The 72,089-nt window shown below is 43.9% G+C and overlaps 1 long non-coding RNA gene across 1 annotated transcript; it reads left to right on the top strand.

Annotated features, from left to right (window-relative positions):
• Positions 1-17,540: 17,540 nt before the first annotated feature.
• Positions 17,541-31,109, top strand: LOC131494933 (uncharacterized). The gene is made up of 2 exons (XR_009253659.1): positions 17,541-18,631; positions 29,973-31,109. It is a non-coding gene; the product is annotated as an uncharacterized LOC131494933 (long non-coding RNA).
• Positions 31,110-72,089: the final 40,980 nt, after the last annotated feature.

Here is a 72,089-nt window from a genome sequence, read left to right as displayed (position 1 = left end):
TGGAGTTTTTAATTTTGATAGCCTAATTTAATAATGTTTATTCTTTTATGGTTTGTGGTTTTTATGTCTTCTCTAAGAAATATGTACCCACCTCAAGGTTGTGCAGATATGTCTATGTTTTATTCAAGGAGGCTTATCATTTTAGCTTTTTCAGTTAGGTCTGTGACCCATCTTTGGTTGATTTTTTTGTGGATGGTGTGAGATATATCAAGCTTCTTCATTTTTCTATATGGATATCAGATATCCAGTTGTCCCCGTACAATTAACTGAATAGACTTTCCCTTCCCCTTTAAATTGCTTTGGTGCCCTTTTAAGAAATCATTTGAGTGCATATGTATGAATTTAGCATTACTTAGATGTGTTTCTGCAAAAAAAGAGCTCCTCCCTACCGAGGTCAGGGTGGGGAGTATGAAGGAACCAAGGACACAGAGAAACCTATTCTCCCACCTATGCAAAGCCTTTTTCGGTAGCAGGAGCTGCCCTGCCCTCAAGCAGAGGATACCAGCAGGGAAAGACCACTCCCCGCCTGGGGAGTGGGGGGTGAGGGGGGTGTTGGGAGGAGTGTTCAACCTGGGGAGGTGATTGGCTGCAAACTAGAGAACATTCTACCTAAGGCCTCATTCTCACACTAGTTTTTCCAGCTCTAATGATGCAAGGAGAAAACCTGAAAGAAAATAAGTCTTGTTGGCATTTGAGGTGTATGGAGTTCTAGTTTATTGTTTTCCTCCCCCACTGAAAAAATTGTCCAAGGTGCCTCGAGGAGCCCTGCCACATGGGGCCTTTTGATCCAAAACATAATCGTTTACTCCCATTTCTAGAAAATTGCTTGGAAACCTCATCAGTGCTAGGGCACTGAACAGATAGACTTAGAGTTTTATTGTTGCCCTAAATTAGAATTAAGGAGTAAGTAGCCTGACCAATTTTCACTTTGCTATTTCCCCTTCATAAATCCCCTTCATAAATCCTAAAGTGATTTTCATCATAGGAAAGCTGACATTTTAAGAATAGTATTTTTTAAAAATCCATGGCAGATATGTCTCTTTGAAGTTTTATGAAAAAGTCTCTCTTTTGGGGTGCCTGGGTGGCTCAGTCAGTTGAGAGTCCGACTTCGGCTCAGGTCATGATCTCGCGGCTCGTGAGTTCGAGCTCTGCGTTGGGCTCTGTGCTGGCAGCTCAGAGCCTGGAGCCTGCTTCTGCCTCTGTGTCTCCTTCTGTCTCTGCCCCTAACCCGCTCGCATTCTGTCTCTGTCTCTCTCAAAACTAAACATTAAAAAAAAAAAAGTCTTTCTTCAATTATCATTGTCAAAGGCCTTGCAAATATACGAAATGTTGGGGTCTGGGAACAACTGGTCAAGAAAAAAATCTTGAGATGTCTTCAGTGCAAAAACAGTGGTCTTATTAAAACTCGGGGATGGAACCAATGAGCAGAAAGAGCTACACGGGGGTTGTGAGGAGTGACTGATTATATACTTTCAGGTTGGAGGGGGCGGTTAGGGATGTCGTGAGTCTCTAAGGAATTTGGAAGTAAGGTTTCCAGGACCTTGAGGGGTCACTTACTATTGTCTAGTAAAACCTTAGCCATGAGACCCTTCAGATGTATGTCAGTGGGCCATATGCTTGGAGGATGATTGCTAACATCTATCATGGGGGTGTAGAGACAAAGAAGTTTCCAGTGGGATTTTTATATGTTAAAGAAGACTTCAGGATCCTGGAAGTCCAGCTAATGTCAAGCTAAGGTTGCCTGTTGCCTCTAGCAAAGTAAGTATTAACATGAGGGCCACTGAATTCCTAGAGAAAGGTCACTCTGCCTGTCTCAAGGACTTGTCAATGGGCTGTAAGGTGCAAGGATTTTTTTTTTTTTTTTTTTTGCCTTTGTTCTCCACATTGCTGAATGCTTAGAAATGTTTAGGGGAAAAAAAACTCAAAAACAAACAAAACAGACAGATATTCCCTTTAAATTGTACTGAATTTTGAGAACTTTGCTGAAAATCTTATTCTAAAATAGAATATTCCTAGTGGCATGAATTAAATTAAGGTCTGTGGAGCAGTTGAATAATCATCATTTGTTGGCCAGTCAGAACTTCAAGCCAAAGCAGGAGAGGATTTCAGTGCGAAAGCATGGGTTCCTGGTGTTAACCTCCACAAGGATTCTCTCCTTGACCAAACTGGTCAGATTCCTCTGAGCTCTTTTTAAGCTAGGTCCCGATCTCGAGCATATCTTCAAAAGCTCAATTTTGGCAACAAGCCTGTTTAGCCAGATCCCCCTTTGATATCTGAGTAAATTCCTCACTTCGCCATGACAATTCCTTAGAGACTTCTGCGGTCCCTAGATCCTCTCCCAACCTGAAAGTATATAATCAGTCACTCCTCACAACCCCAGTGGAGCTCTTTCTTCTCACTGGTTCCATCCCCGTGCTTCAATAAAACCACCGTTTTATCTGACTAAATTCCTCACTACCCCATGACCGCCCAAGTGATGTCTGGTCACCCCAGCCTGCCTGCGGCAAGAATTCTGCAAGTCAGTTTAGCCAGAATCCCCCCCTTACCTCCAATGTTTCTATTGGTAACTTTCCACCCCCCGACACCCCCCCCCTCCTCCCCCCCTCCACACACACTCTACTCCTTGGCTATAAATTCCACTTTCCCTTGCAGAGAGTTGAGACTGATCTCTCTCCTCTGCTGCAAAACCTCCTAAAACTACCAAACTTTATAGTCCCCAGTAAAGCCTGCCTTGCCAGGTGAACAAGGGTCATGAATATTTTAACATCTTTCTAAAGAGATATCGTAGTACTAGGTGGAAGTGGCTGCCTCTTTGGTGGGCTCAGTAAAGAGGAAGGTTCTGTGAGGAAGTAGGGGTGTGTGCGTGTGTGTGTGTGTGTGTGTGTGTTGTTGTTGTTTGTTCAAACAATGCAGAAAATCTTACGGTGGGCAAACAGTCCTCAAAGAGACTTGTAAATGGCCAAGAGGTTCTATGAGGTTCTATGTCGAGGTTCTATGAGGGTTCTCTAGGAAAGAGACCCGGGTGGCCTTTCTGAACATACAACACCCAACACACAACCCACGGTGGACAGTTAGCCCTCACATACTTCGTGTGAGGTTGGTTCTTGTTTCTGACAACACCTGTGTCATCCTGCTCAGCCTACAGCTCCCGGGGCCGGTGACGCTCTTTGACCTTCTAGGCCCCTGTGCACACCATCTGTGTCCCATGCAGCTCTTTGTGTATCATTCAACTCCATCGCCCTGCTGAGCACTTGGATGGATGTGGCACGAGGAGCATCGGCAGACCTGCACCGCACACGCTTTCTCTGTTTCTCGCGTCCTTTTTCTTCCCTCCATAATTGAACTTCCAAGGACACGATGAATGACAACAGCCAAAATTTGCTGAGCATTTACTCTGTGCCACGTACTGTGCTAAGAAATCTACAGGTAGGGGCCCCTGGGTGGCTCAGTCAGTTAAACATCTGACTCTTGGTTTCTGCTCGGGTCATGATCTCACAGTCCGTGAGTTTGAGCCCCACATCGGTCTTGATGCTGACAGCGCAGAGCCTGCTTGGGATTCCTCTCTTCCTCTCTTTGCCCCACCCCTGCTAGTTCTCTCTCTCTCCCTCAAAAATAAATAAATAAACAAACAATTTACAAAATCTACAGGCAGTATCTCCTTGAATTATCACAACTACCATATGAGAGAGGTTTTATTACTATTATCTTCTAGGTAAAGAAAGAGAGGCTCAGTTGGGGGGTCAGTCACTTGCTCATGACCACAGAGCTAATTAATCCCGATTCTGGACAAGAGGCTGTTAAGCTTCCGTGTCTGTTCCTGTCCACGATGCCCTCTGGATGCCATGGCAAATGTCCTTTGCGTTATTTTGGGTTTATTCATTTTGTTTTGTTGCCAGATCAAACTACCTGGTACATATATTTTGTTTTGTTTTTGTTTTTTGAGAGAGAGAGAGAGAGAGAGAGAGCGAGCACAGGGGAGGGGCAAAGGGAGAGGGAGAGAGAGAATCCCTGGGCTCATGACCCGAGCCAAAATCAAGAGTCAGACACTCAACTGACTGAGCCACCCAGGTGCCCCTGTGTTAAAGCAAAATGAGCCCCTACCAGAAAAGCATATAGTGCCCTCACAAACAGCTCCAATTTTTAAGGCCGCAGTAATGACATGGTTGTTTCTGATTTCGAACAGGAATGTTTGACAGAGAAAAGGCATTACTTCCACTGAATTGTGCTATTGAATGGAAACCACTTCCATTTTAGCTTCACTCGGAACAGACAAAAATCAATTTCTGCCCACCCAAAAAATAAAATGACATGCTTCACCAAGAGGAAAAAAAAAAGTCTCAGGTTTCATGTTAATATTGTGAATAGTGGAGAATGCCGAAGGGGGAAGAAAGACCAGAGTACAGAAAAGTAGCGACCAAGCAGGTCCAATGCTGAGCCTCTTGTAATTGCTGCTTTGGGCTTTCTTTTTGGCTTTCTTTCCTTTGTGAAGAAGAAGAAAAAAATTCATATCTGATTTATAGATTTTTTTTTTCCAGCTCCCTGGACATTCACTCTTAAAAACCTAGAGATCTAGTTAAAAATATCTTGTAAATGGGGTGCCTGGGTGGCTCAATCAGTTAAGCATCTGACTTCGGCTCAGGTCACGATCTCACGGTTGGTGAGTTCGAGCCCCACATCGGGCTCTGGGCTGACAGCCCGGAGCCTGGAGCCTGTTTCTGTATCTGTCTCCCTTGCTTTTTCTTCCCCTCCCCCACTCATGCTCTCTCTCTCTCTCTCTCTCTCTCTCTCTCTCTGTCTCTCAAAAAATAAGTAAATGTTAAAAAAAAAAAAAAAAAGGCTTGCATAGCACCTAGAAAGCACTAGTTATTTTTCCACATCCGCACCGGCACGATTTTTTTATTTTTTATTTCTTTAAAAAAAATTTTTTTAACGTTTATTTATTTTTGAGAGAGAGAGAGAGAGAGACAGAGCATGAATGGGGGAGGGTCTGAGAGAGAGGGAGACACAGAATCCAAAACAGGCTCCAGGCTCTGAGCGGTCAGCCCAGAGCCCGACACGGGGATGGAACTCATGAACCGCGAGATCATGACCTGAGCCGAGGTCGGAGGCTCAACCGACTGAGCCACCCAGGTGCCCCCGCACCGGCCCGATTTTTATTCAGATGCCACCAGGGCACCGGTTTCAGGACCCTGCAGGTGGCAGAAATTCCTGAGATATCCTTGAAATGACTGAACCCCAGGACAAGTGTGGTGCTGCAGGGGCAGATGCACAGCAAACGCAAGGTAGGGGACCGATGGGTGCCCCCCTCTCCTTTTCCAAGCCGGCCCCGGGGCCTGAGCCCTGGGCAGGGCTGCAACTTGGTCCCACCTCGAGGTTCCCCCGCGGTGGCTCACACAGGCTCTCCCTTTGCTTTTAGTCTTACTATTAGTGGAGGATTGTATTTTCATGTCTACCTTGCCAGCTGCCAGAGACAAAACACAGCAGCACTTCTGATTCTCCTCACACCCTCTGACCCTGGAGAAATCCCTTGCTTTGCAGCCACCACCGGGGAGGACCATTTCTTTCACGCGACTTGTCAACATTTTCAGAAGGCCTCGGAAGGCTGCCACTTGGCACAGCCTCGTGCTTCTTTCCTGAAAACAGTGAGATTTCAAATTTTAATTGCAGCTTCTTGATTAGGCATCAGAAGTCCATATTTGAGCATTTGAAATGACATTTCTAACATGCAAATCTGTCCATTTCAAGTGTTCTTTGGGGGAAGTTCAACTACCGAATTTGTTATTGCCTATTTGAAAATTCACTTGGACCATGTGTAGAAAAAGTAGGGGTTAGTACTAATTGTTCTTGGTCTTTTGGGGTTGTTTTGTTTTGTTTTAATTTTTTTTTTTAACGTTTATTCATTATTGAGAGACAGAGAGACCCAGAGCGTGAGCAGGGGAGAGGCCGAGAGATGGAGAGACATAGAATCTGAAGCAGGCTTTTAGGCTCTGAACTGTCAGCACAGAGCCCGACCCGGGGCTGGAACTCACAAACAGCGAGATCATGACCTGAGCGGAAGTCAGACGCTTAACCAACTGAGCCACCCAGGCGCCCCTGTTTTGTTTTATTTTGTAAAGAGAGAGAGCACGAGAGTGAGCGAGCAGGGAGTAGGGGCTGAGGGAGAGAGAGAGAGAGAGAGAGAATCTTTTTTTTTTTTTTTTAATTTACTTTTGAGAGAGACAGAACGCAAGCAGGGGAGGGGCAGAGAGAGGGAGACACAAAATCCGAAGCAGGCTCCAGGCGCCGAGCTGTCAGCACAGAGCCCAACCTGGGACTTGAGCCCACAGACTGCAAGATCATGACCTCAGTAGAAGTCAGACTCTCAAGCGACTGAGGCACCCAGGTGCCCCCAGACAGAGAATCCTAAGCAGACTCCATGCTCAGCACCAGCCGGTCAAGGAGCTCTCTATCCCAGACCCTGGGATCATGACCTGAGCAGAAAATCAAGAGTCAGACGTTCAGTCAACTGAGCCGCTCAGGCACCCCTAACTATTCTTAGTTTTAATGCTCACTGTTTTCAGGTATCTGTAGATAATCTTAGCCCCATGCGGTCAGTAGAAGAAGAAACAGAAAAGGGAAGCCAGTGGGGATGGGGGGTGGAGGAGGGTTCAACAGGATATCCTTCTCCCCTGGCCCACCCACCAGGCAGAAGGGAGCAGCAGAGTTTGGGGAGGACTTCTCAAATGGCTGCCCCCCCTCTTAAGGCCCTTGAACTCATGCCCTTCAACCTGTGATAAACTAGGACCCTAGAAATCTCAGCTCTGAAAGTCAGCAAAGAAAGGGCCTTGCATTCAGGTGGATCACCTTTCGGACGGGAAAAACCCGAGATTTGGAAGCTGCTCTTTTCAAGAAATATTTGTAAACCATTTACGTGGTCCCTGAGCTCACAGTGGGGGGCCATCAACGGGCACGTCCAGCTCCAGTACCTGTCACTGGACCACAAGTGCCTTTCCTGTGCTCCCACGGAAGGCCCGCCAGCACCCTGGGGCTCCCCCTCTCTCCCTGCTCCCACTTGCCCCCATGTGCCATCTTTTCACAGGAAGGCACGGTCCTCTTAAAGGCCCCAATCTGTCTAAGATTGCAGAGTACCAGCAACAGTAACAACTTCATAGCAAGCCTGAAGTCCACTCCAGTAAAAGCTCTGCCTCTTTCTAGTTGCAGGATCGAGAGTCTCTCGGCTCCACTGCACCCCAGTTTTCTCATCAGCAAAATGGGGAAAACGTCCACTTCATAGAATTGTTGTAAAGATCAACAAGGTGATGTAGTAAAGAATATAGCCCAAGGTCCAGCACCGGCAAATGTTCGATAAGTATTAGTTTCACCATTCTGGCCCCTTTCCATTTTCTGGCTTATTGCGATATCCCCTGAATAGCCCCCTGCCTTTAGAACCTAGCTTTCGAATTCCCCTGGGCTGCTACATGTAATACTTCAGGCCGGCTCTTCTCTTCACCTCTGCGTCGACTTCCCCTTAGCTCCACATATGAACAAGAGTTGTGTTCCTCTGGTAGGGAGCCGTTGGTGAGGATTTTTTTTTGGAATGGCAAGGGACAGAAATCTGATTTGCTCATAGTCTGGAAACGTCTAGGCTCCCACAACCAAGAAGTTACATTCTGGCTTATCTGGAGCTCCTGTCTCATCACCGGCTCCCTTTCTCAATGCTGCTTTCCCTTGTGGGTTAGCAGCCTTCTCTGCTGCTGCAGTTGCCTTTTTAAGCTTGGCCAGGAAAGATGGCTTTCAGCAGCTGCAGATTCTCCTCCTCCCAGCGTATTGGCCTCCATAAAAAGAGGACCTATCACGCTCAGTGCCTCCATATCAACTCCAGGGACGAACCCCAACTGGCCAGCCAAGTCATGTCTTTGTAGCTCTGAGGAGTGAGGGAGAGAGGCACAACACCGTGGTTGGAACTTGTGGCTGAACCACAAGGGAAGAAAGGATGGTTAGGAGATTTCAAAGAGCAGAGGTCACCTAGGCAACCACAGCACATGCCCACTCCAGCCAGGGATCCTTGGGTCGCAGCAACACTAAAGTGTTAGCGGAAGTCCTGCTGAACCAGAGGTTCGTGACGGGAGACGCATCAGCCTCCCAGTGCCCACCCTCCCTGGATGAGAGGTGTGTGTGTTTGGGGCAGGAGTGGGAGAAATCAAAATCAAACCATTTCCCGTATATGCACAGAAACTGTGGGCATAAAATGGGACAAAGGCAGGTCTCCCCTAGCATCTGGCCTCAGGAGACCAAGCTTAGAGAGATGTGGGAAAGAACAGCAAAGCCACCAAGGGCCACTGCAACGCCTGGTCAAGCCACGACACTTTGTGCCAATTTCCTTCAGCAAGCTTAGTGCTTCCTCTTGCTGGATCAGAAATGAAGCACCTTGGGCTTCAGGAAGAGTGAAGCTGGGACACAGGGAGCTGAGCCAGGTTTTTCAAGGGCGTCCATGGCCCCCTTCCATTCTTGCCGAATGTGAAGTTCATCCATTCACAGGAGTCTCACGAGGTCGGTGCTGTGGTGGGGACATTTACCAAGGAAGCAACTTTGGGCAGAACACGAGAACAAGACAGACAGCTGCTTCGTCTTTATTAGGTGCCTTTTATCTGGGATCACAGGGATGGTTTTCAAGGTCTCCCGACATGTCTGTAAGAAAGGTGTCATTATTCGCCTTCTTTAAATGAGAAAACGGAAACAAAAGTTAAAAGTGACTTTCCCAAGGTTGCTCAGATGTGGAATTTTTAGCAGCATGACAGTCACAGGTTCTGAAAGTCTCACATTCTCACCTCCTCCCCTCACCCACAGTCAAGATGCTCCTTTAATAGCCAGAGGACAAAATCCACATGGTTGAAGCTGGTAAGGCTTAGTCAGTGTCATAGAATGCTGAATTCCTACAGAGGAGGAGAGATTTTAAACATAAAATATATTTTTCACTCCATCTCAAGGTCGGACTAAATTGTAGAGGTCATTGATTCCACTTCCCATTCTAGCCCTGGGCTACGATATTCTCTTTGAACATATCACGTCACAGGGACCCGTCTCCAGAAAGAGCTGGTTCCAACACCAGACAACTACAGTTGTTGGAACATCCCAATTTCCATCAAATTAAAACGCGTTTCCTTGTAACGCTATTCACTACAACTCCTTTTGCCCTTCAGAATTCATTCATGTTTTCTTCCTTTCTGCATTACTTCCTCTTTTCCCTCCTTCCCACTGTTACACCTACCCTGCGCTATGTATTGGCTTGGGCACCTGCGATACAGCATTGGACAAGAAAGAAAGGCCCTTGTCTCGTGGAGGCTGTATTTCAGTGGATAAAGACAGAAAAATAAAGGAGAAAACAGATGAACAAAAATTCAACTCACATTAAGCGTTATAGAAGAAATGAAACAAGATAGTGAGGTAGTGGGTACCAACAAGGACAGGATGCTTTCCATTAAGGGGATGTAAAAGGCTCCCCTGAGCATCTGAAAAGGTGACATTTGAGCAGCAAGTTGAATGTTCCTAGAATCCCACAGCAGATCTCCAGGCCTCCTTCCACAGCTTCTTCCCTTACTTGAAACCAGATATCGTCACACACACACACACACACACACACACACACACGCACACGCACACGCACACGCACACGCACACACACTTGTATGCACAGGCACACTTACACAAGTGTCTCTATATTCTTCAGTTATTTCAAACATACATACCTATCTATCAGTGTTCTCTTAAAATATAGTGTTCAAAACTGGGTAAAGCACTCTCGATTTGGTCTGACCAAAAGATGGGTCCATGAGCTAGCTCCCTTGTTCCGGACACCACAGATCTATTAACTGGTCTCCTGGGGTTCTATTTTTTTTTTAATAATTTATTGTCAAGGTATCAACGTAGCTATCATACAGGAGTAGATTCCTGTGAGTCATCACTTAGATACAATTACAGACAACACCCAGTGTCCGTCCCAGCAAGTGCCCTCCTCAATGCCCATCACCCATTTCCCTCTCGCCCTCCCCACTCTCAACCCTCAGTTTGTTCTCTGTATTCAAGAGTCTCTTAGATTTGCCTCTCTACCTCGCTGTTTGTAACTTATTTTTCCTTCTCTTCCCCCACGGTCTTCCGTTAAGTTTCTCAGATTCCACATAGGAGTGAAAACATATCATATCTATCTTTCTCTGACTGACTTACTTCACTTAGCATAATACCCTCCAGTTCTACCCACGTGGTTGCAAATGGCAGGGTTTCATTCTTACTGGAGTAGTATTCTGTTATATACATACACCACAGCTTCTTTATCCTTTCATCAGTTGATTTGTGCTCTTTCCATAATTTGGCTACTGTTGATAGCGCTGCTATGAACACTGACTGGGGTGCATGTGGTTCTGAACGGTGGGGGCCAAAGTTGCAATAGCTTTTTTTTTTTTTTTTTAATTTTTTTTTTAACATTTATTTATTTTTGAGACAGAGAGAGACAGAGCATGAACGGGGGAGGGGCAGAGAGAGAGGGAGACACAGAATCCGAAGCAGGCTCCAGGCTCTGAGCTGTCAGCACAGAGCCCGACGCGGGGCTCGAACTCACGGACCGCGAGATCATGACCTGAGCCCAAGTCGGCCGCTTAACCGACTGAGCCACCCAGGCGCCCCAACGGGATATTCTTAGTAAATCAGTGTCGAATCCTGTCATTCACTGCTCCTGACTTTGAGCACTCAAAAACTCCCTTTTTGAAACTATGATCTAAAGATGTGTTCTAAATCTTGCCTATAGGTGATCACTTCTGATTTCTCTTTTTCAAACATTTCAACTTCACTATTTGGCCCCATGGTTTCTGACCAGGCTACTGCAATTGAATATATTATATATGTATATGTATACATACACACACATACATACACATGTACAATATGTACATATGCTTAATATGTATGTGTATATATACATAAAGTTTTTATATGAAGTTTGTCCTAGAATATAAAACATTTGGGTCAAAGACTTAAGAACTTATATACAATAATAAGCTCACTTTTACAATCATTAATCTAATGTTGTGTCCCTTCCATTTTCTTTTTTGAGAGTGAGGGCAGGGGAGGCACATAGAGAGAGAGGGAGACACAGAATCCAAAGCAAGCTCCAGGCTCTGAGCTGTCAGCACGGAGCCCGACACGAGGCTCGAACTCACAGACTGTGCGATTATGACCTGAGCTGAAGTCGGACGCTTGACTGACTGAGCCACCCAGGCACCCCGCTTCCATTTTCAATAATATTCTCTTCCCCAAAAAAAAAAAAATTAGGTAGAAAACAGGAATTGAGCACTTATCCATTTTTTGCTTTTCATGCGTTGTGGGGTTTTTGTTCATATCTTTTACTTGAGATTATAGAGAAATTTCCAGACGTTAAAGCAGAAAGTGATAGAAGGGGAGTCCATATAAGAAATAAATATTACACCGATCCCTAGGATATTTTGAAAATTGAATCTCTAAATTTATATGTGCCTAATCTAACTTCTATGCTCAGAAATGTTCATGACATTCTCATGCTCAGATGACATTCTCTATTACACCTGAGGTTTTTATAATTATTAAGTTTTGCCTTCGTTGATCTGAACGATTTCCACATTAGCAATACTTTTGTTGTTTCTTCTGACTTCCTAGAAATACACCAAAACAAATGAAGAAATCTGTTGGCTGCTCTATTTTCCCTGAACGAGGCTTCAGGCTGAGGTCTGGATATTTCAAGATATTCTCATTGATGATTCTGGATATTCTCATTCATGATTAGATCTTCCCCTCGGCCAGTTTAGAGGTTTCCGTTGGGAACACATGATTCACTTCCCCTCTCAGGCTGGAAGGTCCAAAACGGACATACAATACCCCTTCTGTTTCTTTCTTTCAATGTTCCCCAGGGAACTCCCCATCTTGTAAAGGGGACATTCTCAAAAGAAGGAGGTCCTATTTCAGTCACCCTTTTTCAAGGGTTTCTGCTGTCCTGATGATCAATCTGGTCACCAGGAAAGTAACTCAAATATTGGGTTGAGGTTATACCTAATTAGATATGTCCTCAAAATAATATGTGAAGGGTGCTTTTAATTTAATACTTTATAAAGTCTCCACAATCATGCTGATGATAAGAACTGAGTCCAAACCACGCCAGGAAATACACAGAGTGTGCAATTGACAATGCAAACATTTACTTACACGTGTATGTATGCAGACAGACATAGCAAACCAGAAATAAAGTCACACAAAATTGCGGGTGAAGCGTGGCCAGCAGCGGTCCTGAGAGCACCCGGGATTCAAAGCAGCTGCTTCTCAGCTTTCCTGCTTCTTCGTTTGATTCTGCACCGGCGTTGATCTTTTATCTGCTGGAGTGGTGATCTTTCGAGGACAGTCTTTCTGACTTACTCCACCATGCCGTGTGATTTCCTCCGGCCATTCACACATCGGAGACACTGTTGGGAGTGCGCTCCCTCTCTAACAGGAGGGCGTTCACAGAATTCCTTCAATGGTGTGGTGGACAGAGTTCAGACACGTCTTGCATGTCTAGGGAGAGTCTCCTGCGTTCTTCAGAGCTGTTTCTCTGAGGTTGTTACCTCCCTCCCACCATTAATTGCGTTCTCCTTCCCCCTCTTCTATAGCAGCTGGAATGGAATTTAATCCTCATTAAATAGGGGTTAATTTTGGAATATCAGGTTCATAGATTTCCACAGGGAGATTTACTTCTTTACTTACTATACATAGAATGATACTAATCCCTTTTTTTTTTTCATGTTTATTTTTGAGAGACACAGAGAGAGAGAGAGAGAGAGAGAGTGCAGGGGAGGGGCAGAGAGAGAGGGAGACACAGAATCCGAGGCAGGCTCCAGGCTGGGAGCTGTCAGCACAGAGCTGGACACGGGGCTTGAACTCATGAACCTTGAGATCATAACCAGAGCCAAAGTTGGATGCTCAACCGACTGAGCCACCCAGGCGCCCTTACTATTCCCCCTTTAAAATATATATATATATTTCACAAACAAAATCTAGCTAATAGAAACCTAGAGTATCATGCATATTTTTTCCAATATAACGTCATATTGCAAGAAAACGAGGATTTGAGAACTGCTGTGGATGGTGATGGTGGCCTTCACGCGTAAAGAACCAAGCAGCGCATTGCTGAAACTCATCATGAGAAGCAAAAGAAGCAAGCATTTTGGAATTGTGTAATATGAGCGATAGGTCTGGGAAACCTGTCAAGGGAGAAGTGCCTCACGCTTAAATCAGAAGCCCTTCCACTACCCAGGACAGGAATTTAAGCTGGTTAGTGAACCTTTCTGTGCCTCGGTTTCCCCATGTGTAAGTAGGAATTTATAACACCTACTTAGCACATTTATTATGGAAAGGCATTCTAGCTAACTACATTGGGGGCCACGTAAGGAAAAGGTAACGTCACCTGCCGATATCCACTGACCACAGTTGCTCCCAGCTGTGGGCACTCGGGTGCCTTGTCAGAAGGGACAGGTCAGTGATTGAGAAGCCTGGAGACAGCAGAAGTGTCAAGAGAGTGGAAAAATAGGGAACATAGCCTGGCTCCCTCAGGACTGGCCAGCACCCCAGTCAGTGAGCTGAGGGCTGCTCTTCATCTGGTCCAAACACACCTGAAACTACAGGTGTAAACATAGTTTGGGGATGTAAATGATACAGTAGATCTTTGTATTTACCAGATGTCAAGAGTCACTATTTCAGAAAGCCAACTGCATGCCAACCCTAACATTTTCACATCAGTGGATGGATTTTTTTTTTTAATATCTCTTATTCAAAATTGAGATTATGGCTTCTGGTCTTTCCTGGTGAGTGTGATGGGTTTTTCCCTCGTTTCTTTCTGTTTGAGGATTTCAAACGAGTTCAAATCTAAAGATCATGACCACACACAAAGTGAAGCTGAGAATTGATGTTACTGGAATAGCTGAAGAGAAAAAAAATTTAATGCATCGAGTTCAGCTAATTCAAACAAAAAAATGCTACTAATTTGGGCCCTTAGGTAAACTATTTGAGTAAACTCTCCAGCTTAATTTGCTCAGGGAGATAATCCCATCGTCCTCATTTTAATGAAAGTATGTCCATTCAAAAATGTCTGTGAAAAGTGCGGACTCCCTTCTATGGAAGTATTGCTAGATGAGATCGGGCAGAAAGGAACAATCTCTCTGGGCATTAAAGAAGGTATGACTTTCCCCCTTTCCAATGCTAATGGAGGTTTTATTCTCAAAAGTTAAAGTTGAGAGGTCAGGTGTGAGAGCCCTGCTTCCCTCTGCTTCAACAGCTCCCCTGAAGGCCAGACCCTACACAAAGGACAGACCAGAAAGAGGAAAGGAAACATACTTCTGAGCAGGAATGGCTTCATATACCTGTCTCCAAAGACTTTAAGATGGCAAGAGACAGGCAAGACTGTTCCGTCCCCTGATTTCCTGGTGATGATTCCCAATCAGCCAGTGAGACTCAAGTGAGGGCCACTTGCCTGTGGCAGGCTGGGTCCCAGCTGTCATGCAAGTTACCAAGAGGACTTCACAAGGGGTTAGGATCCAGAGGTGAGACTGGACACTTGAGAAAGCACACCACAAGAGAGAGTCTTGAGGAAAACAGCCAGACCCAACTCTGAGGAAAGGGTAAAGGGAAGATGGCCGCCTACAATTAGGAGTCTTTCAGAAGCTCGGCTGTGAGCAGAGACAGGCTTTCTACAACCACCACATGGAGGACTGGGCTCTCTCCGGGGCCAGCAGGACTAGACAACCACACCTCCCATCCTGTGGTGGGAAGCAAGCACCGAACATATCAAACGTATCCAAAATTATCCAGTGGGGTGTATCCATTCCTGATATTCTGCACAAAGGTAACTAACTAAAATAAGTGAACAAATGAAGTATTCTTTGTAACTTGGGGTTCACAAGAGTTTTGTGAGAGTAGCTAGTGCTCTCTTCATCTAATACCTATTTCTATATACAGGTGACCCTTGAAGGACATGGATTTGAACTATGTGGGTCCACTTCTATGCAGATTTTTTTCAATAACTACACTTCTTCCTTAGTATTTCTCCTCTTTATGTATTTTCTTATGCCAATACCATGCTGTCTTGATGATGACAGCTTTGTAGTAGAGGCTAAAGTCTGGGATTGTGATGCCTCCTGCTTTGGTCTTCTTCTTCAAAATTACTTTGGCTATTCGGGGCCTTTTGTGGTTCCATATGAATTTTAGGATTGCTTGTTCTAGTTTCAAGAAGAATGCTGGTGCAATTTTGATTGGGATTGCATTGAATGTGTAGATAGCTTTGGGTAGTATTGACATTTTGACAATATTTATTCTTCCAATCCATGAGCAGGGAATGTCTTTCCATTTCTTTATATCTTCTTCAATTACCTGCATAAGCTTTCTATAGTTTTCAGCATACAGATCTTTTACATCTTTGGTTAGATTTATTCCTAGGCATTTTATGCTTCTTGGTGCAATTGTGAATGGGATCAGTTTCTTTATTTGTCTTTCTGTTGCTTCATTGTTAGTGTATAAGAATGCAACTGATTTCTGTACATTGATTTTGTATCCTGCAACTTTGCTGAATTCATGTATCAGTTCTAGCAGACTTTTGGTGGAGTCTATCGGATTTTCCATGTATAATATCATGTCATCTGCAAAAAGCGAAAGCTTGACTTCATCTTTGCCAATTTTGATGCCTTTGATTTCCTTTTGTTGTCTGATTGCTGATGCTAGAACTTCCAGCACTATATTAAACAACAGCGGTGAGAGTGGGCATCCCTGTCGTGTTCCTGATCTCAGGGAAAAAGCTCTCAGTTTTTCCCTCTTTATGTATTTTCTTAATAACGTTCTTTTCTTCTAGTTTATTGTAAGAATATGGCACATAATACACATACAAAATATGTGTTAATTGACTTTTATGTTATGAGTAAGGCTCTGGTCAGTAGTAGTTTTTGGAGAGTTGAAAGTTATATGCAGATTTTTGACTCTACAGGGAGCTGGGGGGGTGGGGGGAGAACAGGGGGAAACACCCCTAACCCCCATGTTGCTCAAGGGTCAACTGTATTATCTGAGAGAGGAGAGAGAGAGAGAGTTGGTGGCCTATAGGTTTATGTGTGATAAATGTGTGTGTGTGTGTGTGTGTGTGTGTGTGTGTGTAAAAACACTGGCTAGTTGACCAATATTCAACATATAGATAGTTACAGAAATATATATATGTGTGTACATATATATATATATATATGCTATTTTCATAATGTGTGATTTCACTTAAGTGATTTATATACAACTGAGGTTAGAAGGTAAGGCTCTCCTTGTCTCAATGTTGACCTCTGCTCCTTTCGATGAGGGTATTTGACTGAAGGAAAGAAGGAAAAGGAGAAGAAAAGAGGGTGCTGACAATATGGAGGACCCACTATGTTGCATGTATTTCACATACATTATTGGACTTTACATGCATTTGTATACATGATGAGACACCTGTCATTATTACCTCATTTTACCTTTGAGAAAAGGGGAGCTGAGATGAACTCAAATAGGTGAAAGAATGAAATAAGTAGGGTCACCCGGGTGGCTCAGTAGGTTAAGCGTCCTATTCTGGCTCAGGTCACCATCATACAGTACGAGTTCGAGCCCTGCATCGGGCTCTGCAGTGACCACGCAGAGCCTGCTTGGGTTCTCTCTCTCCCTCTCTGCCTGTCTCTCCCCTCTCCTCTCTCTCAAAATAAATAAATGCACTTAAAAAAAAAGAACGAAATAAGTAAAGGCAGAGCTGGCTTTTAAACCCAGTTTCTTCTGATCACAAAGTCCAGTTCCCTCGGTGACAAGGATTGAGGTGCCTGAGTCACTGGATGTCCCCGCACTCTCATGACTCACATTCTGACACCACACGAATACTTTTCAAAATATTTTAATTCAAAGAGAAAAATCAAGGTGCATATTCCTAAATATGCTTTGGGTTCTTAGGCTGCTTACAAACATCTCCTTTGCCTGTATCAGGGAGGAATTTGATTCAACCCGCCAAATTCACCACTTCTAAAAGGACAGAGGAAATTCTTCGCTTCAAGTCCAAATCACTTCGCAGTAGGCTCTTTAGAGCCCTCGTGATTATCAGACAAGGGGGCTTTCACTTATAACAAGACCACGAGTATGGGGAAAATTGGGGATTTGAGGGTAATTATCCAGAAGAAATAATCAGTACTATCTGCAAAGAAATAAAGCACACCGGGAACAGCAAAAAGTCCAGTTTTTTGTAGGAGCAAGGAACCTTTGCCCAAGGATATCATTAGTATTCCATTGGGCTAAGGGAAGAGGGCCTCACAGGGTTTTACCCAGTTTGCCCACCTGGGCTTATGTTTCCCTTCTTGGATCCCATAAATATGTCCCTTTAAACCGATTTAATATTGACAGCCTGGGGACCCTAGCGGACACACATCTCAACATGCTTTCTGCAAGAACTCTGCTGGCGGTCAGTTCAGATTCTGGAACACTGACTCAGCATCCACTGTGTGAACACACAGAGAATGGGAGAAAGAAATGGTCCCACCCTTCCGGCCAGATGGGAAGGCATTCGGGGGCCTTTTTCAACCCTGAGGGTATGCCCAGGTCTCTCCCTCAGCTCCGCGGGGAAGCAGGCAGAGGGACGGCAGGTCAAAAGAGGTGAAGAAGGACAAAGAAAACGCTAACCATGTTCCGCTGATGCAGAATCAATACGGAAGGAGACACAGGTCTCCGATGGGAAGAGCATCCTGCCTGCTTCCCGTCACCTTCTGCCTTCCCAGCTCCCTTCATCATGCTGTGAGGCTATGTCGCCTTCTGCCTGATCACAGCCCGGCTGGAAATGTGCCTGCGTTCTTAGCCTCCTTAACGCAACCGCATCCCTTCTCTCCTGCGCCCCGGGTGCCCAGTCCCTGCTTCCAGCCTTCAGCCTTTCTGGCACACACGCGGTGCTTGGTGTTCTGGGGTGGGCGCCGGGGCAAAAAGCCCTCAACCTGGCTCCTGCTCTTCAACAAAAACCACCTTTAAGCTGGAAGAATGTGTCATCAACTGATAATTTACTAAATGACAGCTCATTTTCATTCTGCGGAAGGGAATTGCTTCATCTTTCATTCTTAACGCCTGCTCGTTTTCGGGCAGCCTTCACCGGGCAGGAAGGGCTCCCCCGGGAATTGCTTGAAAGGTTAGCGCCCAGGACGAGCGAGGGCCCTGCGGCTGCGCTGCGCGGCGCCGGTCGCTCCCCTCGTTAATGTCTCAATGCTGCCCCCTGCTGGACCACGGCGCCCCGGCGGCGCCCGCGACCTGAGACCCGCGCGTCCACCGCGCTCCTCTGTCGCGGCCGGCACCTCTGCGGGAGACGAGACCGCCCTGGGGCTTTTGGTTTTGTGCAAAAGCCGCACAACCGAAATTCACCGCCTTTAAGGGCGCCCGGACCTCACCGGATGGGTGCTCAGCTGCTCGTGCCGCGGCGCGGCCGCTTCTGCCGGTTGTCAGGCTGTCGGTGCCCGGAATGAAGAGAAGCCATTGTCGCCAAGGGCTTTTCTCCCCGAAAGGGATTTGCGGATGGAATGGAGATGTGTGTGACCGGGGAGAGGTTTCCTGCCCGGAAAAAGCGAGACATCACCCGGTAGGAGAGAGGTCAACCTTGGGCCATATACATATGGATCTTCAGATTCAGGGTCCAGGGTTAAACTCCACTTTGACCCCCAGTTGGGACCCCCGTGGACCACTCCCTGCCCAGACTCGGGCCCTCCCTCCTAGGCTGCGGCCCTCCTGCCTTCTCATGCTGCCTTCATGCCGCTGTCTCCACACAGCGGCCCACTGGCTCCTCCTGGTCACCTCCCCACCCTGCCTGTGCCCATCCTCCACTCAAAGCCAAAGAAACCCATATCAAATAATTCTGCTAACATACGGTGCCTCGCGAGGTGCCTGGCACCGGGGTAATCGTTCGAGAAGTTTTAGCTAGAAATCTAGTTAAATCTGATCGGCCACCCCCTGAGCACTAGTGAACACGCCAAGGGGCTCCCCATCCCTTGGATAAAATTAGTGGGCCTCTGCTTAACTCTCAACTTCCTTTTCAAACATTTTCTCAACCTTTACCAACCAGCAGTGCAACTTCCGGGGGTTCTCCCATGCTTACCCTGTGACTAATCTCTGGCATTGCTAATGCCAGTCCCTTGACCTAATAGACCCTCTCCTGCCTCTTCTTCACCTGTTTATCAATCTGTTAAGACTCAAGCCTCCCTGAAGGCCAACTGTCTGCTTGGGTGTCTGTCTGCTCTCCATATCTGAGCTGCTTGAATTCCGGGACTGTCTGATTCACCTTTCTATCCCCTAGAGTTCACACAGTTCCTGGTTAGCATGACCGGGACTCCCCGCATGTTCATTGCATGAGTGAATGAATGAGCCAGAAAAGAATGCACAAGTAAGAGAGGGTCCCAGAAGCACCTGCCTGCCCTAACCATCTCCTTGTACCCGCCAACTGGAGAGTCTTGGGACTGAATCTGCTCCTGCGGGGGCTGGGAAAAACAAGGTATTCATTACCAGCCGGGGGTTGGGGGGGGTGGGGGGGGGCTTTGGTCAGTCAAGTTCACCTGGAACATCACCCCCTTTATATGGTGATGACTAGTCAAACCTGCCTACCTTTGAAAAGGGGCGTTATTTTTAGAGGAGAGAGTAATTCTGGAGACTTGGGAATTTGGCAGGGGACAGATCTGGCAGGAGTAGGGGACTTGAGATGCAGAAGAGCTATATTAGGACAGTGGGTTTATGGGAACAGATGACACTGTGGGAGCTTAATAGAGGGCATCAGAGGAGGGGAAAATCGCCTGAGTACATTGTACATGCCAAGTCCTTCTTAGATTCCTTCTACACCTCATGACAACCACGGAAGATTACTATCTCCATTTTCTCAATAGGAATTGAGGCTTAGACAGTTTGGGTTCCATACCTGATGTCACATAGCGACTAAATGATAGACCTAAGATTCGAACTCAGGCTACATCACTTCCAAGCCTGTATTTTCCCATTACGTTAACGTTTGCTTTTCTTAAAGAAAGACAAAAGCACCTAGAGCAGGAAGGTACAGACTTCTCACTTCTAAATAAACCAACCCAGCCCTTCTTGAAGATCATCCCCCTCTCTGTCTTAATGGAAAGTACTGGATTTCTGCATCTCCAAAATGTACCCGAAGGAATACTAAGGGTCCCCTTTCATTCAGATCCCTTCATAGCTCCCAACCTGGACAAGCCCTAAGTAGAATGGGGATCAGTCATTGAAGGGTTTCATTTCCCATCATAGGTAGAAGACATCCACCTTCACCCGCTCCATTTTACTTGGAGACGTGCGATGCTGCCTCATTGATCACACCCTGCCCCAATGTGTTGCACTTCATTAGGCATCAGTAGGATTAAATAGTGGTGAACAAGGGTATCTAATCGATTATTACAATCTCCAGAAAAGAAATGTGAACTCACAGATCACTGCACTTTGATCCAGAAAAACCCAGCCCCGTGTCTCAACTTATATCACAAAATCATGGTGTTGCAGCAAGCCCGTGAGCCCAGTGGTTGGACCTAAGATTTTGAGTGTGCCATTTCAGCAGGGAAGTCAAGTTTCAAGTCTCCCTTGACACCAACATCCTCCAAATTCCACATGCACCTTATATGACCATCCGGCAATCCTGTATTTGGCAATACTCAGAAATAGTCTAGGAGCAGAGGTCCTCAGGCTTTGGTGTATATCCCAGTCCCTTGAAAGGTTAGTAAGATACAGATTCCTGGGGACACCTGGGTAGCTCAGTTGATTGAGCGCTGACTTCTGCTCGGGTCATCATCTCTCAGTTCCTGAGTTGGAGCCCCACATGGGGCTCTGTGCTGACAGCTCAGAGCCTGCTTGGGATCCTCTGTCACCCTCCCCCCCCCCCCAACTCAGCCTCTGCCTCCACTTGCGCTCTTTCAAAAATAAATAAACATTAAGAAAAAAAAAGGCGCAGACTCTTGGGCTCCATGATCCTCAATTTCTAAGAATCCAAGAATTTTGATTTCCAACCAATTGCCAAGTAACACTGATGCTGTTGGTCAGTGGTTCATACTTTGAGAACCACTGTGCCAGAGCATCAGCTGAAAGAGCCCAGGGGAGTAAGAGCCTGCTCTGGACCTCTGTCTGAGTATCCTGAGCATCTCCACCTCTACTAGAGTTTTCTTTTGCAGAACCGATTTTTAGCACACCATCCTTTAGCTTCGGCTCACCAATTCTACACTTGCAGAACGTTCCAGAGGCCTCTAGATGGGTTAGGACCCACTTGGTGTAAGTGACAGAAAGCCTGGCTCTGATTGACTAAAGAAAAATAAAAAGAAATGTATTGGTTCCAAGAGTGAGAAGCCCAGACCTGGCTTGACCAGGGCTCAAATAATGTGACTCGAACACGTTTTCTTTCTACATCTCTCCTTTCTCTCGCTGTCTCTCCTCTCTCCCTTGCTCCTTCACATTTTCTCCTTTATCAAAAATCCTCTTCGTGTGAGTCTAAAGATGCCCACCGAAGCTGTAGCGCTGGCAAATTCTTCCATTAGAATCGTTCCCAGGATTCCCAGCATAAATCTCGATGGCTTCTCATTGACACAAATTGAATCAAGGGCTCACCCCAAACCAATTACTAGTTTATGGGCAGGAAAATGCAATTCACATTAGGCCTAAATAACATGCTCCACTCTTGATCCCAGGACAAATCACAGGGGTGAGGAAGGGGACAGGAACATGGACAATGCATCTATTTGCTGACTGTGTAGTTGGATTTGCATCATTCACTATGCTAACGACAGGTAGCTCCACTGTGCACCCAGCCGCCTGCTGAACATCTCCAGCCAAACATCTCATCAACACCTCAAAGGCACCGTGTCTAACACTACGGTCAACTGAACTCATTATCTCTACCTTTCTTTCTTTCCTTCCTAGCCCCCCAAACCCAACCACCTCAACCAAAACAAAAGCACTTCTGCACAGCACCACGATGTACCTGGTCACCCAGTTTAGAACTCTAGAGCCATGATTCTCTCCTCTCCCTAGCATTCCACAGCTGGCCACGAGACCCTCTTACGTCCACCTCTTGCATTCTAGACATGCTCTTGACCCATCCCCATGATCAGTGCCTAATCCCAACTATCATCGCTAAGACTCCCCATTGCAATGGCGTCTTAAAACTGACTTCACAAATTCCCATCTTGCCCCTTCCCAATCCATCCAACATATTTCGGATACACAGCTATCACTACGTTACGCCTCCACCTGAAGCCCTTCAGGGTATTGTTTCATTCACAGGATGGCATCCTGTGTGTCATGAAAGGTCCCCCATGACCAGGCCCCTGCCTGACTACTTGGGTCCTGCTGCTCCCACCTTACCTTCTATGTCTAATCATAAAGAACTACTTGCAACTTCAAGAAACCTCTGTTATTCTATACGGTCATGCCTTTGTATTTGCCTTGCCTTCTGCCTGGACGTCTATGCCCTTCTGGCCACTCGGCTGATTTATACTCATTCTTCAAGCCCCAACTCGGCCACTCGTGTCTTCTGAGACTTCCCTGGCCCTGGCTCCTGTGCCCTCCTGTACCTGCTGATGAGTCCTTCCTTTGTGCCACCTCCATATCTTTTGGCATCTGTCTCACAATGGCCATGTATGTAACTCCGCTGAAATTATTTGCTTTCTTGTCTACCTTCCCTATGGGCTGAGAGCTCCCTGAGAGCAATATCTCTCAGCGTCCCCAGAACCAAGCACAGCATCTGGGCCTTGGCTCATGCTCCAGACATTAATGAACACTCTAACCTCTGGGCGAGTGGAACTCACCCGCCGTGCAACAGAAGTACACGAGTTTTTGCTGGACTCCGATATGGGCAGTTCTCCAATTCCTTAATGCTTCTCATTGAAAGACAGATGTCACTCGGGCCTTTGCAAGAAGGAAGGCCAGTCCCGCATGAGGCCCTCCCCACGAAAGCTTCATCTCAGGCCTGGCTAAACAACAGCCGCAGGATGGTACATCACCCTGTTAGGTGAAACCAAATGGCCTGCGTCACCTCACGCTGATGACACTGTGTGTGCGTTCTCAGCCACCCGCTCCCGTATCATTTTACTTGTGGGAGTCAGGCATCATGTTCCAGTAGGGGACACCGCAGCCCCCTGTCACTCGGCAGCTAACCCAGCCACACAGCCTGTCCTCGGGGCATCCGAGGCTTCGGGCTGGCTGAGCAGCCTCTAGTCCCAGGACAGCCCCGAGTCAGGTGCGGATGCCTCATTACTAAGTAAGCCCAGGGCACGAGTTGTTCCTCTGATAAAGAATGACAAATAGGCCTGAGCTTTGCAACTCAGACAAGTGCTACAAGACGCTGATGTCTCTGATGGAAGGAAGGACACAGACAGGCGTTCTCATTTCCTTTTTGTGAAAACTGGGGCACCTGCTGCTTGGAGGCAGGTGTCTGCAAAAGCCAAAAACCCCGCCCACTGTAGCCGGCCTTGGCACCCCTCCTGGGCCCAAGTTGTTTCAGGACTGTGATTCTCCAACTTCTGGAGCTTTCCAGCACACCTTTCCAGGCCTGGCCTGAGGAGAACAGTCCTGAGTCTCGGGCTGCAGGCTGCCCCTACTCCCACCTCCAGTGTCACTTTCCATCACCACCAGCAACCCCTCCCAGAGAGGTCTCTTTCCAAAGGACCCCAGGCAAGAAGACGGAGAGAGGTTAGGGCCGTTTCCTCACATCTTGTTTTACCTTCCAAAAAAAAGAACAAAATAAATCTCTGTGTAACTGAAAGTCAATGAATGACAACACCATAAAGAGGAACGCTCTTTGACAGCTCGAGCCTCCCTGTTACTCAGTGCAGGTGCTATTTTGCGGGCAGTACGATTCTTTTTTGCATGAGCGTCAAGATACAGCAGATCGTTCAGCATTCATGACCTCGGCCACCCAGTCACTGCCGCAATCAGATTACCCCTTCTCACACTCAAATGCCCCCTGGAGTTTTAGGGGGAAGAGCCCCTTGTTAAGAGACAAGACCTTCAGGAAATCGCCTACCAATGACGTTTATGCAGGTTTCAAAACCACCAGGCCATATTCACTCACATTTTTCCAGGCTGAGAATAAGTGTGGTCCGCCAGCAGAAATCCGTTCCCAGAACCCGTGCTCTCTCCTTGTTCTCTTACCCATTCGTTCCTTTGATGAGGATCTTTATTTAAAAAGGAAAAAAAATATGTGTGGATTCTAAAAGGTAAAACTCACTTAAATCTTGTTCTGCGAATAGTGATGGTTAAGAAACAATCTGTGCAGGCCCAGAGATAAGGAAGTTCTCTGCATCAAGTAAATGCCCTTTGCTAACCCAAATTTCCTCTTTCCCAGTAACAAAGCCTCGGTGCTCACACTCCCCTAAGCCATAACCAAGTGCCCTTTCCCTCAGCCCCTTATTCCCATCACCTCCCAACCAAAGTGCCTTCCTTCCTATTCCTTGTGAAAGTCACATTGTGCTCTACCCTGTCAGCCAGGTTCAACCACAGTGTGTTCCTGGGCCAATACCGCCCCTCAACCCCAAGCAGCTGATGAATTTACCCCACACTTCTGCAAACCTCTCTTGGTGTTCGCCAGTCAATCCATGCCTGCGTCACCGGCCTCCTGGACCGTCGCAGCCGCCTCATGGCTGCTGCTGCTGTCGGCCGTCTCCTCCCCATCCTGAATCACTCTCCCCCACTGCTACCAGAACGAACTTCCTAAAAGGCAAACATGCTCGGGTCCCAGATCCCTGCTGTCGAATTGTACACACGCTGTTGTGATGGTGATATCCAATCCTGGGTCACGGACGGGAGCAGCACCCCCCACCGAAGCCAGAGGACAACGTGGGGCCATCAGAGGGGGCATAAGGTGCTAAGTAGCCATTTGGGGGGCTCTGGCCCAAGCTCTGGGCACAACAGCCTTATATACACCTATCCCTGAGTGTGCAGGTGGGCACATCCAGAGCTAATCTGGAAATAGTAAAGGACCCGGGACAGTCAGGTCTAAAATGGGACTTTCTAACTGTATGAGGAGTGAAATTGTTATGATGTGATGTACCGTATCTGGAATTTTAGAAACATCGTAAGCTTCTTCCCTGGCACTGATTTTCCAGAGAAAGGAGAAGGACCTGCGTGAACGCTAAGGAACCCCATAGAAACTACCTTCCAGTCTTTGGAGAGAATTCCAATATTCCTTCCCTCAGCGGCTGAAGGGCACTGGGGACACTGTGGCCTCTACATTTTCAGACTCTTGACCTGGAGCCTCCTAATACTTTTCAGAAAATGTTCTCTACCTCTGTCTTCTGTCACCCAATCAGGCAGTTATTTGAATATATGTGACTGCCTTTTAACGAAATCGTATGTACAAATAGAATGAAACAAAGCAAAACAAATGCTAAACGAATTATATTTTAGAAACATATTTCCTCACTCAAGATGCCAAGTTATAATTCATTCTGTTGGCTTCAAATCTATTTGGCTTAAGAGCTCTTTTGATTGATGACAGATATGTGAACTAATTCATTATATATTCATTCATTCATTCTGTTACTCTTTATTAACTGTCTGTAGAATGCTTGGCATGAATTGGGCCGATCTGATATGCACAAAGCCTCCATATTATTCACGCTATGTCACAGAATATACTGATCTACTGTGGAACTTTACGATATATATATCCCTTTTAATTCTTTAGGCCAATGGCCCATCAGGACAATTTTTTAAAAGCATGCACTTAAAGTCAAATCCAAAGGATAGATTAACATTGTCTTGGAGAAGTGTGATACTTTAAAAATATGCCTGCAAATTGTTTGACATTCCTATCATCGAGAGGCGTCAGTCTGTCTCCACTCTCCTTGAACCTGGACCAGCCTTAGTGCCTGGCTGACCCACAGAGTTTGTCAGAAATGGCTCTACAGGACTTCTAAGTCTGTGTCATGGGCGCCAAGAGGTTTTTACCTGGGTTCTCTGCAGTGTGCACACTGAACCCTAAAGTCTCTGTGTACCAAGTTCTACCACCTAGAGACCACTATTCTGTGAAGAAGGCCAAGCCAGCCTGGAGACCACAGCAGAGGCTCTGAGACCGGACGTAGGGAGATAGGCATATCAGTACAGGCCCCACTCTCCAGCCTTCCACTGTCCCGGATCAGCTATGGTCTGATGACAACCATTTGGTAGGCCCGGAGACAATCAGCCTAGCTGAGGCTTCCTGAACTCCCAAACTTTGGAACTAGTGATGGATTATAACGTGATTGTAGTTGTTAGACATCATCAAGTTTGGGAATGGTTTGTTACACAGCTATAGATAACTGATACAGGAGGAAAGGGAAGATTTTTGATATGAATCCCCACTGCTATCATCAGGAGTGATCCAAAAAGCTATTTTCTACTAGCTGGAACAAAATAAACCCCATTCTCTTCTTATATTTGAACATCTATTTCTCTGAGTGTTAATGTTTCTTGCACCCTTAAGTAATATTGGACATCTCTATCCATGCTTTCTACCTAAGATCATTTACTGATAGAGACTCCAACTTGCTTACATATTAAGAAGAGACAGAGTTAAAGGGGGAAGCAGTCACCACAGCTTTAACCAACTTGTAGACGTCAGGATCCCTGCACGGGCAGGACAAAGAACACCAAAAACATTTTCCCCTCCACTCAGTAGCTGCAGAGCAGGAGCCCAAATCAACGTTCTGTAATTGTCACACAACTTAAATGGCCAAACTTCACTCATCCACAGGGAGAGTTTCCATTCTGCTTCCTATTTTCCAAGACAGATCACATGGTAAATCCCTGTTACACTGTGTAGGCTAAAGCAGCCAAGGGTTACGAGCTATACAGTGCCATGTAGCTACGAACTACTCCGTCTCTCTGTGGCTTGCCTTGCAACAAATGCATCAGCTGAAGGATGGCATTCTAACAGAAACTTGAGGTGCCGGAGAAATGGGATCTTCTTGATAAAGAAGTAGGGCTCGCTGAACATCATCCTGGAAAAGGCTGGGCAGTATCTAATGAAATAAAAAGGAAACTACTTGGGACACCTGGGGGGCTCAGTTGGTTGGGTGTCCGACTTCGGCTGGGGTCATGAGCTCACGGCTCGTGAGTTTGAGCCCCGTGTCGGGCTCTGTGCTGACAGCTCAGAGCCTGGAGCCTGCTTCGGATTCTGTGTCTCCCTCTCTCTCTACCCCTCCCCCACTCATGCTCTGTCCCTCAAAAATAAATAAACATCAAAAAAAACAAAAAAGGAAGTTACTCACTCAAGCATCGAGAATCCCAATAACAACATAGGAAAACTATGGAGAGAGCAGTGAAATTACTCTCTCTAAAGAGCCAGGAAAGAAACGACAGTACTGTGAGTTTATTACCTATTCCCACAAGATGCTGAGACCAGGTCCACTCTTGTGATGGTAGGAAAATGGACCACCCGAGTCGCTTGCTAGGAGAGGTGTCTATTCAGGAAGCCCCTATTTTCAGGAGTTTGGGCTGGAGAGGGAGAAGGAAGGTACAATACTGCACAAAAATCAAAAGCATATTCATGTTAGCAGTGAAACTACTGAAAGTCAAGCTGGAAAAGAGTCCCTGGCACAGCTTTCGAGCGACCAGAGTACAGACAAAAGAGCACATGGAAGGCCAGCTTGGTGGCCACTCCAGCACAAATCCTGGGCCGTTTTCCACTCTGGATTCTAGAGTTCATATCATAACTGGTCAGATCAGGGCTTCTCAGTGCAGGACCCTGGAGCAATGAAGGAGATAGAACCATTGTTAGAAAAAAAAATAATAATATGGAGGAAAGGACCCTACGTATGGATGAAAAGATTTCAGAAAAAACACAGACGATAAAAATAAAGCAAAAGACCCAACTCTGGCCAGTTCTGACTATAAGAGATTAGGAAGTAATTTATTCAAAACACCTGAAAGATGATAAAGAATAGAAACTAACTCATATGCCTACAGAGGAATTTAGGTCTCACTCCTTAGTGCTTAAATGACTTCCTAGAACAAATTAGATCACCATAGTCCTTTCCCTGGATGTATCTGTACATAAATCTGGTATTACTACCAGGAAGTAGTTTTAGATCTAGGTGATCATATACAGTAAGACCCCCCAAAATTAGATATTTGGTTATGCTGACACCAAAAATCTTGTTTAAAAAAAAGAAAAATGACTGGCCACGAGAAATAACAGCTATCGGTGAGGACGTGGAGAAAAGGAAGCCCTCACGCACTGTCGGTCAAAAGGTAAATTGGTATAGCCACTATAGAAAACAGTATGGTATGGAAGTTCTTCAAAAAACTAAAAATAGAAATACCGCAGGATCCAGTAATTCCACTACTGAGTATTTACTGAAAGGAAATGACAACCCTAATTTGAATAGATCTATGCATCGCTGTGTTTATTGCGACATTATTTACAACAGTCAAGATACGGAGCTACCTAAGTATCCATGATGGATGGATAAGAAGATGTGGTGTGAATATGCCGTGGAATATTACTCAGCCATAAAAAAGGAGAATGAAATCTTGCCATTTGCAACAACATGGATAGACCTAGAGGGTATTATGCTAAGTGAAACAAGTCAGGGAAAGACAAAACACCATGCGATTTCCCCTCGTATGCAGAATACAGAATGAAACAAAAGAAAAAGAGCAAACAAAGAACAGAAAGAGACCCATACATACAGGGCCACATGGGTGAAGGGGTCTGGGAAGCTTCCGGTTATGGAATGATGAAGTCATGGGATGGAGGACACGGCATGGGGAGTATAGTCAGTGCTACTATAATAACATTGTATGGTGACAGATGTAGAGCGTAGTGTGGAAGTTGTGATCTCTAATGTTGTACGCCTGAAACTAATATAACATTGTGTGTCAACTATACTTCAATTAAAAAAAAAATTTTTTTTAAATAGTGATGAAGCCGGGGCACCTGGGTGGCTCAGTCGCTTAAGTGTCCAACTGCTGCTCAGGTCATGGTCTCGCGGTTCGTGAGTTCCAGCCCCAAATCGGGCTCTCCGCTGTCAGCACAGAGGCTGTTTCGAATCCCTTGTCTCCCTCTCTCTCTCTGCCCCTCCCCTGCCCTCACTCTCTCTCTCTCTCAAAAATAAAATTATAAATAAATAAATAAATAAATAAATAAAGTGCATCCAATAAACATTGTTTTAAACCCTGTTGGCAGAAGCCTAAAGTACAAGTATCTCCCATATTATTAATTGAAATGGTCCTTTAATAATTACTGTTGGTTTTTGTTATGAAAAATGCTAACAGGATTTATTTCACGTTGTTATAGAACAGACAGTATGTGTCAAGAAAGAATGAGAGGAGAGGATTCTCGTTTGGACTTCATGAGCTATTTGATAATGATTTTCCAATTGGAATGTACGATGAAAGAAAACTATATCAATCCTCAAGGGTAGTATATATCAGCAATTAATCAATTCAGCTAAAAGAGCCAGTGTGCTATCAACTATATGTACAATATTCCATCAAAGATAATCAGGCATATTCCAGTCAATGATTAATTAAAAATGTAAAAATCATTTTTATATGTTTTCTTTATTTTCTCCACTTTACAGATGTCTTATACATGTACATCTGACCCTTAATTCTAAGCTGAATCAGTAATTATTTTTATTTTTTATTTTTTTTAATGTTTACCTATTTATTTTGAGAGAGAGAGAGCAGGGGAGGAGCAAAGCGACAGGGAGAAAGAGAATCCCAAGAAGGCTCTGTGCTCTCAGCTTAGAGCTGGACATGGGGCTCTGTCTCATGAAACCATGAGATCATGACCCGAGCTGAAATCAAGAGTCAGACTCTCAACCGACTGAGCCACCCAGGTGCCCCTGAAACAGTATTTTTTTTTTTAAATGAAGAGAGGTGACTGGTTGCTGAAGTTTTGTTTGCCCAGTGCATTTAGCAACTTTCCTCTGTTTGTCTCTTTTCAGAAGCTCCTTCCCCCATTCCTGCACTTCTGTACAGTGGTGAAGACGCCATGATCATTTTAAGCCCACCCACAGCCCCACTGGCAGCATACAGGATGGAAAGAGATCCCAGGCCAGCCACCAAACCAAACCCAGGGACCCAGTGATTGGTTCAAGAGACACAGATGACCCCAGTGGGTCCCGTCAGAGTTCTCATGCTACTAGTTGGACTCAGAAGGAAAGAGAGCCTTTCTCCTCTTTGGATCATGAATGGTGGGAATGTCAACTCAAGACTTTTCAGCAATTTCGAGAAAGGCTGTATGAAGCAGGAGGAAGAGAATAAATCCAGTATGCAAAGAAAAGACACAGAAACAAGGCTGAGCTGAAAAATGAGAGGTAAAGAGAAAAGATGACAATATTGTTTGATCCCTGGATTTGGCCATGCAAATAAGTAAGCCTTTCCCTAGACTTCAAATTAAATGAGTGGGAGTTTCTGGTTCTTGCAATACAAAGAACCCTGATTAATACAACTTATTGGATTATTTAAATATTTCTTTTTTTTTTTTTAAAGTAGGTTCCACACCCAACATGGGGCTTGAACTCACAACCCTGAGATCAAGAGTGGCATACTCTACCGACTGAGCCAGCCAGGTGCCCCAGATGATTTTAACATTTCTTTAATACCATCAGTTCCACCGTATACAAAACTGAGGCATTTTACGACTCCACCTTTGTAAAACAATAATGTAAGTAATAATTCAAGTTGCAAAAATAGCAAAGACATTGACCACCTATTACGTCCAAGGTAATGCACGTGTGCACAAAACGACAGAAAAAGGCAAACGCGCCATAGGGCCAGCAAGCCCGGCAGGACAGACCTCCACAAAGTTCACAGCGGGCCCCTGAGGATAGCTTCTAGAGCTTCCATATCAAGGTGATTTCCATTTCTTTGTATGCTTATCTTTCACCTCCAAAGCTTCCACAGTAAACTATATTACATCTGGAATCAGAAAAAAAAAAAAATGTCCTTGAAAAAGACTACTCCATTTATCAAACCAACGAGGCTATTTCTCATTAATTGTTGTTTTAATATTAATTAAGAGCATTTATATAATGTTGTTGAAAATCAAACTAAAATATATTATCTGTCATAGTTTTTCATTTTGTGTGTCTCATAGCTGTGTCTTCCTATTAATCTCCCCAGCATATTTGCATATCTGTTTCTTAAATTCCCCTCACAGAAAACCTCCCTGTGTGCTCAGTAGGAAATTATTCTGACCCTGAAATAAAACAATGGGAGTTCTTTAGATTAGAAAATCCCTTTGGACTGAATTTAAACAAAAGCTGAAAGTTTGTCGCCTGTTGATTTCAACTCTCCCAAGAATAAGAGTCATCTGCCTCTCTCATGTGACACACGGTTCTTTTAATCTTGGGTCTTAAAGGGTGGGGGTGGGGGGGGTGGAGGGTGGTGAAAATCACCAATGTCTTTTGCAGTCAGTTTGAACCCAGTAAGAAAAGAAATATCATCTGGAAGAGACAAACCAAAATGAGGAACCGAATTTACGTAATGTTTTTAGTTTTAGTTTTGAGTAACCCCTTATGGGTAAAACCTGACTCCTCAGCCTGGAAGACTCACTGCATTCCCCCCCCCCCCCCCCCCCGCCAGTAGCCCTCACCCCAGCACCAGACCCTGTCACCACTGTGGGTGCAGCTGCCACCAGCAGGCAGACAGGGATCCAGCCTTTGCAACACCCAAGCAAAGAAAGGGGACGACAATGCGCTCTGGGGTTCTGTCGCCTGGGGTAGAATCTTGAAGTTGTCATTTGGAGTGTGTGACCCTGGGCAAGTTGCTTCGTCTCTGTCAGCCCCAATTTCCTCAACAATCTAGGAATAATAATAGTAAGGACCAAAGAGGTAGGTTGAGATGAGATCAAATGTTCAAGTGCCCAGCCCAATGCCAAACAATGGTAAGAGCTACGTGATCGTTTGTTATTATTATCAGCCAAGGACTTTCACACACATCATTCACTGTCCTCTCTCGACATTCTCTGATGTTCCCTGCTCCTCTCGTCTCCACGTAAAACCACGTAGGAGGTCCTTACAAGACTTTAAGGCACTTGCCGCATTTACACGTGCCTTTCTCCACTGCAGTAGAAGTTAAGAACAATATAAGACATACCTTATTTACCTTTGTGTGCCCAATGTAGACATTCTATAATTTGGGGTTTTTTTTAATAATTTTTTAAGCCTTTTTTTTTTTTTTTAGAGAGAGAGAGAGAGAGACGGAGAGAGAATCTTAAGCAGGCTCCACGTTCACCGTGGGGCCCGACACGGGCTCGACCCCACAACCCTGGGATTGTGACCCGAGCCAAAATCAAGAGTTGGACACTCAACCCACTGAGCAATTCAGGTGCCTCAACATTCTGTAATTTTTAAAGAAACGAATGAATGAATGCCTGGCCCTCTAACAGATGAGGAATTTGAGGCTCAGCATCCTCAGCAGCTTCGGCAAGATCCCAAGCTGGTGAGTGCCAGAACCCGGTGATTACATTAAAGGGTCTGGAGGGACAAGAGTTAATATGTGACAGTTTAATGTTTTGAGGGAAATAGACAAGCCTGACTAGAAAGGGAACCAGATAAAGGAGCATTAAAAAAAAAAAAAGAAAGAAAGAATTTTGATCAAACATGTGACAATAGCATGCCTCGTTTATAAGAAATGACGGCCTTGTCTGGACACGCACACACCAGTTTTAAAACGAAGAAACGCAGTCCCACTCAGTGAAACAAGTGATTACTTTGGAAATGATTCATCTCATTCCAGGGAACAATAAGCAGCTAATTGTGGAATCTCATATTCAGTTCTTTGCATGTTTTTTAAGACTTCCTTGATCCTGTTGTTTGGTTATGTATTCATTGCTTTAATTCAAACCATTGTTTTAAAACTCACTCAGTGATTTTGAATTTTGGAGTATTGTTCTTTTGAAATGTTTGAAGCAATCTAACCACAAAGCATGGTGATCTCTGTCACTCCCAAACACAAGGATATTTTACTGAAGTTTCAGTGACTTTTTAAGATCTAGTCTCGTCCATCTCTCTCTCTTTAAGTAGATACGTTTGTGTTTCGAGGGTAAGAGTCTTTTTGTCTCTCTGCCTTTGCTGTTCAAAACCAAAACATTTTTAAATCCATCTTTAAGGCAAGCACCGATTCTTTTTTTCTTTTTATGTGTTTGGTGCTGAAGGACAGGAGAAGTGATCACCTCTTCCCCTGTTACCCTTGCCCCAACTCTTCTTGTCGGGGTTGATGATCAGGCTGTTCGAAAACAAATGCAGAACCCTAGTGTAAGCACACCATGTGAAGTCCGAGTGGAGGCCAAGGCTGGCCTGCCGAGAGAGCTACGGCCATCCCGTGAGGCCATTTCTTCGTGGGGTTGAGCCCATGAACATGGATTGATCTGAAATTATTAAACTACGAAAGAACGACCCAAGTCAGCATGCCATACTCCTTCTCAATCTTTTGGAGCAAAGTTTCTTGTTACAAGAATAATGAAAAAAAGGACAAATATTTTGTTATCTTGAAAGCATGAAAAAGCATTTTGAGATTTTAAAATTTTTCTGCAAACCATCTTCAACTACAAAATGGAAATTTGGGGCACAATTTGAAAACTTCTGCATACGCTTTTTAGCTTAACAGAGTAAAAAATGCCTTTGTTGTAACTTTTTCAGTCGTAAAAAGTCAAAATGATTTTTACTCTAAATCAGGGAAGAAGGCAACTTAACAGTGGTTATAAAGTTACTGATGGACTTACTTTAAAATGTTTTAATGTTTTCTAGAAAAGAAGGTCCAAACTATGAAACGTTTTAAAGCACCAGATCTCTCTTTTTGTTTTCACGAGTTTATGAAAAGCAGGCCAAAACTTAAAAACTGAAGAACCCATGAACATTAACAGTGAACATAGAAAGTTACATTTTCTTTTTCTTTAGAGACTTTTTTTAAAGTGTATTTATTTATTTAAAACTTTTTTAATGTTTATTTATTTTTGAGAGAGAGAGAAACAGAGCACGAGCAGGGGAGGGGCAGAGAGAGAGGGAGACACAGTATCTGAAGCAGGCTCCAGGCTCTGAGCCGTCAGCACAGAGCCCGACACAGGGCTCGAACTCACAAACTGTCAGATCACAACCTGAGCCGAAGTCGGGCACCTCACCGACTGAGCCACCCAGGCGCCCCATAAAGTGTTTTGGTTTATTTTTGAAGGGCGTGAGCAGGGGAGAAGCAGAAAGAGAGGGGGACAGAAGATCTGAAGAAGGTTCTGTGCTAGAACAGTGAGCCAGATGTGGCCTCAAACTCACAAATCCTGAGATCATGACCTGAGCCATAGTCGATTGGCTCAACTGACCAAGCTACCCGGGTGCCCTGAAAGTTATATTTTCTGTGCTTAATCACAGAGTCAGGCATCCTTTTTCAGCAAAGGAGCCAGACATCCGGGAAACAGCTGAAGCTGGTCCAAAGCCTCTCTCCTCTCAGGAAGTATGTTGTGGGTCCCCTGGGGCTAATGCTTGCTTCATCACTTTCGAAACGTTCTGAAAATTCAAAAGACCAACTTGTCACCCTTTCATGTGGTCTTTCATGACTTGGTTTGCTGGGTTTTGTTTTTTTCTTAATATAAGCCAATGGCCTCGTGTTGTAGAAAATGGATACGTGGGATACAGTAAGAAAGATAGCCAAACACCGAATTCGCAAAGACTTACCACTAGGTTACCAGAAAAAAAACCTATTTGATATAATTCTTTGCAAGCCCTTTTCCTGGCCTGAAGGCAAGCCCCTTACCTGAAGGGGGAAGAATCAGAATTTTGCCACAACTGCAAGGATCCTGAGTGTGGTGCTTACTTAGTCCCTACTCCAGCCAGTGGTGGTGCTGTCATCCAAGAGGTCTGCAGTAACCAGGGCTCTCGACAAAACCCTACCAATATCTTTACTATAGTCTTTCCCCTTCCTTTGCTCTGGACTTATAAACTGAGACAGTGTTAGAGTAACCAAATCAGCTCATTCTACCTGGGTCATAATTTTTAAGTCACATCTACCAGCAATAGACTGAAACAGATCCAGTTTACTGCTGCAGAAAGTGGCTTTACACCCTTCAGAGGGTTTTATAGTTAAATCTGAAGACATTTTCAGCAAGTTCACTGTTTTGTTTTGTTTTGTTTAGTTATGGGAATTAAAAATTTTTTTGTTTTAATGTTTATTTATTTTTCAGAGAGCGAGAGCAAGCAGGGGAGGGGCAAAGAGAGAGAGAGAGAGAGGGAGAAAGAGAACCCCAAGCAGGCTCTGAGCCATCAGCACAGAGCCTGATGCAAGGCTCAATCTCACAAACTGTGAGAGCATGACCTGAGCCGAAGTCAAGAGTTGGACACCTAACTGACTGAGCCACGCAGGTATCCCTACTTATGGGAATTTTAATGCCCCAATTAGTTCTGAGTCTTTACTTTCCACCACGTTGAGTCTTACTATTGTATTTTAGCATCTTAATTTGACTGATATTCTTTTCTTCTGGCAGGCAACACTTCCTGGCACTATGAATAGTTGGCACTATGCATCTTTTTATTTGTCCATGGCTCTTTCAAGAATTTCTGTTTTGTGCTACCCTAAGCAAGCGTGAGCCATAGAATGCACACACAGCTGCATATGTCTGTGTGTAGGCGAGCACGTTTCCATCATGATCTGCCCTGCTGTGTCTGTGTACATTTGCTTTGACAGGCAGCGAAGAACATTCTTGAAGTGTTCGGCATTTCTCTTTGATTTCACAGGCCACAGTATCTGTTCGCTCAAGTGTTGATTCTTCTACAAAATCCTGATGAACTGAGACATAATTACAAAGTCTATACGATAGTTTTATTTCCTGGAACATGGCTATATTCATCTGGGAGTGTGAAAAGACATACATGTTTTAGTGATTCTTCCTGGAACACACACACACATACACACACACAGAGTAAATCTAATAGTTGAAATGATAAAAGCTGCCATTTTTCTTTTTTTTTTTTATTTTTTTTTTTTAAATTTTTTTTTTCAACGTTTTTTATTTATTTTTGGGACAGAGAGAGACAGAGCATGAACGGGGGAGGGGCAGAGAGAGAGGGAGACACAGAATCGGAAACAGGCTCCAGGCTCCGAGCCATCAGCCCAGAGCCTGACGCGGGGCTCGAACTCACGGACCGCGAGATCGTGACCTGGCTGAAGTCGGACGCTTAACCGACTGCGCCACCCAGGCGCCCCAAAGCTGCCATTTTTCTAACCCTTACTCAATGCCATTGTACTAAATGCTTTGCACACAGTATCTCATTTAGATTCACGACAGTGGTGAAAGAAAATTAGCTATTACCCACCCCATTTTATTAATGGTTTTTATAGTAATTCTTCCAAAGTCATACAGACGTAAGTACCAGAACTATGTTTTGAGCCCGGAGCTCTGTCCTGCCAAAGCCTGTGCCCTTAAACACTGGGCATTGATGGCTCCTCTACAAAGGGCTGCTTCCAAATATGTCTGCTGCAAAACTCGGTACAGTCATTTTAGTAACTTACCACACCCAGCATGCACGCACCTTGCACGGTTGAAAATGACAATCCAGAAAGCTGCATTGTGGTTTCAAGAGAGTGAAGAGATTTTTCAAATCTTCCGGCACCATCTCACGTGGACATGAAAACACTGGAAGCTTTTTGTTTTTATTTTTGTAGGTTGGTTTTTAATATGGAGTTTGAATGTAGTATTCAGTGACTAGAGAATGTTACTTCGAACATACAGAAACAAAAGGTGAATCCGGAGGTGTGAGAGGGCTGAGCCAGGGAAGATTTCATTTACTTTCTTTTAATGTTTGTAGATATCTCATATACCAAAAATTATTTTGGCCATTCTAGAACTCTTGGTAAATACATGTTTTGTATTCAGCCATTTCTTTTTAACCTCAGAATGGTGTATTTGGTGATAATTTCGACATTTGGCCTCAAAGGAGAAGACATTGGTTTGGCCATGACATTAAGTTTAGCAGTACAAAAAAACTACTTGATCGTTGAATTTTTTTTCTTTCGGAGCATTACGTGCAAGAGTGGCTTTACTTAGGAATCTGATATTTCTTCACATCATTTCTGTTAAAGTCACTATGTCGGAGCATTTGTATAAAAGGCTCTGTCCATTCAAAATTCAGAGGGCTTGTTGGGCAACTTGCTGGAATGATTCTTTACTGAATTCACGTGGAAATTTCTGCCATTTCGTTGCATTTCTATGGGTCAGGTTGGTCCTACCAAAGCACTATAAACTCTCTCATATGGACAAAGCAAGGGTCAACAAACTGGTTGGCCAGTCATTGCTCTGTGACCCGTGAGCTGAGAAGCGTTTTACATTTTTAAATAATTGAAAAGAAACAAAGAAGAAGAATATTTGGTGACATGTGAAAATTACATGAAATACGAATTTCAATATCCATGAGTGAAGGTTTACTGGAACATGGCCATGCTCATTCATTTATAAATTGTCTGTGACTACTTTCAAAACAAAAGTACAGGGTTGAGTAGTTGCTACCGGCTCACAAAGCTTAAAGTATTTACTACCTGGCCCTTTACCGGAAAAATTGGCTGATCCCTGGTGAAAAGAATAAATACAGTTGTTGAATGGCTATTGTAGACACCAGAGGCTTTGAATGCTCTGGTTGACAGCTTTTGAAATGAGCGGTTTGGAATGGCTTAGCTTTCTATATGGATAAGAGTTAAAAGCTTTAGTACATTAAACTGTTATACAAATTACAGAATAAATAAACTGAGATTGGAAAAGGTCTTCGGAATCATCTATTGTCAAAAATATGCCATGGGGCACCTGGGTGGCTCAGTCGGTTAAGCGTCCGACTTCGGCTCAGGTCACGATCTCGCGGTCCGTGAGTTCGAGCCCCGCGTCGGGCTCTGTGCTGACAGCTCAGAGTCTGGAGCCTGTTTCAGATTCTGTGTCTCCCTGTCTCTGATCCTCCCCCGTTCATGTTCTGTCTCTCTCTGTCTCAAAAATAAATAAACGTTAAAAAAATATATATGCCATATAGTTTTTGTCTTCTGGAACCAAATTCGTTGGACATACCACAGCCTTCCCTCATTGACTGGGGGTTGTCATTCTGTGCGCTGGGATCTGTGGTTAGGGGTGCAGCTGGGGTCACCCAGGAAGGTGTCCTACCCACGAAGGGACGTCCCTTCCATGTGAGAATGTGCTGCGTGGTTGCTGATTCTAGAATTTGTTTCCTTGAAAACCTTTCTAAAGCCAATTTGATTTTTAGTTCTTGGCCTCTTCTGCCTAGATGGAGTCAAGTATGGGCGGCTGGGTGACCTCCTGGAGAATGCAGCAAGGAGCGGTCTTCCTGCAGACTGAATTAGCAAGTTCAAGTCTGAGGTAGGCTCCTGCCACATGGCTTTGCCCACCACCACCTACCTCACAAATTATCTTCCTCACTTTTGCTCTTGGTGTAGTTCGATTCATCCACACCACACAAAATGATGTTTCTTTAATCTGGATGTTCCCCAGGGCTCAGCAGCCAGTGGATACAAACAAGGGCACTTTTACAACATTGGTGCAAATTTCCTGTTCTTGTTCCTGCTCACAAAGACCTCTGCCCCTCTCCCCACATTATCCACAACCACCTGCAATGCATTTTGGGGTTCCCAGAGATGCTTCCACGTGTTCAAGAACCAGATTGTCAGCGCAGTCGTCCAGGAGCATCTGCCTCGCTCTGTCTCTCACGTGAGGGAGCTCAGGGCTGCCCCTGTGAATGGTGATGGTTCCAGGCCCACAAGTAAACTCTTATAAAAGCAATTACCAGGAGCACCTGGCTGGCTCAGTAGGTTGAGTGTCCGACTTCAGCTCAGGTCATGATCTCCCAGTTCGCGGGATCGAGCCCCACGTCGGGCTCTGTGCTGACAACATGGAGCCTGGAGCCTGCTTCAGATTCCGTGTCTCCCTCTCTCTCTGCCCCTCCCCTGCTCACTCTGTCTCTCTCTCTTCCTCAAAAATAAATATTTTTAAATATGAAGAAAAAAAAAAAAAGGAAACTCACAAAGGTGAGCCCAATGTCACCTGCTGGTGGCACCAGGACCCGGATGCGGGTCAAACTCCAAAGCTTTGCTGTCCTATTGCCTTTCTAGTCCGGGTACAGTGAAGTTCTAATTTTCTGCCACCTTTCAAACCTGTTAGACCCTCTCTTACTTATCCCCACTCTAAATATTCTGAAAAAGTAAGGCAGCCAGCATCTTATTTCTAATCTCTCACAAAAATGCATATGTCGTATGTAATTCTTGTAAGGCTTTGATCGGCTAATTCCTTCAAATCTCCAAGGAAATGTTATCTCACGGCCTGTTTGAATTCTTCCAAAGTTTTTAAAAATGTGGCAAGTTTTGCAATTTTGATCAACGTAGCCCAGCTGTGATGTAAAATCTTACAAAGGTAATACTGAAAAAGAGAGAAAATGATAGACCAATTCTCATGTACAGAAGAAACTCATGAAGTTCTGCATTGTTAGCAACATTAATCAAGTGTATATTAATGAGATTATACACCATGATCAAGAAGGTTTTAGGGGCACCTGGGTGGCTCAGTCGGTTAAGCATCCGACTTTGGCTCAGGTCGTGATCTCACGCAGTTCGTGAGTTTGAGCCCCCGTGTCGGGCTCTGTGCTGACAGCTCAGAGCCTGGAGCCTGCTTTGGATTCTGTGTGTCCCTCTCTCTCTGCCTCTCTCCCGCTCACACTTTGTAGGTCTGGCTGTCTCTCTCTCTCTCTCAAAAATAAATAAACATTAAAAAATTTTTAACAAGAAATCTGCACTACTGATATGAAGAAACTTCACTAAGTTCTCTGAAAGAGGACTCCACCAATTGAAAATATCACACAGAAAAAATAAGTGTCGAGTCTCTTACAATCTATAAATTTACAATCTATAAATTTAATACAACTTCAGTAGAAATTTCAAGGAAATTTTTATTTTATTTTATTTTTTGTTTTTCAAAATTTACATCCAAATTAGTTAGCATATAGTGCAGCAATGATTTCAGGAGTACCGGGGAAATATTTTGGAACCTATAAAGTGATTTCTAAATTCATTTCATAGCATGGATGTATCACCACAAATAGTGGGGGGGGGGGGGGGAGATGGAGACTCACTCACCTATATACTAAAACATGTTTTAAAGCCCCAATAATTAAAACAGTATGCTATTAGCAAAGAGCTAGGTAGAAAGACTCCGGGATCAGAAGACCAGTACAGACCCACATATAAACTGATATTGACGGTATCATTCAAATCAATGTGGAAACGGTCAGCAGAAATAGAACAACTCGCTTAACTAAAATAAATTTCAGTTGCATTAAATACCAAAGATGAAACCGCAAAGGACACTGTCTGCCATTTCTTTTCCGCTCTCACTTTTTCTGTACCAAACCCAGGGGATAATATGACATCCAACATATCTGTCTACGTCGAGAGTAAATTCTGGAAAGATAACAAAGAAAATACTGAGTCATCACCCTTCTCTCAGGGAAATGAGTGCCTTTTGGATCAAGAAGGGCATTTTCCTTTTGTGGTGAACTGTCATTATACAGGGATTTTAGTAATCTAACAAAACATGATTTTTTAAATATATATATATATTTTTTAATTTTTTTTAACGTTTATTTTTGGGGCAGAGAGAGACAGAGCATGAACTGGGGAGGGGCAGAGAGAGAGGGAGACACAGAATCGGAAACAGGCTCCAGGCTCTGAGCCATCAGCCCAGAGCCCGACGCGGGGCTCGAACTCACGGACCGCGAGATCGTGACCTGAGCCGAAGTTGGACGCTTAACCGACTGAGCCACCCAGGCACCCCAATATATATATATATATTTTAATTGAAGTACAAAGAACATACAGTGTTATATTAGTTTCAGGTAGACGGTATGATGATTCAACAATTCTATACATGATTCAGTGCTCTTTACTGTAAGTGCATTCTTATGATTTTATATTTGTGAATTTTCTAGGTTTTGCACAGCAAAAGCTGTTTATTAATATCTGAGTACCCTCTCTTAAGCATCACTGCGGTTTTTTTTTTTTCCAGAAAAAAATCCTACCTGTTTTTGTGGATCTTCACAACTTTTTAATTACAGGAAGGGGAAAAGCTCCACATTTGTTGATAGTTGTCTTAGATTGATTTCCAACCTAAAACAGGGCTTGAGGCAGGGATTCTTGTGAAGCGATTGCGAAATCGGTCTTAGAAACAGGGAGAGAAAGGTGTAGGATGTGGGAGGTATGGTCCTGGCTGGAACCTGGCCTTTTTCTGGCCCCTCAGGGCAGCTCTCCAGCCAAACCCCCACACAGAAGGGGTCCTTCCCTGAGACAAGGGGGCCAATCTTTTGTGCCTCCTGCCAGTCAGTCAGAGTCACAGGCTGCCGCCATTGGAGGGAGGAGGAAAGAAACCTTAATTTTCCATGTGAGATGCACTCCTCCCGGGTCCCCCCATACACACGCTTTTCAACCAAAGCCCCAGGAGGTAGGGGCAGTTGGGGGCACTCATGGCTGCTGAGAGTGGTTACACAGGCCCAGAGAAAACATGAGGTCAGGCTAGAGTTGCTAGTTAAAATACACAAATATAACAAACTGTATTAAACAGTATAAATAAAATAAACATATTATATATTAATATAAACGCAAATATTTTAGTGTAAATATTGCAAGAGCCAAACTGATATTAAAACGTTATTCTTTTTTCATCTGAAATTCAAATCGAATTCAAGAGGCAACCTCGACTTCAAGATCATGACCCGAGCTGAAGTCAGATGCTTAATCAACTGAGCCACCCAGGCACTCCCAGATTTCTTGTTAAACGTATTTGCTGTTCATCTGAAATCCCGCCTTAACTGGGCATCCCGCAGTTTTCGTTGCTTCATCTGGCAACCCTAGATGGGTCCCCAAAACCATCCATTTTAATAGCTCACGGGTGCCAGACTCTTGCACAGAAATTACTTCATGTAGACTTTGAAACAACTCTATAACAGGTACTATCTTCCATATATCACATGAGGAAAGTGGAAGATCCCACACAAGTAACTGGGGGAAGCAGAACGTGGGCTCATTGTGACCCCAGAGCCAGAGCATACACAGCCTTCACCAACCCCTCTGAATGGGACCCCTTAACGTCACTCCCTGCATCGCACCGGGTCCTCAACCGGGGCTTAGCCAGGAGGAGAAACCTCAGGTAGGAAATTACCTATGTGAATCCTAAAAGAACCAGGAAAAATCCCTGCTCCCCCTTTCCTTCCAACCACGCATCTTGCAGAGAAAAAATGCTCTCTCTACACTTGCAGCAAGGGCTCTTTTCCTACTGAAGGTAACATGGCTTAGAACCAAGAGAGATGAGCAAACGAAAATATTAGGCTTGGGCTAGCAATGCCCTGAGGCCCCTGACTCAGCACATCTACTTCCCACTAAAGTGAAAAGAGACTTCCTAAATGGAAAGCTCCAGACTCAGGGGTAAGCTTTGTACTAACAGAGGACAAGGACATACCCAAACGAAAAGATTGTAACTGGAAAGGAGCAACGAAATCAGAAGAAAATACCAACCTCTGGATTAGGATTCATATTTAGCGTGGTTGGGTCTGAAAAAATTCCGTTGAAGTTCTAACAGTCTTACTTAGGCTGATGCATGTAAGTATAATAATATATGTTGCTGTCATCCTTCCAAATATTGTTAGGGTGCACGTATCTGAGTTTGTGTGTATATACAGAGAGAGAGAGAGAGAGAGAGAGAGACGGACACAGAGACAAAGACAGAAAGGCAGAGCAAGAGACTGGAATAGATTGAAATAGACTCCACGGACCCATTTGGCTCTTGGATGCTAGAATTACGAATCAACAGAATAATCAATGATAATGAAATGAATGGCATAGAAAAGTACCAATCAAGTGTCACTCCTTCCACCGTGAAGGAAGAACTTAGCTAATCACGGTATATTTGCCATCCATATTTTAGATTTTTGTACGGTTGAACGTAAGGCCCAGAAGAGCAGAAACTGCTGTCCTGTTCCCTGATGAACCCCCAGCGCCTGAGCAGTGCCTGATGTGTTGTGAGCACTCAATTAACGTTTTTGAATGAGTTAAATTTCAGCATACAGTAACCAGAGGACACGCAGACAGGTTGATTCAGAATTTTACCCAATCCAGAGCAAAAAGGCCATAACTTGAACCCTGAAGACCTCAAAGAATGCGAGAGATGTTTCCAAGGCTGCCCAAATGACATTTGCGACCACTCAGCAATGTTTCTGGGCTTGACAGTGCCGTGTGCCCAGATAAAGAAGCAAGAATGCTTCTCTTCACAGAGAGCCATCCACCAGCCCCAGGTTAGTCCTGATGGATGATGTGAAATCAGGTTGGGCCATGAAGAGGTTCTCACCTGAATTCTGCCTGGTCTTCAGATAATTTCTAACTCTGTCGCTTTTATGGTTTCTTTCAAGTTGTCCTCCTGGTTTTTATCCATTCTGCTTTCTCAGGGGTAATAGGGATGTAACTCATCAAAGCGTCCAGACTCCATTAGGACAGTCATATGGGGGAATGAGCGAGGGTAGCATTTGGCTGGCTTCCTGACATAACTTCTGAGTCGGCTTTCTCAAAATTTCCAGACTGTCGTTGCCTAAGCCCTTCTGCAGGCATGCTATCTCATGGAACCATGTAGTTATGATTACTGTTTCCTCATTCACTCATTCATCCATTCATTCATTCATTCCAACCAACACAGAGTACCAGGCCCTCTGCTTGCCTCTAGGCATCCAGAGGTAAGAAACATAGTCTTTTCTTCTCAAGGTCATGGTAAGCCCCTTAAAGCCTAGTCAAGCTGATTCTTATCTATAAACTGCACAGCACCTGGGAGTTAACCCAGTAAAATTTCAATAGCTGTGTCTCTGCTGTGTGCAGGGGAACAAAACCAGGCATCTTCACATGGCCAAGTGCCTCTGCACAGCCGGTCCAGGCCGCCTGCACCTGGGCTGCTTGTCAACTTGCCCAGGGCTCCGACGCCCCACACCATGCACACAGCCTGCCTGGAGGTGCCAGCAACTTCTGCGGTGCGTGGTGCAGGCCTGGACTCAGTACTCATTTTCCTAATGTCTAACCCTCCCACCCCCATTGTCTGCCTCTCCTACGCCCAGCTTGTGTCTGAAATCTGTTCCCAGGACTGTGTTTCTGTTTAGGCTTCCAAGCCTGCTTTAGCCTTGACTCTAAGTTCTTTGTCTATCAAGCTTTCTCTCCTGTGTGCTGTCTCTTCAACCCATTGGAAAGTTTTTATTTGGCTCTTAAGATTGACAGCTAGCCACCTACCTATAGTTGATGTGTGATTATGTGCTGTTTTGTGGGGGGCTGTGGGGGGGGGGGTGTTGGTTTTTTGGAGAGTTTCATTTATGACCTTCCCTTACCACTTCTGAATTCGGGTACTGGCTTCCTATTTAACATGTAGTTCATTTAAACCAACTTTACCAAGAGCCTACAAAGGATCCCCACTCTCCTGGAGAGCTGGTAAAGAGGATTCAAGGAGGAAAACACAGAATACCTTCTTCAGTCTAGTGGGGTAGACAGTCGGGCAAATAAGGGTTGGGTGATATAAAAAATTCTCTAGTATGCAAGAATATGGAAGGGCTAAGATAGAGCAGTAGAGAAAAGACAAAAACAAAACAAAACAAAACAAAAACAAAGAACCAACTCTGCTGGGAAAATTCCAATAGGCTTCCAGAAGGAGAACCATGGAAGCAAGTAGAGAGCTGGGGGTGGAAAGCAGAAAGAGCTAAAACCAGAAGGATTGGGCTCAAGAGGTCCTATGGGTCAAGTTGGTTGTGATGGCTCATGCGGTCCAGGACTACGAATTTGAACTTTATCCTATAGCTGCTGATTGCTACATTTTTGGAGAACGAAATTCTTTTTTTAAAGTTAAAAAAGAAAAATGATCAGTCATCTCCTACGTGGAAACAGTTGTATTCTCAATATCTTATGATTAAGAAAATACATATAAAAAGATACAATAATACATGACTTGACATTTATGCATTTGTTTGTGAATTACAATCTGTCCAAGCATTTGTGAGCCCTTATTCAGAACATAGATGGTTCTTGGTGTGCACACGGGCTTCAAGGGTCCCGGCCATGCACCGCCACCTTCCTTTATCCTCCTCTGCCATGTTCTCAGGTGCCCAGGAGCTGAGAATCATCCATAGCTCCCTCATTGGAGTTTTAAATAAGGTAGGCATCAGCTATGTTCTCTGTCGTAAGGAGTTCTATCTAGAAGGTATGAAAAATACATTGAATGAGGAAGAATCTGGGGTCAGAGAAATCTGTTGAGAAGCTACTAAATTTCAATGATAGAAGCTTTATGCAAAATTGTGTGTGTGTGTGTGTGTGTGTGTGTGTGTGTGTGTAAACTATGGACAATAGCTCTATATGGATATCCAAGTGATTCAAGTTTATTTTTCAGATTCCTTTTATTTTTTTCTTCCTATAAAGATTGATAAAAGCTACTTTAAGAAAATCTATATTTTAGGGGCACCTAGGTGGTTCAGCCAGTTAAGTGTCCAACTTCAGCTCAGGTCACGTTCTCGCTGTTTGTGAGTTCGAGCCCCATATCAGGCTCAGTGCTGACACCTCAGAGCCTGGAGCCTGCTTCAGATTCTGTGTCTTCCTCTCTTTCTGCCCCTCCCCTGCTCATGCTCTTGTCTCTCTCTCTCTCTCTCAAAATTAAATAAAATTAAAAAAAAAAAAATTTTTTAAAGAAAATCTATACTTTGAAATATCTTTATTATAATTCTTCTTTTAAAATAAATTTTAAAATTCTGATCTCATCTTTGATTTTGAAAAACCACATATGATTTTGATTCCACACACACACACACACACACACACACAAATATTTGTATTGTACAGAATAAGCCAAGTTTCCAAATGGTGATTTGAACGTGCTTCATGATTCTCAAAGATTACTACAGCTAACAACATTAAGATGCAGCAATATATCTTTTTTGTAATTTGGGTGAGTTGCTCTCTTATTCTATCAAAATCACATCTGTTGGAAATAAGGACTTCAGAAACTTCTCTTGGATTTCCCATCACTGCTGGTCACCACAAAGGAGACATACATGCTTTCTATACGTCTTTGAAGCCCCACAACTTAGAACTGTTGAAACAAGGATTTCACTGCCCTTTCAGCTTCCAGAGTTTTGAGTTGGCCAAATGATGAATCCAGCCTGATTTGTTTGTATGGACCAGGTTTCTTCCTTATGCTGCCTGTAGCTCAAGTGTTCATTTTCTGTAATAAAAGAGTTTTTAGAAAAGCAGAAATTTTGCAAGTCTCAGTTTGCTCTTCAAAGAGCAGGGGGTTAAATTTGCCTACTGCCATGCCTGCTGAAATTCAAGCATCCAGTAGATTGTTAATCACTTTCTGAATACATGAAACATGCAAAGTGAGAAACAGATAAAAGTTTCAGATTTTATGATGTATGTTGCTTAACTATTGTATCATGCCCCTGAACACCAAAAAGCCAAAAAGACTTTGTAGTTAGTGTTTTGTTTAGCTTCTAAAGGGGGGGGTCCACATGAAGGATGATATAATAGGATCTATTCTCCACTCATAAATCCCCACCCATCCAGGAGAGAATAGACCCCTAATGTTTGCATTCTTTTAAGCCAGCCCTTGCCTAAAGTTCACCCCTTCCTGAAATTCGACTCAACTGTTCAGCACATGTCGACCCTGCGGTAATGAATTGGCACAAGCCTAATTCTTATGATGATTAATGGAGCTCCTCGGATGCAGCCTATTATTTCATCCAAAGTTAAAACAGTGATTCATCATTAATCACTATAAGAAATGGGATCAGTGATTCATAATTCTAAGCCAGCCCATTTCCTTAAGGGTCCCGTTTGCCTTTTGTTATTCCAGAAGTGACACAGTTCACAGCCTTGTGCTGCCAGCATTCCGACATGTGCATTTTCGGATTAATTCTCTTTAAAAAGTCACGTACCCCAAAACATTTACCGATAGCCCCAAAGCCTCTGAAAAGTCGTACTTCTTTCAGATACCAATCTTTTTTCTGGATCTCACTCCGCTTGGATTATCCACTTTAAAACAAGCACCCTCACCCGGAGACTGAGATTAATTGCAGATCAATAATCATCATGGCTACCTTTGGTCCTCTGCAAAGAGCAGTGTTTGGAGTAGGGCCATTTGGATTGAAATGTACTCCCCTTGATTACTTTTTCATTGCTACCTTTCACCTATAACCGGATTGTCGCCAGTGGCCAAGGAAGAGCAACAACACAAACGATGCTTCACCTTCCAGTCTTGGCCCAAAGTCACTGACAAAGACATCACCACTGCTCCCTACATGGAAACCTACATCATTATATCATTTGCCCGCTTGATGCTATTTGCTCGAAGCTACCCATCTTGCATAAGGATTTGATACTCTTCTATCTCACATAAAAGAGGTGAAAGCCTTCTCTTACCTATAGTATTATTGCCTGCCTTTCCTGGTGATGGGCAGCCAGGCAGTGTACAAAAACCAACAGCTTCACTGCTGTCACTTCTGCCTCCACAGAGCTCGGAGAAGTGACTCCCAGCTCTAGAGACAACTGTTTTTTCTGTCGTTTTCCTCCTCCTCCTCTGCCTCCAACTACCTCCCGCTTCTCTCTCTCCAGCTTCTTTCTTTCTCTTTTTTTCCCCCCTCTCACTTTCCCCTTTTTCTGTGTTCCTATGATATTTTCCCCTTTGGACCTGGCAGTAAATCCTGGGTGACAGCTCAGCCCAGTGGTGGCATTTAGAAATCAAGAGCTTGGGAAGGGCATGGAACTTGTCATGATGATCCATAATATTCTCTCAAGAATTTATATTTCTAGCCAATTCAGTTAGGCAAGAAAACTAAATAGAAGGCATCCAGAAAGGAGGAAGTCTATTTGCAGATGACACGATCTGATATATAGAAAATCCTAAGGACTCCACTAAAAAAACTAGTAGAACTAATAAACAAGTTCAGCAAGGTTGCAGGATACAAGAAAAAGATACAAAAATACATTGTATTTTGATGCATCGGAAATAAGAAAAATACAAAAGAAATTAAGAAAATAAGTCCATTTATATTAGCATTGACAAAAATAAAATCTTAGAAATAAATTTAACCACATAAGTGTAAAACATGTACTCCGAAAACTATAAAATATCATAGACAAAAGTTAAAGAAGAGCTACATGCACGGAAAGGCATCTCATGTTCATGGATTAGAAGACTTAAGAATATTGTTAAAATGGCAATATTCCCAGGATGCCTGTCTGGCTCAGTAAGTGAAGCAGGTGACTCTTGATCTAGGGATCATGAGTTTGAGCCCCACATTGGGCACAGAGATTACTTAATTAAAAATTGTAATAAAGAAAATAAAAAATGTATTTTAACTTTTAAAAAGATGGCAATACTCCCCAAATTCATCTACAGATTCAACACAATCCCTGTCAAAATCCCAGCTGACTTCGTTGGAGAAATTGACAAGAATGTGTTAAAAAAAATTGGATCCCACAGAATGGGATCCAACTTTTGCAAATAATATATCTGATGAGAGATTTGTATTGAAAATATATATAAAGAGTTACTACAACTCAATAATAAAAAGACAACCCAATTTTTAAAAGGGAGCAAAGGATCCAAAAAACATTTTCCCAAAGAAAATATACAAATAAGCGCATAAAAAGACGATCAATGTCATCAGTCATCAAGGAGATGCAAATGGAAACCACAATGAAATGCCATTTGGCATGCATTAGCATGCCTAGGATCAATAAGTGTTGGTGAGAATGGGTAGGAATTGGAACCCTCATGTTCTATTGGTGGGACTATAAAATGGTGCAGTCACTTTAGAAAACGATCTGGCCATTCTTCAAATGTTTTTAAACATATGGTCATGTTACTGTGTGACTCGGCAATGCCGTTCCTTAGGTATATACCGAAGAGAAAAGAAAATATATGTGCACACCAATATTTGTATGCAAATGTTCATAGAAGCATCATTCATAACAGCCAAAAAATAGGAGCAACTCACATGTCCACCAACTGATGAATCCATGAAGTGTGGCATATCCGTATAATAAAATAATGTTCCCCAATAAAAAGAAATGAGGTACAGATACATGCTGTAACATGGATGATCCCAGATCCAGGGATCTGGATCCCTGAAAAGAATCCAGAATCCAGTCAAAAGAACCATACGCCTATATTAAATGTCTACAGCACACAAACCCACAGAAACAGTAAATTAGTGCTTCGCTAGGGCTGGAGAAGGTGAGGAGCAAATGAGCGAGTGAGGAACACTGGTTAAGGAATATGAAATTTCCTTACGAGGTGATGAAAATGTTCTAAATTAGACTGTGGAAATAAAAAAAAAAGATTGTGGAAATAGATGCACAACTGTGAATACACTAAAAGTCACTGATCGCACACTTAAGTGGGTGAATTGTACCTTATGTGAATTATATCTCAAGCTGTCCTTGACAAGAAAAACAAGAAACATAAAAAACAAACAAACAAACAAAAAAGTTGTGACTTGCAAGTTGTGTCTTTTTAAAGCTTTTGTGGAGAAGACAAAGCGAATTCTCCAGAGTATCAGAACTTTTTAGGGCACTATCTGAAGTTCTGGTATAATTTTTACTGCTGGAATTTCTTCACTACTTTAGACGAGTCGCGTGCTTGATTTATATTATTTTTGTCTATGCTATAAAAATGGTGATGAATAAATAGTGATTCATAAGTCAAAGGGTCAGAGCCTCACAACGCAATGTGAGTCATGATCACTGCCATTGGTAGCCATCGTCATAGTCATAAAGCCAGTTGTCTTGCCTAAAGAGAATATTCAGAAGTCTATCCTTCCTGTTAAATTCAGTTGTCCTAAAACATTTCAGAAAAGACCCTTTGGTCAAGTATAAAATAGATTCATCCTTCATCCATGCACACGGCGGGATTCAATGGCATTAACAAATCTGAAGAGTGAAAAAGGCAGTGGCAAAGGAGGTCTCCCATGCTTTAGGCTATACTTGGTTACCTTTCTCACTGCTCTGAGCAAAACTGGAGGCCTGTGAGTAATTGATATTATTCATCAAAATAATTGTGTTTGCAAAAATCAGTATGTTTCTCATCCTTTTAAAAATGTCCTTTTACTCACGGTGAAAGAGACTGCTAGATACTCTTAATACTCCTTTCCTTTTCTTCCTTAAGAAGCTGTGAATGTGGCTAATAAAAAGTACACTTCCCACCCTGCCCTGTAGCTAGGTGTGGCCATGTAACTAAGTTCTGGAAAATGGGAGAGAAGCAGGAGTAGCGTGAACAATTTCCAAAATCTCTCCTTGAAAGGAAAGGGTGTACTTTTCTTTCTACCCTACGTGCAGGGGTGTGGGCAAATGGCTGCACCTCCAGCACCTACTTCAACCACAAAATGGCCTTGACAATGGGAGCTTTGCAAGGCAGAGTGACAAGAGAGCGGCAGCCTAGGTTCCTCCTGGACAATTTGCTTCCAGACTCTTACATAGAAACTTTGTCTACTTTAAGCCACTTCTATTTGAAATATTCAGTCACTGGCAACCAATCCTAAATCCTAATCATTAGACTTGCCCTACTCCAAAGTCTTTGGATGCCCCCAGTTCTCCAAAATCAAAGCCCAACCTTGCTAGCCTGGAGTGCAGCTTGGTGCAAAAGAGTCAAGTGACAGTTGGGCATGGTGGCCATCATAAGAGGAAGAAACGTTGCAGGCATCGGATTTGTTGAGCACAGACAGCATTGCCTTGCCTTTCCATGTTTGTATCACGTTTCTCTTCTACGTGAGCCCTGCCTCCTTGCCAGATGGCCTGTGTTTGGTCCACCCAATATACCCCATCCATTGCTCTGTCACTCTCTCTCTTTCTTGATCACTCTCTCTCTCTTGTTCTCTCTTGCTCTCCCTCTCTCTCCCTCTCTCAGACTTTTTCATCCTATTTCTTCTGCCTAGAATGTTTCTTGTACCTCTCCTTTTAGACCCAACCCATCTCCCCCATTAGTATCCCTAATTCTAGCTTTTTAACAACTTTCTCTGGATTTCTATTGTGCCACTCACTGAGTTCTCAAGTGGCGCTAACTAGACATCACATTATATTGCTCTCTGTCCTTTAAAGTAGATCCTGTTTTCTCAGTTTGAGAAATCACTTCCAGGGTATCTTTGCAACTCCAGTAGCCCAGAATAGCAGCTTGCTATTGTTGAGAATTCAGTATCTGCTTGCTGCTGCTGCAAATGATGTTGTAAATGCTTGTGTTTTTTTTTAAAGTTTTTAACGTTTATTTAATTTTTGAGAGAGACAAAGAGAGAGACGGGGGGGGGGGGGGCAGAGAGAGAGAGAGGGACACACAGAATCTGAAGCAGGCTCCAGGCTCTGAGCTTTCAGCACAGAGCCCGACGCGGGGCTTGAACCCACGAACCGCAGGATCATGATCTGAGCCGAAGTGGGATGCTTTAACTGACCGAGCCACCCAGCCGCCCCTGATGCTGTCAGTCCTAATAATAAACTTCAGCAAATGGATAACAGCAAACTCCTTCTTATCCTTCAGACCCATCCTCTGTGGTCTTGAAGAGATGCCTCTTGGAAGATTTATCCGAACCATTCAAACTAATTTGCCCTGATTAGACTTTGTAAATACCTCTACAATTACTCATTGCTTTATATAATAATCAGTTGTTTGCTTGTTTATCTTTGCTCCTTGATTGCAAACTCCTGAAAGATGTTATGTCTTATTCATCTTAGAATTGCTTGCACCCAGTCAATGACTGGCATATAATAGATAGTCCATAAATGTTTGTTGAATAAATAAGTGAATAATAAATAAAGACAAAAGCCCAAGAAGGCTCACGACTTCCCATTGAATTTGCTATTCTGCCTTTCAAGCCGGTCTCTGGAGCCCTTTGACCCCAGGTCCCAGGCTCTCAGGGGCTCCGTGGACATTAACTATCCCCTGTGACGCCCACCCAGATCACACGGTGGCCCCTCCTCCAGCTCCACTAAAATGACAATGAAGTCCATGTGAAACCAGCCTGCATTCAACTGAAACCAGGGAGAAAAGGTTGTTTGTCAAACTTAAAAGACAGATGTTAGTACTTCTCGGTTTCAAACTGAATCCTAACCCTTGTGAAGTTCAAGTTTCATTTCTGCTTGGCTAAATGGAATTTCCTGATTCTGTGTAAGAAAAGTGTAAGGGTCTATATTAGATTTTGAGGACTTAAGTATTCTCTTTAAGTGATTGCCCAATTTTATTTTGGTGATGAATACACACCTCTTTTCTCTTCTACCATTCAAGAAAAAAAAAGAAGACATTTTTCCCTTTGTTTCTGGCAAGATGTTCAGTTCCTTGCTCCGCACGGATGTTCAAAAACAGGTAGAGACAATTCCCAAGATCCAACTGTTACTGGCTTTTAGTCCTGGGAGGCGGGAGGGTTCAGAGAGCCAGACTGGGGGTGGAACATGAGTGGGCTCTCTTCTCTACCCAGCTCTGACTCATGCAAACCTGAAATCCTCTGCTGCTGAAATCCTCTGTGCCTCTATGTCCCTGTCTGGAAAATGGGCTAATCGCCTTGCTTCCATTCTGCTTCCCAGGAGTGTTGCAAGGATTAATGAGTTAATAATGTTTGAAGAGCACTTTGAGCTTTGGATGAAAGATACAGAAGAACAAAGGGGTGATGGATATTATGCATAATTAAAAGCTCTAGCAGAAACATTGGTCTGGGTTAACCCCCAATGCCACAATAAGCAGACCCAGACATAGCAGAGAACCAGTATTCAACTACACATCATGTTTCCTAAAAGGACATTTTAATCTGATCTCATGATTACAGTACACTAACCTGTTTCATGAGCAGAGCCATCGTAATCGTGGCAGGTAAATGTATGGTTCCATCATCGCCCTGAGGTGGTGGTCATTGCCCTGACCCGGGCCCATGTACACTGTGATTCTCACATTCAACACTGTGGGCTTTTTTAAGCTAGACCTTTTCTGAAGAAACTTTAGGGACATCAAGAAGATCCATTGCCTCCTAACCATTTTGCCACGTGACCATGGATTCTTGAAGTTCCTTTAACAGAAGACAAAACTCTTTTCAAATGTTACAGGAGAGTTCGAACACGCATGCCACCCCGAATGGCACAGCAGAGGACCCGGCCTGCGAATTAAGTCCACCCCAACAGAAATGATGGTAGACTCCGCCTCCCACTCAGTACAGGTCTCCGTGGGAAAAAGAGAACGAATGACCTTGAGTTCAGCAGCGGAAATGAGGTCTTCCCAAATAAGAGGGTCTGGATGCCAAAAGGACAGAGTCAGGTCCCAAGCACGGCCGTAGCCTCCTTCACAACCTCATGCGGAGCATGAGCTGCGAAATACAGAACTCTCTCTCCTTCCTCCCCAGAACGGCCTGCACTCACACCTGCCCCATCGAGACGCACAAGCCATGTACTCTGGAAACCCTCAGGCAGGAGTGACTTAGCCACCTGCAAGGCCCCTGCTAGACTGCCGGGTGAAAAGGCACAGCACCGCGCGAGAGAGCTCATCAAACGTTATCACGCTCACCCTTCTCCCAAACGGCGGCGTATACTTTTTAGTAGTGGCCTCGAAGCACCTCAACTGTGTAAAGTGCTGTCTTTGCTTATCGAGTTGAGCTGCAGAGGACAGAGAGCAAGGGCTGCAGAATGGAGGTGATGTTGTCCACCACCCCCACATAGGTCTGCTACCGACACTGAGAACAATACGGTGTTGGTGGACAGGCCGGGGGATGAACACTCAGGCCCGGAGCAGCAGGTGGCTGGGTGGCTGGGGGCGTAGGAACCAAGTCTCTGAAGACAGGCGCTTCAGCCTAAAGGGGAAAGCCCTGGGAATTGTGATGACTTCTTCATACAATTCCCTGGGAATTGTGAAGCCCTGTCTTATGACAGAGGGAATTTGCTTTCTCTGTGTCATTCCAAAACACAGAGCCGGGCCCAACACCCAGCATGTGAGCACATTTTAATCCACCTGAAAGACACACTTTCTAATCGCACTGACCCAAGATGGAGTTAGCAGGCCGCTGGCCACCTCCTAAGCTCCAGCAGAGACTAGTGACCGTGATTTGAGTCTTACTAAGTGACATTTCACAGTGAGAAACACGCTGGTCTGAGAGCGAGGGAAAAGAGCAAAGAAAAGCGTCAAGTGTCTGCAGGACGGGTTCAGACCCTGTGTCTAGCAAATTATTCTCTCCAGGCTCCTCTTTCCATATTTATATCCTATTCATTATATAAATGAGTCTTGGAGAATTTTAAGATTCATCATGAGGAATTATTTCCTACAGAATACGGGCATTCGCTTTGTATTCTAAAACAAAATCAAGACTCAAATAAATACAGATTCTGGTCTTTTGAATCCTGTGGGGAAGTGGGTAGAAGAAAAAGTCGTGGAAATCGGTGAGTTTGAAACAGAAAAGACTCCAGAAGGCCACGAAGGGCCCTTTGGCTGCGCACATCCCCACTCCGTCCTGTAGGTGGCAGCATTTGTTTATGGCTGTCGCATCCATTTTGAATGGCGGCCGGAGGGCAACCGTATTGGGTTTGAGTTCAGCTGCTTCAATTTTCAGAACATCCAGCATAATCGATTAAAATTTTAATATCATTAGGTAACTGACTTTGCTGGGAAAAAAACAAAAACAAACAAAAAAACAACAACATAGAAGTCGGTTCTGCCCGACCAAAGAAGCGGCCTATTGATTACGTACAAGGTCATAGCTCAGACTTGGCATCGCATTTTTTACATTGACCACCTATTGAACCCTCTATTTTTTGTCGAAATCTACACGAATGCAACACAGGCTGTTGTCTACCGTTGTTTCATCATTCTCGGGTAGTTTTTTAGAAAGAAACCAACGAAGAAGTTAGCTAATGCTAATCCAGGGAAAATTTAGAAAGGCTGGGTCTACAGCTTAAACCAGGAAATTCAGCAACGTATTAAAAAAAGGTATTAAAAAAAAAAAAAAGCAGATGTGCCTTGAAACTCACCAAACGTTCAGCTCCCCATGCTGTGAGTGTCTGTTAATTTATTCATGGGAACCCCACAGTAGGCCAAAGAACAGAGGGCTAGGGAGGCTCCACTTGCTACAACGTTCAGCCTTTTGGAAAACTGAAAATACACAGTTGTGTTAAGATCCTTTAGGGCCAACATTTCCAACCAGTGGATCAGGATCAGTCTGCAGATCCCCTAGCTCCCCTGGCGAGGGTGGCCACATCAGGGCTGCCCCAACCCCTTCGCCCTCAGGATCCCAGTTGGAAAAAAGGACACCTCGGAGGTACATCCCAGAGGCCCGCCCTGAGCAGACTTTCCAGCCCTAGCTCTCCGCACCCTACCCTCCCACCCACCCCATGCCCAGAGTCTCAATCCTTTGGGAAAATGAGAAAGGTTCCACATCTGGGAGAGGTCGCTCTTGCTGCTCCTGCTCTGGGGTCAGAAAGCCCCACTCTTTGGGGAATTTCCAAACCGTATTGTTTGTTTGATTTCCTGAAAGCTGCCTACCACCCCTAAAAACCAAAAGCTGTTTTGCATAGTTGGGTTTTTTTCCCCCTTTAATTAAAGAAAAATTGAGTTTTGTTTTTAAAATTTCACAGCTCACCTAGACATAACTGGATACCAGGGTAGCATAAGGCCAGGTTTAGGAGTGACTTCTTTCAAAATTTGATAAATGTTTTAAAAGGAAGGGAGATAAAGACATCCAGTATTTTAAAACGCATCCTTTCAGAATACTAAGTAATGCTTATATAGTACTTGAAATACATTATAGAAAAATTGTAAGGTTTTCACTGAAAACATTGGTTCTATAGTCAGGTTCCTCAGTGTGTAGCATTGGGAATGTTACTGTATTACTTTGGAGGGCTGCCTAGCCACAGGCTGTGTGGTTTTAACAACAGAACCTGATACTCTTCTTTCTGTTTTCTAGTTCTGGAGGCTAGAAGTCCAAGGTCAAGGTGTCAGCGGGGTTGATTTCTCCTGGGGCTCCCTCCTTGCCATGCAGATGGCCATATTGTCCCCGTGTCTTCACCTGGGCCTCCCTATGTGTGTTTGTGTCCTCATTTCTTCTTCTTATGAAGACTTCGGTCAAATGGGATTGGGGTCCACCCTAATGACCTCAGTTCAATGTAATCACCTCTTTAAAGACCCTATGTCCAAATTCAGTCACATTCTGAGGGACCAGGGTTAGGACTTCAACCTGTGAGGGGCACAATACCACCCTCAACAGTTACCTGACCTTTGAGCCTCAGTTTACTCATGTTTAAAAGAGAAGGTAATCGTCACATCCTCTGAGTTTTCCTGAGGATAAACCGATACAATGTTGTAAAGCACTTAGCAGTGTATAGAGTTTAGGGAATATTAGCTGTGGTCTCTGCCATCATCATCAACCAAGTAACAAACAGAGGACAATAGACGTGTGCCCGCCCAGCATCCATGAAAATGCCCTGCAGCTCTGACTCAGAAATTCAGTGGTGGGAGGGACCGGCAAAGGGAAAAAGAGGGAAAACATGATTCCACACCCTCCCACTCCAGATACCCAGATATCTCAGAGCAGAGGCTGGCTGGAGCCACCAGCAATTCTGGCAAAAAGCCATTCACAAGTCTGACTTCTAGGACCAAATCAAACTCAGGATGAAGGCAAGGAAAGAGAGATGCATTTTCCTTCCCCGAGACAAGCGCCTGGCCTCACACAGTGGGCCCGAGGCTGCTGTCTCCCTCCAGAGCTGGTGGTCGAGCAGAGAAGAACAATGGCCAGACGACCGAGAACCCCACTGCTCCCGGGCACTTTGTCTGGGACCAAGTTTTACATTCAGACCTCTCCTGGCAGAGACAAAGGCTGGCCTGTCTGTCCCTGTTTCTCCAGGGAAAACAGCAGGGCCATTAACCCAGCTACCTTAGGAGATGTGACACCTGATGGTGGCATTGCAGTGAGCTTTTCAAACAGCACTGCAAGGTAGCCTAAAAAAGCCAAGTGAGGTAGATAAATGCAGTGATTTCTTGCCGGGTGGGGAAGGGGCCCACGAAAGAACAACGAGCATGTGTGTTCCAGGGAGAAAGTACACGAAGATCAGCTGAGTGCCTCACTATTTTCTCCTTCACCACACCTTCTCACTGCTGCTTGTTGTTAATTTATGACACGCGGTGCTAAAGAGACTGTCTATAGATTTAACGTTGGCATTTCCTTCATGCAGTAATCCTTTGAATCCCATTTGCTGTAAATTTCTGCAGGGTGACATAAAAATGATCTTTTTTTTTTTTCCTGAGCACATTATAATGAGCTATTTTTTCCAATATTTGGGAACGACTTGCAGAAGGCACAGTTGTTGAACCCACGAACTCATCTCATTTGGCCTGGGTTCTGGAAGAATGCTGTAGTTACAGAGGCCGGAGCACAAATCATCACGCTATCCACTCTTTTGAAAAGCGCTAACGCACAGTGGCTCCAGTCACATGATTCTTCCCACACAAACAACTCAAACCATCACCTGATATAAGGAAAGAATTTGTATGTGGCTCTATATGCCAATTCCAACAGGGTTAGTCTTTTTTTCCATTACATCAGCACACTTGATCAAGTTGTCTATGGTTGCCATATATATAATAAGGTATAAATAGAAGAAAAATACGTTCTCTGCACCCAATAAAAGGTTTTCAAGATTCCACATGAAGAGAAGAAAAGCAAGGAGAAAAGTCAAATGTTTGGGACTGGGAGTGTACCTAGTAAAGCCTTCGCACTGTGCAGCGAGAGCCAAGGCATTTCTTCCTCCCCATCTTATACTGCGGGGGATGAGTCTTCTCCATGCCTCTCCTTCTGTGGTCATAATTCCTGCCGTGGCTCAGCTCCCACTGAATCACCCTGCCTACAAGCCTCAGCAGTACTGTTGGGGCAGGCAAACTCATGGCCTCCCAAAGATGTCCATGCCCCAATTCACAAAAACGGTGGGAATGTTCTCATGCGTGGCAAGGGGGAATTAAGGTTGTAGGTGGAATGAAGGTTGTGCATCAGCTGACCTCAGAATAGGGAGATTATCCTGGGTTATCGTGAATTAAGGACAAAGGTATTTCAATGTGGGAGAGGTGGCAGGAGCATCAGTCAGTGTCAGAGCGAGGTAACATGAGAAATCTCGACCAGCCATTGCTGACCTTGAAGAAGGAGGAAAGGAGCCAGTAGCCAAGGAATGTGGGCAGCCTCTGAAAGCTGGCAAGGCAAGAAAACAGATTCTCCCCTAGAGTCTCCAGAAAGGAACACGGCCCTGCTAACACCTTGATTTCAGCCCGGGGACACCCATTTTGGACATCTGACTTCCAGACCTATAAGATAATAAATTTGTGGGATGGGAAAGGATACACCACCTCTTCCTCTTGGCCTTCTAGAACTAGAGGAGGAAGCGACATCTTGCTGTACCTGATTGCTAGGTCTGCCCACCGTCCTTGATTGACTCTCAGGCCGTTCACCACATGCATAACCCACATATCTTGTTTTTTTAATGTTTTTATTTATTTTTGAGACAGAGAGAGACAGAGCATGAGCAGGGGGAGGGACAGAGGCAGAGGGAGACCCAGAATCCGAAGCAGGCTCCAGGCTCCAAGCTGTCAGCACAGAGCCCAACGCGGGGCTCGAACTCATGGACTGTGAGATCATGACCTGAGTCGGATGCTCAGCCGACTGAGCCACCCAGGCACCCCGCATAACCCACTAGTTGCCCAACTGGACTGTGACCAACACATGTACCATAAATGCAAACTGGTATTTAATTGAAAAAAAATGGTAAGAGACAAAAAATGCTAGCCAGTAAGTTATTTGCCTCTACAACACAGATACCACAATTTCTAAATATAATTTTCTAATGCTTTTTCCAGTTGAAGACTCTTCACCCTTGAGTTAAATATTGTATGCTTGGCATCTCTACTCAGTCAAAAGAACGTACGCACAACAACAAAGACCTCACTCTGAAGGATTTTCTTCCTAAAACCAAAAGCTTGCACATTTTACTTCAATGTCTTGCCGGATCTGCCCAAACCTGCTCTAAATAACCATGCCATCAAAAACTCACCTCGCAAGTTTTCACCATGGCGTTTTTCCCTATTTGGATTTCATAGGAACATTAATAAGGCAATCTTCCGGCCATTTTGGCAAATGCAATTTTATGCATTATTGCCGGTTCCTCTCCTAGGAGGACCTAGGCCTTCTAGAGAGGGAGTGTTTTAAACGAAGTTAGTTTAGATATTCAGGAAAAGCTGGAGTGTTGTAACTCAGTTTCTTCTTCGTAGCTCATTTAAAGGACATTATTTTCTTTGAGAAAAAGAAAAATCCCCAATCACAATGAAATAGTCCACCTAGGGGGGAGAAATCTCCTCCGTCATTCCTGTTCACACAACTGCTCTCTTGACGAACGTACAAGAGCCTTTCAGGACCCTGGCCCAACAGATAGTGGCTTAATTCCCTATTACTACAGTAACAAATTCCACAAGCTCAGTGGCTTAAATCAACACAGTTATTATCTTACAGCTCTGGAGCAAAGCAAAATGAGTCTTCTAGGGCAGAACTAGTTATTTCTGGAGACTCCAGGGAAGAACCTGTTCCTTCTCTATTTCACCTTCTAGACACTGCTGATATCCTTTGGTTCATGGTCATATCACTTCAGTATGCTTCCCAGGGCCTCATCCTCTGCCTCTGATTCCTCCTCCTTCCCTCTTCTAAGGTCCCTTGTGATTGCCTTGAGCCCACCTGGAAATTTCAGGCCATTTGCCATGTCAAGATCCTTAACTTAATCACATTTGCAAAGTCCCTTTTGCCGTATAAGATAATAGTCACAGGTGCTGGGGATTAAGATATGGACATGTTTGGGGGGTCATTTTTCAACTTTCCACAGTCCACCCTCTGGCCCTCAAAGATTCACACGTATCCCACATGCAAACTACAATCACCACCATCCCAAGGTCCCCCGAGGTCTTAATGCATTTCAAGTCCAAACTCTCATCCAAGTCTCACTGGCTCCAACCCCTGAATCTCATCTAAATCATCCAAATCAGGTAAGGTGAGCCTCTGCATGTAACCCATCCAGCAGCACAATTCCTCTCTTTCTGTCGACTTGTGAAATTAGAAAGCAAGTTATACATTCCAAAACCAAGATGAGCCGTGCTTAGGCTAACAGTTACAGACATTGCCCTTTAAAAGCGATGACAACAAAAGGGTAAAAGAAGTCTTTGGTCCCACCAATGTTCAAATGCAACAAGGCAAAGCCCGTTAAATTTGAGGACGTGGGAGTGATTCTCTGTGGTTCCTGGTCCACAGCTCCACCCCTGAAATCATCCCTTTTCTTGGAGGACAGCACATGTTCGCAGCAGAGTTCTTCTGTCAGCCTGGCTCCTACCTGTGGAATCTGGGAAGCCCCCCACCTTCTTCCACCCGGCCTCTCTGTGTCTCTTTCAGTCCAAGCTGGCACTGTTTCTGCTCGTATAACATTCTCAAAACCCTACAAGCTATCATGCAGCCTGCCACAGACAGCACTGACAGGGCAATCAGCAAAGGGAAGTAGGCGTGACTTCTAGAGGCTGGAGTAGGCTATTGATGTTGTAAAGCACAATGTACGCAGAACACAACCATTCAAGGCTCTTCAGTGTAGGGTTAAGGCATGTCGGGTCTTTAAATCTCAAGACATAGGGGCACCTGTGTGGCTCAGTCAGTTGGGCGTCTGACTCTTTTTTTGAATGTTTATTTATTTCTGAGAGAGAGAGAGAGTATGAGTGGGAGAGGGGCAGAGAGAGAGTGGGGGGGGGGGCGGCGGGGGAGACACAGAATCTGAAACAGGCTCCAGGCTCTGAGCTGTCAGCACAGCGCCCAACACGGGGCTCGCACTCACGAACTGTGAGATCATGACCCGATCCAAAGTCAGACGCTTAACCGACTGAGCCACCCAGGTGCCCTGAGCATCTGACTCTTGATTTTGGCTCAGGTCATAATCCTAGGATCATGGAGTCGAGCCCCACATCGGGCTCCATGGGGAGCATGGAGCCCCCCCACCCCACCCCCGCTTAAAGATTCTGTCTCTCTCTCTCCCTCTGCTCCTCTCCCCAGCTCGTGCGCTCTCTCTCTCTCTCTCTCTCAAATCAATCAATCATTCAATCTCAAGTTATACACTAGAACATATAATCTAAAAGACCTTTCAACTGTGATATATTTCCTTAGCAGAAAAAATCAGAATGCATGCTCAAAAATAAAACCGTGCTGCCCAGAGTATGCTAATGACTAACAGAGAATAATCAAAACAGGAGTGGGGTGTTCAAATTACAGCAGGAAGTATTAGGGAGAACTTGCTTGTAGGAAGCCAAAAACTAGTGTCAGGCTGGTAAACAAAGCCATGAACCTACTTGCTGGGAGCTTCTTAATAACTTCTTCCAAAAGAAGTGACATCAAGGACATTATTTCCTGAGCTCAAGTCCCCATTGCTGGCAATATGGACGCTGTAGAAGTGATGATCAAACCATCCATTCATTTTCCAGCCACTGACCCAGCAACAGTGAGAAAGGGAACCAGCGAGAGACTCAGGCACACGTGTGGCAGCAAAGCATCCCACAGGTATGATCTGGCACTAAGGGTAGGACGGCCACAGTATGTGATCCACGTATGTCTTGGAACCCCCCCGCCCCATGCCATTTTTGGCTAACCTCGGAATCTGATGGACTTTCTCCCATAGGAATGTATCATACATTTCAGTAAACCATTTGTTAGATGGAGTACAAATTAGCGACAAATAGAGTGACCCATCTAATTCTGCCTTTCCATCTGATTTCCACAATTCTAATTTAATTACATTACAGAACTGGATGAATTTCTAACAGTGATAAATAGGCCCATTAGTGATCATGAAAATGCAAGTTGGAGCCACAATGAGATATCATGTGAAACTCACCACATTGGCAAATATTTAAAAGGCTGACCATAGCAAGTTTTGCCTGGGATGAGAAGCAGTGGGAATTCTGGACGGGCCGGGGTGGCTCACACAGGGGTTTCAGGTGGAAGGGAAGGGGAGATTATAATTTAATTCCACTACTTTGGAGAATTGGTAAAAATTAAAAAGTGATCCTGCACACGCCAGCAATCCCACTCCGAGGTAGATACACTAAGTTAACCAACCCTTGCACAAAAGCCCTTTTTTAAGGCAATAATTCCATCTATTGTCAGGAAAATCAATAAATACATTGCTGTATACTCATACAATGGAATACTATACAGCAGTGAACATAGAGAAATTATAGTTACATGCTTCAACATGGATGAATCTTTTTTTTTAATTTTTTTAATGTTTATTTATGTTTGAGACAGAGAGAGACAGAGCACGAGCAGGGTAGGGACAGAGAGAGAGGGAGACACAGAATCCGAAGCAGGCTCCAGGCTCTGAGCCATCAGCACAGAGCCCGATGCAGGGCTCAAACTCACAGACCGTGAGATCATGACCTGAGCTGAAGTTGGGGGCTCAACCGACTGAGCCACCCAGGCACCCCAACATGGATGAATCTTAGTAGCTTAATATCTAGTGAAATAAGCAAGTCATAGAAAAATGTATACCTCCGGTCTGATACCATTTAATAAAGTTCAAATCAAGCAACACATTATAGAACCCTAGCATATGTAATAATTCTGCAAAGAAAAGGAAGATAATGAAAACAAACGAAGTATCAAGATATTGATCAGCTGGAGGCAAAGAATGGGATCAGGGAGGTTTCTCGGGGAACTTCAAAGGTTTCAGGCTATATTTCTTTAGTCAAATGCTGAGTTCATTTTATTAAGATGAGTAACTTTTATATGTTGCAAATTTTTAAGTATAACTAGGGTATAATTTTAGAATTCTCCCACTCTCCTTTAAAAATATGGGGGAGCCCTCCCACCACTGGAAAAAAGACTCCAATAGGCCCCATGACTTTGCTTATCATTCTTTTTTTTTTAAGTTTTTTGTTATTTATTTACTTTGAGAGAGACAAAATGAGAAAGCACAAGTGGGTGAGGGACAGGGAAAGGGGGAGAATCTGTTGTCAGTGCAGAGCCCATGTGGGGCTTGACCCCACGAACTGCGAGATCATGACCTGAGTGGAAATCAAGAGTTGGATGCTTAACCGACTGAGCCACCCAGTTGGTTGGAATGGCTGACCATTCCCAGGGAATGACTGCCCTTTTGCTTGTCATTCTTACGTAGTAGAAATTCTTACAGTCACCTTACGTGACTCAAATCAGAAATTAGAATGTCTTCCTTCTTCACACAGTGCTGAGATCTGTTTCTCTCATTTCTTCCAGTGGGGCATTATTATAAGCATTCTACTCGAGGTCAGCCTCTCCTCTGTATGATCGCCTCCACTGCCACCCCCAGAGTTCCTACCAAATTCTCCTCTGAGTTGGAGCATAAGGAGGGAGTCGGGGAAAGAGAAGCACAATGTTCTAACTTAACCAGTGTGATCGTAAACTCGCTTCAAGCCTTTCGGACACGGCAAATTCGAGAATGGACTCCTTCATGTATCCTCTTGGGGATTCCTGCAAGAACCCAACTGTGACGCTCATGTGGTAGGCCATGCACTTTCTTCTTCCGGCTAATGCCCCCACTCTCCGCCTGGTCTCCTGATGGTTCACTGCACACAGATTCTCTGCTGGCATGCCCTTGCTACCCCAGCACCCAACATGGCTCTAGGTTGGCTTTCCTACCAGAGATGCAGTACCTATCTCTTATGCAAAACATATTCATATCCCCTTACTCCAACAAAGCGAGTTCAGGTCAGCCCCACCCCCCTTTGAGCTGCCCCAGAGCATTTATTTGACTCCGCTCTGTTTCCCTCTCAATTTCTGGAGCTGAAAGGGAGAGGTTAGACAATAAATACATAGAAGGTCCCCACCCTTTCAAAAGTTGTATCTTGGGGGTCTGTTTCTCAATTCACTTTGTTATTTAGTATCTTTATATATTAGTGCCCTAGGCAAAGATTCTAACTTAACATCTTTTGACAGGCATTATCAAAGATTTCACTTTTTGCGTGGAAGAGAGCAGCCTTGTATTAGATTATAAAACCTACCTTCATTTGTTGTGCACCCTCAGACCTGGCTTCCTTGGGGCCATGGCCAGTGGTCCTTGTCAGCTGCTACCTTGTGCTGCTTTTCCTCGAGAGTGAAATACTAGCACAGCAACTACAATGAGCACACCATAGCTTTGGCCCCATTGATGAAATGGGGGTAATATTACCTGCTTCACTGCGGTGAGCGTTAGATGGATACAGAAGTAAAAGCACCACACAAATATAATCTGCTTTTACTGTTATGATTGACAACCTTGGAGGTTATATTCCAAGAAAAAAACTTTGGAAGGCAGGATCCAGGTCCCTTAAAAAATATGGAACTGGGCAGTGGGGGGGGGGGGGGGAATGAAATATAATTAAAAGGGCACAGGAATAAAAAATTTCAGAAGATGTTTGATGCTAAAAAATTAATAGTTGTTATATTTGAATAGTATTTTTTAAATGCTAACTTGAAAAACGTAGTGCTTTTTCTGAATAATCTTTAGCTGGTCAAGAAATATTGCTTTTGATTATGGTCTAGGGAGAAGTCACCAGGTAAGACACAGGACACCCAGCGAAATTTGAATTTCAGATAAACAATGAATATTCTTTTAGTATAAGCATGTCCCTTGAAAGATTTGAGACATACTTGTGCAAGCAATTATTCATTGTTTATCCGAAATTCAGATTTCACTGGGTGTCCTGTATTTTTATATGTTAAATCTGGCAACCCTGGTCTAGGGAGGAAGTTTCTTTCACAAGTTTTATGTTATGCAAATTGAATCTTTTTCAAGTTTTCAAGTCAGCCTTCACGAGATTGAAATGTCACACGCTTTATTCTTACGTTCCCCTTTGTTTCGTTTTCATAAATCTTAGGAAAATATACAACCTCCTAGACTTTTCACAAATACTATGTTGCCACAGGCTTTCTTCTCCTTATACCCAGTCCTGTTATACAGACTGAGGGGGTGTTATTTGTTTGCTTGATATATATTCATAGAGGGGCTAGTAGGTGGCTCAGTCGGTTAAGAACCCAATTATTGATTTCGGCTCAGGTCATGATCTCGTGGTTCAAGAGATAGAGCCCTGCATCGGGCTCTGTGCTGACAGTGTGGAGCCTGCTTGGAATTCTCTCCCTCCCTCTCTCTCTCTGCCCCTCCCACTCCCACTCACACATGCACACTCTCTCTTTCAAAATAAATAAATTTTAATAAAATAAAATAAAATAAATATTCACAGAGTACTAGGGATATGATGATAAGCAAGAACAGACACATTCCTACCCTCATGAAGATTAAGGTCTAAGGAAGGAGACAAATTATTAACCAATAGGCACAACCCCATAGACCGGCTTACACAATTTTTGAGAGAGGAGAAGCAATACTTATTTTTGTTCCACTTCATTACACATCTTGATCTAAACCACACATATTTATTTAAAGGTTATGGATTTTTCTAATTATACGAAAATAAAACAGTGACATTAGAATTACAGTTGGCAAAACTACGGCTGCAAGAGATTGCTCTCCCCCAAACCATGTGCTCATGTCTCTTGTTTTCGCAGATCCGATCAGGTTGCTGCCTGATCCCTTTGACCCTCGGTTCCTATGGGAGTTCTGACACACTTTTCCACCCCATTCACTCCCTTTCCCGGCACTTACGGACATCCCTAGTTTTTCACTGTTACATGAAAATAAGACCCTTCTGATTTTCTTCCTTAAGATATCCTATACCGTTTCCATTCCCGTCCCAATAAATTGAGGCCTTTTTTAATACTTCAATGTCTTGCCTATTTCACCACCTGCCTGTCTCTTCCCCAACGGCTAGCTTTTGTAGGAACAGTTTTGTACCTTTAGATCATTATTAGGATTTCCTTGCACCTCATCTCTTGTATTTCAAGAAACTTTCATTAGCTCTTACATTACACCTTTCAAGACAATCTTTGAGTCTCCACCTGCGTTTAAATTTTATCTACATTAATATTGTAACTCACCAGTCTCCCCGTATTTCATTATCTTCCCCTAAATCTAGCTTCTCAACCCTGGCACCACTGACACTTTGAGCAAGACAATTTTTGGTTTGGCAGGGAAGGGAATCTGTCCTCGGCACCGTGGGATGTTTGGCAACATCTCTGGCCTCTGCCCCTAGATGCCAGTCGCAGAACTCAGTTGTGAGATCTTCCCCAGTGTGACAACCAAAAATATCTCCAGATATTGCCAAGTTCCAGGGAGCGGGGAGGGGGCAAATACATTCCTGGGTGAGAACCACTATGCCACCCCAAAGTCTCTTTTTTTTTTCCCACGTGATGTTGGTTTTCTTCATATGGAGTATATTATAGGTGACCAGTTGTCCCAGTTCGCCTAAGACTGAGAAGTTTCCCAGGGGAGAGAGCTTTAGTGCTAAGATGGACAAAGTACTGGACAGACCAGGATGAATTAGTTATCCTACTGGGTGATACGGTCTTAAATCCTTGCTAGTCCACCAATATCTTTCCTTCATTTAGTCAGATAAATGTTATCTTATGTAGGTATGGAATCCCCATCTTGTACTAGCTTCTAAGCATATTACTGCCTCATTTTCTAACACAAAGGGGGACAGGTAAAAAGTCTGAGTCTAGTAATGATTGCATTTCCTCTCATAGTGTTCTTACTAGCTGGAAATTTGTAAGATTTTCTCTTTATCCATAGAGGTTGAAATTTGACCAGAACATACCAAATATACACTTTTATTCTGCTCTCCCCCTCCATCAGTCTTGCCTGAAATTTATTCAGTTCTCTCAAACTGCAGATTTGTATGTTCCTTCTTTCATGCATTCAATTATTGTCACCCCTCCATCTCCATCTTTTTCATCTTCTGGAATTCCTTTAGCCCACATGTCAGGTCTTAGAGCTCTGTGTACTTCAGGTCTTTTATCTTGTCCCTACTGTTTCCATCTCTTAGTAATTTTCTTCTGTGTCTTAAGACATTTCTTCCACTCTGCTTTTCAACAATGACCATTTTCTCCTTCGGGTTATCTACCAATGGCTTAGCTTTCTATAACATCATGAGTCTTTCATCTCAAAAATCTTCTTGGTGCTGTTCTTGAACCTCCTCTAGGCTCCTACTTTCATTCAGGTTGGTGTCTGTCTTCCATAGCAGTTCAGTTTTATGAGGGGCCAGGTCTGTTTATTTGTTCTCCCTCATTTTGGCCCCGGAACCCTGTCAAGTGTGCTAGTATCCTCTTTTGTGCACTGGGGCTTGAGTTCAACTGTTGGGACTCCTTGACTGATGGAAAGTGCTGTCAAGCCTTTTCATGTGGTCCAGTGGTTACTTGGTCCCTGGCAAGACACCAAGAAGATACTTACCTGCTCTGTGGCCTCCTCATACTCACCCATCCTCAAAAAAAAAAAAAAAAAAAAAAAAGGTAGCAAAAGGAACCCACCTGCAACAGACGACCAGTTTACCTTGGACAGTACAGAGAATGTGCCATCCAATCCAGTGTCCCTTTCCTCTCTGCTATTTATTTTACCTTCATTTATTCTTTCTCTAACATTCCTCCTTTTTTTAAATGTAGATTTGGGTTTCTGTCCTATGTCATTTTCCTCCTTTCTGAAGAATTTCTTTGAGCATTTCTTTTTAAAATTTTTTTTTAATGTTTATTTATTTTTGAGACAGAGAGAGACACAGCATGAACAGGGGAGGGGCAGAGAGAGAGGGAGACACAGAATCAGAAGCAGGCTCCAGGCTCTGAGCCGTCAGCCCAGAGCCTGACGCGGGGCTCGAACTCACGAACCATGAGATCGTGACCTGAGCTGAAGTCAGACGCTCAACCGACTGAGCCACCGAGGCGCCCCTCTTTGAGCATTTCTTACAAGGCAGGTCTTCTGGTGACAAATTCTCTCAATTTTTGATTATCTGAGGAAGTCTTTATTACTCCATCACTTTTGAAGGATATCTCATTGGATACACAATTCTAGGCTTTTTCTCTCAACATTATACATATTTCACTCTCTCACTTGCATAGTTTCTGAAGAGGAGTCTGCTATAAGTCTCATCTTTGCTACTCTATAAATAAGGTAGACTTACAGCGCCCCACAACCTCAAGCTCCTTTAAAGATCGTCTCTTTGGCTTTGATTCTCTGCAGTTTGAATGTGATATGCCCAGGTGTTGTGTTTTGGTATTGATCCTGCTTGGGCTTCTTTGAGCTTTCTGCCTCTGTGGTTTGGTGTCTATCATTAATTTTAGGAAATGTTCAGTCATTATTGTTTCAAATTTTTTTTCTGCTCCTCCCTCTTTCTTCTCCTTCTGGCAGTTCTATTATGTATATATCACACCTTTTGTAATTGTCCCATAGTTCTTCCATATTCTCTTTTGACTTTTTCATTCTCGTTTGTCTTTACATTGTTTTGGAAGTTTCTATTGACATTTCTTCAAGCACACTGATTCTTTGTTCAGCTGCATCCAATCTATCGATGAGCCCATGAAAGGTGTTCTTCATTTCTGTTATAGTTTTGTTTTTTTGTTTTTTGTTTTGTCTTTTGGTTTTGGGTTTTGTTTTGTTTTGTTTTGTTTTGCTTTGTTTTGTTTTGATTGCTGGCCTTCCTTTAGGTTCGTAGAGTCTCCATCTTTCTGATTATATTTTCCATTTGTTCTTGCATTTTGTCCCCTCCTTTTAAGTTTATTTATTTATTTTGAGGCAGACAGAAAGAGCAGGGGAGGAGCAGAGAGAGAGGGAGACAGAGAATCAATCCCAAGTAGACTCCATGCAGTCAGTGTAGAGCCCGATGTGGGGCTTGATCACATGAAGCATGAGATCGTGATCTGAGCTGAAATCAAAAGTTGGGTGGTTAACCAACTGAGTTACCCAGGCTCCCCTGTTGTCTCTTTTTTAAGTTAGCGCCCTTGGCCTATTAATCATAGTTGTTTGAAATTCCCAGCCTCATAATGCCAACATATCTGCCATATCTGACTGAGTCCCGTTCTGATGCTTGCTCTGTCTTTTCAAACTATGCTTTTTGTCCTTTAGTATGCCTTGTAATTTTTTGTTGAATGTTCGGTATGATATCCTGAGGAAAAGAAACCCAGTACTGGTTTTCATGGAGGTTACTGCTTATGGACTTTCCTCTAGTAAACTGTGATTCTTTGTATCTACCTATCTGCCCCTCCAACCTGAAGGCAGTGGTTTGCCCTCTGACCTCAATTCTCTGACAGATCTAATAAGACTTGTTGATTTTTCATTTGTTTAGCTTTTTTCTTACTGTGAGGATGGTAGTAATGACTTCTAAGCTTTTGACATGGCAGACTGAAAACCAGGAGTCCTCTCTTCTACTTACACTAACTCCCCTCTCTGCAGACCAAGGTGCAATTTATTTGCCTCACTTAGGCTCTTTCCACTAACTCCAGACTCTTGTCAGGCACACAGAGAATAAGTCCTGCATCAACTTCCTCCAACAAAATCAGCCAGAGGTAGTGCTGTCTTCATACCCTCTGGTCCTGCATCCTGCCGGCTTTGAGAGGGGGGCACGGATTTGGGAGAGGCCTGGGCACACTTAAGCTGCTGTCGTCTCAGAGCTCTCCTTAATCCACTTGCACCCGGTTAGCTGCCAAATCAAATTTAGATTCTGCCTTTTCTCTATTTTTTTTTCCTGCTGGCCCAATTTCCTATTCCTTCTGCTCTCTCTTCCTCACCCGGCATTCTACCAGCTTCTTCCCTGCAGGTCTCTTCCCAAATCTTCCCAGTTCAGTTTTCGCTAACAGTGAAGCACAACTTGGATCGTTCCACTGCCTCCTCAGAAATTGTCAGTGTCTTCCCAATGCTTTCTGGATTAAGTACAACCTGCCTCATCCTGACATTTAGGACCAATCTGCATTTCTAAGCTCAATTCTCATTGATCTCCTGCAAGCAACTGACTCCTAGCCGAGCTAAAATTGTAGACATTTTCCCAACACCTGGGCATTTCCTATTCTGTGCCTTTGCCTTCTCACTTCAGTTGTGCCACCTAAAATGCTTTCTCAGGTTGCCGAATTCTTAGCCGGTCTTCAAACACTTCTCCTTTATAAATTCTTTCCTCATTCTCGTAACCAAAAATTAACTCTTGCTCACTCTCTTTCTCTCTCTTTTGTGAGCCTCCAGGCTATATCCAATTTCAGCATTCTTTTTTTTTTTTTTAACGTTTTATTTATTTTTGAGACAGAGAGAGACAGAGCATGAACGGGGGAGGGGCAGAGAGAGAGGGAGACACAGAATCGGAAGCAGGCTCCAGGCTCTGAGCCATCAGCCCAGAGCCCGACGCGGGGCTCGAACTCACAGACCGCGAGATGGTGACTTGAGCTGAAGTCGGACGCTTAACCGACTGAGCCACCCAGGCGCCCCTCAGCATTCTTAATAAGGTATTATTGTCCTTTCGGCACCTGTCTTTTCTGTCTATGATATCTCAAGTGTCTTGAGGGCAGTCTGTGCTATACTAACCTCCACATTTTTACAACATCCAGCAACATGTTTTGCAAAGAGTAGTTGCTTAACAAATATATCTTTCATTTATTTAGAATCATGTTGTTTTAAGATGGCAATCCATGGCTTTCAGCACCTTCATTACAGTTTTGATGTATTGAAGAAAATAGATTACAGTATATCCTTGAAACTCACAAAGGAGAAAAAGACTAGGGACCTGGATGAATCCCAAACACTAGAAATCAAAAATGTTCTTATGCACCCTTAATTCATCCTTCATTATGTTTCTGCCAATAGCTATGTGTTTACCCAACTCTCCACATGTTAAATATATTTCCTGTCTTTATTTATCTTTTTCTCTTACCTGATGACCATTTTACACCCCCCCCCCAAAAAAAGTTTTTGATAACTTCATGAATGCTGGGAATACACAACCCAGAGAGATATTGGTAGCCAGTTAGAGTGGCAATGTGTGCTGTTTGTTTTTGTCTCCCCCGAATGACAAATTACCCCATTATGGACCTTAAGCTGGTTTCGTTTGGTTTTGTTACAAATAATGACCACCACAACTGTTAAATCGTTATAGTTATGAAGTTGCTATCCTGAGAAGCATATTCAAATTATCTGCCACTTGCCATAAATATAATTTAGTTTCCAGCACAAACAACTTTGGGTTGGGAATATTACTCCTCTGTTTCTGCTCGTGCCTCCTTCTGCCACATTGGAAACCACACAGCTGCAATGATCATCAACATCAACATTCTAAGCCACTAGAATAAGATAAACTCTTTCTATCGACTTTTTACTATTATTATTATTATTGTGGTAGAACACACACAACATAAATTTACCACTAGGGACATTTAGTACATTCACCATGTTGTGCGATCATCACCACTCTCTCATTCCAGATCTACTGACCTTTTTTTTTCTTTTTCTTTTCCTAATGGCTTTTTGCTAAAATAAATTAGGGCTAGTTTCTATAATGTAGGCAGATATTAATTTTGCAGAATTAGGTAGTTTAAATCTTTTAGACTCGCCAGCTTTTATAAACTGAACAAACAGTCCAAAAGAAAGAATCACTGTTTGGTCCCTCTGTCGGTCTGTGTAGAAGCATTTTGAAAGAAATACGTACTCAAGATTCATTTGCCTTGCGAGGGCCAGGCAACGTGGTTTCTTGCTCCTGGCAGTATGCTCCTGGAACTGTAGCAAACCCGGATAAGGCACAGGAGACCCAAGCCCTTGGCACATTTTCACCTAGGCCAAGCACACCATTAAACCTCAGTTAGGAAATATCAATAACTTTTGAAAAGTGGATTGCAGTCTAGCGTATTACCAGCTGTCAGCACCTCAGGAACTAAATTGAATGGCCAGGGAATTGAGATATGAAAAGTAAAGAAAAAAAAATCACATGGGCCTCCTTTAATATCATTTGTGACATGTCCCCCCATACTCCCCCTGCCGCCCCTCCCTGACAACTGAATAAACCATAAGTAGAAAAAACAGAAGTATTGTATTGTTTTGTTTTGAAAGAAACAGGGACAGAGCGATTATAAAATTCCAGAAGT

This window comes from Neofelis nebulosa, chromosome 14 (assembly GCF_028018385.1).
Source record: "Neofelis nebulosa isolate mNeoNeb1 chromosome 14, mNeoNeb1.pri, whole genome shotgun sequence".
Taxonomy (NCBI): Eukaryota; Metazoa; Chordata; class Mammalia; order Carnivora; family Felidae; genus Neofelis; species Neofelis nebulosa.
This window is presented reverse-complemented; position numbering and strand designations above follow the sequence as displayed.